This window comes from Mobula hypostoma, chromosome 5 (assembly GCF_963921235.1).
Source record: "Mobula hypostoma chromosome 5, sMobHyp1.1, whole genome shotgun sequence".
Classification (NCBI taxonomy): domain Eukaryota; kingdom Metazoa; phylum Chordata; class Chondrichthyes; order Myliobatiformes; family Myliobatidae; genus Mobula; species Mobula hypostoma.
The window spans coordinates 13,384,087-13,456,175 of NC_086101.1; the positions used below are offsets into that span (position 1 = coordinate 13,384,087).

Below are 72,089 nucleotides of genomic sequence, written 5' to 3' on the forward strand. Positions count from 1 at the left end.
TTTTTCACTTTTTTTTGCAGGTGTCTCATTTGGGATCATTGGGAATTGTTAAACTCTTTGTATTTATCACTTTTATTCAACTTGGGATCATTTAATTAGCAAGGTATTGTCAACGTCCGAATTTACTACGTATTTCGTGGGGGGGGGGGAGCATGCCGACCCCTCTTTGTTGGGTCGTTGTGATGCCTTGTCGGGTGAAACTGAGATTGAGTTCTTCTGCGCATCATTAATGATTTCTGTTCGTCAAGTTTCCGCACAGTTTGCCTGAGTTCTTGCTAATTTCTATAATAAAATTTTAGTTTAGTTTGAATTGCCGATGTCTCTGTGCTCCCTGCACTCTGAGTTTGCTAGTGACCCTCACAATTCCCGACCAAGACAACCCACTCCTTGAAGCTCTCGGGGGCTAGACTCCCCTGAAAAGAGGGTCGGACGCGTGTACCAGTTTACCAATCCAAATAATTTATATAAATACAGAATAAATAGACGGAACCCTTGACCAGAGTGATAGGGTTATTGCAATTGGATGAACATGCTATGACATGTCAAAGATCAAAGTTGAGAGGTAACAGTTCTCTGTTCGGTACAGAGGGATTTTTTTTCGGAGGAACAGTGGTCCCATATTTGGTACAGCTCCCCCCATTGCCATAGGACCAAGTTTCATCCAAAGTCCAGCATGTTGGATAATTATCGTACTGTAATAGGGAACACAGTCACGGTCAGGTGATCTGGAAAGTTTGAGGGGCGGATTGGGACAGCCACTTGACTCCTCTTGCTTTTTCTGTAACGGGGCGGACAAGTAGCGGGCTAGATGATAGTCGAGCCGTCGCAACTGGGCTCTGAACCGCCCTGGCTTCGGGTCTCGATCAGTCGTTTGATCAGCGATGCCTTCTCCCTTTCCAGCACGGCGATCCGCTCACTCTTCACGGACAGCTCCTGTTGGGATTTGTTTTAACCAAAATAAACTTTATTCATATTATAAAATGATTTACAAAAATAAATCATGCTTGCCTTCTCAATCTTGCATTCATAGAAAATACATTAAGTAGTGTTCAATTACAATAGACAATAGGTGCAGGAGTAGGCCATTCGGCCCTTCGAGCCAGCACCGCCATTCACTGTGATCATGGCTGATCATCCACGATCAATATCCAGTTCCTGCCTTATCCCCATTACCTTTGATTCCACTATCTTTAAGAGCTCTAGCCATCTCTTTTTTGAAAGCATCCAGCGACTTGGCCTCCACTAACATTGTTTAAACCATTAACACCGTTGCCATTCATGAGGCCCCCTAGGGTGGTTCACTACTACAATAACTTTTTGGCAGACTGAAAAGTTTCGGGCCAGCCAACGAGCATCTATCACCAAGTTGATCATCTCTCAGTAGCATTTGATGCTGGTGTTACTGTGCATCCCTAGGAACAGCGTAGATCAGACAGCTGCTCGGGACGAACCGTGACATGGCCCCCTGTATCTTTCTCCAAACCCTCTTCGCTGGCCCACAGTCCGCAAAGAGATGAGCAACCCTCCCTTTCCCACTGCAATCGGATCTGACTAGGAGGGCCCTTCTCACCGCCAGCCAGGCAAGGTCTTGATGCCTGTTGGTGAGATCTGGTAATGAGGCATTCTGCCAGGTGGTTTGGACAGTCTGCTCAGGGAACAGACAAACATCAAAATCAACCAGGAAGTTGGAGGATAATAGAGCAACGTTCGAACCCACTGCCCCCCTAACACCCGCGATGTCCTTCACTGTAAACAGTCAGGCCCAACACATGTTCAAGGGGCAACAGTTAATCTTCTCCCTGGGCATTTTTCAACCTTCAGGATAGAATGCAGAACACCAAACGATAAAGCACAGGAACAGGCCCTTCGGCACATGACATTGTGCTAAACTAGCTAAACCAGTGATTAAACAGGTAATCCCTGTCTGCCCCCGACTAGACTAATGGAAAATGGGAAATGAGAGAATGCCGTGGTCTCTGGTTATGCTGGTTGCTTTACTGAGGAAGTGAGAATTATTGACAGAGTCCATGGAGGGGAGTCTGATATCCATGACGTGATGAGTTGCCTCTACAATTCTCCAGTGTCTTGCAGTCACAGGCAGAGCAGTTGTCTCTTCTCTCTGCTGCAATCAGGAAGAGTCTTAGGACCCACACCACCAGGTTCAGGAACAGTTATTACCCCTCAGCCATCAGGCTCTTGAACCAGAGGGGATAATTTCACTGACGCCAACACTAAACTGATTCCATAAGCTAAGGACTCACTTTGGAGGACTCTACAACTTGTGATCTCGATATTTGTTGCTTGTTTGTTTATTTATTGTTGTTGTAATTATTATTGTATTTGCACAGTTTGCTGTCTTTTGCATATCAGTTGTTTGTCCGTCTATGTTGTGTGCGTCTTTTCATTGATTATATTCTGTTTATTTACTGTGAATGCCCAGAAGAAAATGAATCTCAGGTAACGTACATGAACTTTGAAAATAAATTTACATTGAACTTTAAAGCCTTTAGATGGGTCTCTGTTTCTTGGCCTCACTGGAGCCGATGTTGTGGTGGCTTTTTCTTGCTGAATAGTCAGTCCACTTTGGCCAGCCCTTCACTTGCTTCCGCCACTGCCGAATCCCCCTCCCAGCGCAAAGCCGAGGACTGTCTGTAAATGCTTCATACCTTGGTGAGCAGATGGTTCTGGTCTTGCAGCAGGTTGACTGGCTGCCGGTGGAAACCAATTGCCTTCGCAGCGGGAACAAACACATTAACAGGATTCTGGGTGTGTGGTGGCTGCAAAAAGAATGGGGGAGGAAAGGATAGGTGTTAGAAGCTGGTTCTCTTGAGGGCCATCCTAGGGGTGATGGGAGAGGGGGTGTTCTGCACCCTGAGGGCTTCTCCAGCATTCACATTCACGCCATCACTGGCAAAGCTGGCACTTACTGCCCTCCCCTGAATGCACGTGCTGCACTTCAGATGGAGGTTAGAAGTGGCTGCGTTGTTGGGTTTGAAGTCACATCCAGAATGGGTAAGGACCGTGGGTCAGACTTGGCTACACGATCCGGAAGAGCAGGGAAGAGCATCGAGTCTGTGGTGGCCAGTGCTATCATGTTTGCTGTTGTGTGCTGGGGCAGCAGGCTGAGGGCAGCAGACACCAACAGAATCAACAAGCTCATATCGTAAGGCCAGTGATGTTGTGGGGATGGAACTGGACTCTCTGACGGTGGTGTCTGAAAAGAGGATGCTGTCCAAGTTGCATGCCATCTTGGACAATGTCTCCCATCCACTACATAATGTACTGGTTGGGCACAGGAGTACATTCAGCCAGAGACGCATTCCACTGAGATGCAACACAGAGTGTCATCGGAAGTCATTCCTGCCTGTGGCCATCAAACTTTACAACTGCTCCCTTGGAGGGTCAGATACCCCGAGCCAATAGGCTGGTCCTGGACTTAATTCCTGGCATAATTTACATATTATTATTTAATTATTTATAGTTTTATATTGCTATATCTATACTCTATTCTTGATTGGTGCAACTGTAACGAAACCCAATTTCCCTCAGGATCAATAAAGTATGACTATGACTATGACTACGGAGTGAGAGTTTACAATTTTCTAAACACAATCTAGTGGAACAAAACTTTGACCAGTCCACAGTCGGACGGCATGAACACCGAATTCTCCAGCTTCTGGTAACCTGCACCCCTCCCCCCTTTCTGCTCTTTTCTCTCTCTTCCTGATCTACTTAGTTCTCCCTACACCCACTCCAGTGCCCCTTCCCCTTCACCCTAAGGGCAAGAACCTTAAGTGTGTGGATGAGCAGAAGGACCTTGGGTCCAAGTTCAAAGCTCCCTGGAAGTGGCTACGCAGGTTGGTAGGATGGTTAAGAAGGCATATGGCATCCTTGCCTTTGTTAGTTGAGGTGTTGTTCAAAAGTTAGGAAGTTATGCTTTATAAGCTCTATAAAACTCTAGTTCGGCCACTTCTGGAGTAATGCGTACAGTTCTGGATGCTCCATTACAGGACGGATGTTGAGACTTTAGAAAGGGTGCAAAAGAGATTTAGCAGGATACCCCCTGGATTAGAGAAGACGTGTTATACTGAGAGGTTGGACAAACTTCAGTTGTTTTATCTGGAGTTGCAGAGCCTGAGGGAAGCTCTTTTAGAGGTTCGTAAGATTATAGAGGCATATATTGAGTAGACAGGCAGTATCTTTTTTCCCCAGGGTCAAAATTCATACCAGAGGGTGTGCAGTAAGAGGGTGCAATTTCAAAGGAGATGCAAGGGGCAAGGTTTTTACAGAGGGCGTGGTGGGTGCCTGGAATACACTGCCTGGGGTGGTGGGGGAGGCAAAATATATTATGGTCCATTAAGAGGTGTTTAGATAGGCACATGAATGTGAGGAATGTTTCTTTGCAACCCCCCACCCACTGCATCTCCACACCTACTGCTCCTATCTGCCCTCCCCATCGTGACTTGATCCAATGCTCCACCTTTGTTTCCTATAAAATAAATGCCACATTCCAGGGTAACCTGGATTGACCGTTTCCCTCCCTCCCTCCCCGCTCACCCTTGCCCAACTCAACCCGAGGCTGCAGGATTTGACTCCCCATTTACCCCCGCCCCCCCCCAACAACCCACCCCATTCGCTGCAAACCTTTCCCGTGCAGGACATGAGGTCACTGAGGCAGCAGTTCACTTCCTGGATCTTGGCCAACAGGAGGCAGGCTCGGTTCGTCTGAGGGTCAGTGGGGCAGTCCTGGAAGGAAAGGAAAGGAAAGGTGGTGTAGTGGTTAGCGTAACACATCATATTGCCAGCAACCTGCAAAAGGGGTTGATTTCCTTGTTATCAATTGTGTGGATGACAGTCCTCAAACACAGTGTGGTTACGGCCATTGACGCAAACAAGCATTCCCACAGTGTCCTAAAACACACCATAGGCCAGCATAGTAACATAGCAGTTAGTGTAACACTATTACTATGCCAAGGATCTGAGTTTAATTCCCACCACTGTCTGTTTGGCCCATGGATGTGTGGATTTCCCCCAGGTGCTCTGGTTTCCTCCACATTCCAAAGACGTACAAGTTAGTAGGTTAATTGGTCACATGGGTGTATTAGAGCGGCAAGGGTTCGCTGGGTTGGAAAGGTCTGTTAGCGTACCGCATCTCTAAAATAAGGTCAATGATACGATTTTACCATCAGGAAGACATTGCTGACAGCCCTCAGCCCACCCAGCCTGAAGCTCACCGCATTCCCCAGCCCCCGCCGGGCTTGCTCCTGCCGCCACCTAACGCCGTGGATCTGCTGCAGGTACCAGCCGCGAACCCGCTCCACCATCTCCAGGCCGTGCGCGAGTGCGTCGCGCTCCTTCTCCAGTTCCTTCATCCGCTTCAGCTGGAAGGGAAAGGGGACAGCAGACAGTGCTCCTGCGTGGCGACCCCACTAACACTTTATGCACTAGAGGCTCTGCAGGAGCTGCGAGTATTCCAGCAACACAAAATGCTGGAGGAACTCAGTAGGTCAAACAGCATCTATGGAGAGGAGCAAACAGTCAATGTTTTGAACCAAAACCCTTGATTGGGTCTGGAAGAGAATGGAGTGTAGGACAGAATGAGAATTTTACCCGCTCACCACCTCCCTCTGGTGCCCCTCATTCTTCCCTTTTCCCCGTGGTCCTCTGCCCTCTCCTACTAGACTGCTTCTCCTCAGCCCTTTACCTCTACCACCTATCAACTTCCAGCTTCTTTCTTCATACCTGCACTCCTCCAGTCACACATCTTCCCCTCAACTGGTCTCACCCAGCTCCTGCCAGATGGTACTCTTTCCCCCTTCCCCATTTTCATATTCTGGCTTTTGTCCCTTTTTCTTTCCAGTCCTGATGAAGGGTCTTGGCCTGAAACATCAGTTATTTATGTCTCTTTGCAGATGCTGCCTGATCTGCTGAGTTCCTCCAGAATTTTGTATGTTTGTAACAGTTCATTTACTCAGTCAATCTAATCTGTCAACATCTCCCATGGTTTCACACATGTAGAGACTGAGATGAGAAGCAACTTCTTGAGATTTCTCAACCCAGGAGATACTTGAAGGAATATCAGTAAATATATATTTATGATGAGGCAAGTTATATGACCTCCAAGAGGACCACAAACTTGTCGTAGAATTTGGAGGCTTGTGTGTCTCAATGACCTGGAGGGCTATGTTGGCTGGAGTCAGTGTCTTGTGCTTTTGGCTCTTGGTGGGTTCACCCATGCTAAACAGGTCAAAGGGTAGACCAAGAGTGGTCCACCAGTCCTCCAGGATCTAACCACCCTGACTGGTTAAAAAAGAATTGTGACAGAAACAGCAATGAAGAATCCTTCTATACAGACAGAGATGGAGGACATTCATTGTTACGCTAAAACCAACAGTGTAACAAGCAGTAAGTAAGTAATGAGAGGCACGGTGACACAGCTACTGGAGTTGCTGGAGACCTGGGTTCGATTCCGACCACTGCTCCTGTCTGTGTGCAGTTTATACATTCTCCTTATGCCTTCATGGGTTTCCTCCCACATGCCAAAGATGTGCGGGTAGGTAGGTTAATTAGTCTGTAAATTGCCCTTTGTGGGCACGCGGCCAAGTGGTTAATGCATTGGACTAGCTATTGAAGGTTGTGAGTTCGAGCTCCAGCCGAGGGAACGTGTTGTGTCCTTGAGCAAGGCACTTAATCACACAGTGCTCTGCGACGACACTGGTGCCAAGCTGTATGGGTCCTAATGCCCTTCCCTTGGACAACATCGGTGACTTGCAGCATGGGCAACTGCTGATCTTCCTTACAACCCTTCCCAGGCCTGCGCCCTGGAGAGTGAAGACTTTCCAGGCGCAGATCCATGGTCTCGCAAGACTAATGGATGCCTTTAAATTGCCCTTAGTGTGTAGGAGAGGAAGGGGATGGGAAGGTGCGAAGAATTAAAATGGAATTAGTGTACTGGATGATCGGTGTAGACTTGGTGGGTCGAAGAGCCTTTTTCCTGTTCATACATCTCTGTCAGATGTTACATCTGTAGACCACTTCAAGACTTCTCAAAACATTAATAACCAATGTACTTTTATGTGTAGCCATATTTGTGATGTTTAAAAACGGACAGCGAAATCCCACAGGGAACATTTACTTGATAATTTAATTCTAGGTGTGATAAATTTTGGCCAAGGATCTGGGAAGACGCCCCTTCCTCTTCTGAACAATGGGTCCAAGAATCTTTGATGTTCACCTGAGAGAGTGAGTAATTAGTAAATTGGTTTATTATTGTCGCATGTACCAAGGTACAGCAAAAAAAAATTTGCATGCCATTCTTACAGATAATTTCACCATAAGATCCTGCAGTTGCTGGAAATTCAAACACAAAACACTGCAGGAACTCAGCAGGTCAGGCAGTATCTATGGAGAGAAATAAACAGCCGATGTTTTGAGCTGAGACCGTTCATCAGTGATCATTTCATCTCATCAACACATTAAGGTAGAGTAAAGGGATAACAATAATAATGCATAATAAAGTGTTACACTTACAGAGAAAGTGCAGAGCAGGCAGACAATAAGTAGAAAGTAGTGAAGGGGTAGATTTGTGACGTCTATCTACACTGGATTCCTGCCTAGTGGGAGGGGTGCACGAAGAGAGAATGTCTGGAGAGGGAAGAGTCTTTGATAATGTTGGCAGCTTTACTGAAGCAGTAGGAAGAGTGGACAGAGTTCATGGAGGGGAGGTTGGTTTCTGTGATGTGCTGAGTCATGACAACAGCTCTCTGCAGTTTCTTGTGGTCACAGGAGAGCAGTTGCTGTACCAAGCCAGTAAACTGGATTAGGATAAAGACACGAGGTTCTGGTAACACACACAAACTGTTGGAGTAACTCAGCAGGGCAGGAAGCACCTCTAAGGGGAATAAGCAGTTGATGTTTCGGGCAGAAACCCTTCATCAGGACTGGAAAGCAAAGTGGAAAAAGCCAGAATGACAGGATGACTTCCATGTCTAAGCACAGGGCAATCATCTACCATTGTGTCCTGCAGTGGATCCATCACCTAGGTCTGCTTTCTGTGGCATTCGAGTCCCAGAGAGACACTGCATGGAAACAGCAGTAGAATCTGGGGAGAGCTGATGGGATGCTGGAGTGAGAAGGATGTAACTGATATAAATGGGTGACTGATGGTCAGAACATTCTCTGTGGGCTGAAGGGCCTGTTCTCTACCCCATGACTCTGAGACGATACCACCTTTCACTTGTCTAAACCACATTAGGAATGTTCCAATCGTAATCTCTCTTTTTAATAGCAGACACTTCAACAAAGGCTTGCCATTAATTAGAGGGTTTAATTATCCTTATTGATCCATTTTCTTTGGGAAATGGGTACCACTAGCAAGGCTTGCACCCTTAATTGTCCTTGGTCTATCCTTCCCTTTTCTCATTACCCTCTTAGGGGAGTAGGTACAGGAGCCTGAAGATAGACACTAAAACTAACAGCAACTTCCCCTCTGCCATCTGATTCCTGAACAGTTTATCAGCTTATGAATACTACCTCACTTTCGACAATAGAACACTACAGCACAATATAGGTCCTTTGGCCCCAAAATGTTGTCTTGAACTTTTAACCTGCTCTAAGATCAGTTTTAGCACCTCCCTCTTACACAGCCCTCCATTTTTCTACCATCCACATATCTATTTAAGTTTCTTAAACTCCCCCAATGTACCTGCCACTACCGCCACCCAGCAGGGTGTTCCAGGCATGCAAACAAAAGCTAACTCTGACATAACTCCACCACATACTTTCCTCCAATCACCTTAAAATGGTATTAGCCACTTTTGCCCTGAGAAGCTGGCAGAAACTCTAGCTTCTCACTGTATATATTAATTCTGATCGTTTATAGTAATTTTTATGACTTGGTACTGCTGCTTCAAAACAACAAAGTTCATGCCATGTAAACTAGTGAGATGAATTCTGATTCTGTTATCAGTGATCAATGGGTTAGAGTTCCAGTGATTAAACCCAGCGGGGGGAGGAATGGCAATATGTTTCTAAGTGTGTGCCGTGCAGGGGAACCAGGGGGGTTCCTCCATCCCCTTGGCCTTCTTGGAGTTGGAAGGCGCCGTCAGAACAGCCCAGCCCATTTTGTCGAGGGAGCACTGTGTGTCAGCAGTGGTAGGGAGCGTGAACGTTTATTCAGACTGGGCCGCTTTGTCCTGGGTGGAGCAGAATTTCCTGATCGTCGCTGGAGCTGCGTTTACCAGGACAAGTCCAATCTAACCAGCAGAGGGCAGGAGCGCGGCGCTGCCACATCCAGACGCCGTGATGGTTTCAATAAAACCTACGACCTCGGAGCTAGCAAATTCAATTGATGGAAAAGGCAATGCTCCGTTTTGAACGCCCCCAACTCCTCTTATTTATCCCTTTTCCTCCCTATGACCCATACGGCATTACAGCACTGGCCCACCCTTCCCTTCCACCTCAACTCCTCTTATCCCCCTTCCTCCCTCAACTAATCCTTCACCCTCAGTCACCCCTCGCACCTTCAGCCCCCACCAACCTCGCCCTCCCCTTCACTCCTCTGTTCCAGTTTCCCCCGTCCCTTCAGTCAAATACAACCCCAGACAGGGAGAAGCACCGAGGGAGTGCTGCAAGATTGGGGGGGGGGGGCGAAGTGGTGTGGGTCTGTGCTTTAGGCAAGACGCCTCCACTTAAATGGAATTAGGAAGTCATATTCTCATACAACAGGAGGAACGGCCCTTCGGCCCACTGGGTCTGTGCTAACCATCAAACACCCTTTTGCACTACTCCTACATTAATCCCATTGTGGAAGAAGGAAGGGAGAGAGTTGGAGAGGGGAAGAATGGCCCACCGGGATTACCCAGAGGAGATGTACCCCAGGCTACTGTGGGAGGTGAGGGAGGAGATTGCTGAGCCTCTGGCGATGATCAATGGGGATGGGAGAGGTTCCGGAGGATTGGAGGGTTGCAGATGTTGTTCCATTATTCAAGAAAGGGAGCAGAGATAGCCCAGGAAATTACTTACCCATCCCTCCAGAAATTACCAGAGAGTCTTACTTCAGTGGTTGGTAAACTGATGGAGAAGATCCTGAGAGGCAGGATTTATGAACATTTGGAGAGGTATAATATGATTAGGAATAGTCAGCATGGCTTTGTCAAGGGCAGGTCGTGCCTTACGAACCTGACTGAATTTTTTGAGGATGTGACTAAACACGTTGATGAAGGTAGAGCAGTAGATGTAGTGTATATGGACTTCATCAAGGCATTTGACAAGATACCCCATGCAAGGCTTTTTGAGAAAGTAAGGAGGCATGGGATCCAAGGGCACATTGCTTTGTGGGTCAAGAACTGGCTTGTCCACAGAAGGCAAAGAGTGGTTGTAGATGGGTCATATTCTGCATGGAGGTCGGTCACCAGTGGTGTGCCTCAGGGATCTGTTCTGGGACCCCTACTCCATGATTTTTATCAATGACCTGGATGAAGAAGTGGAGGGATGGGTTAGTAAATTTGCTGATGACACAAAGGTTGGAGGTGTTGTGGATAGTGTGGAGGGCTGTCAGAGGTTACAGTGGAACATTGATAGGATGCAAAACTGGGCGGAGAAGTGGCAGATAGAGTTCAACCCAGATAAGTTCATTTTGGTAGGTCAAATATGATGGCAGAATATAGCATTAATGGTAAGACTCTTGGCAGTGTGGAGGATCAGAGGGATCTTGGGGTCTGAGTCCATAGGACACTCAAAGCTGCTACGCAGGTTGACTCTGTGGTTAAGAAGGCATATGGTGTATTGGCCTTCATTAATTGTGGGTTTGAGTTTAAGAGCCAGAGGTAATGTTGCAGCTATATAGGACCTTGGTCAGACCCCACTTGGAGTACTGTGCTCAGTTCTGGTCGCCTCACTACAGGAAGGATGTGGAAACCATAGAAAGGGTGTGGAGGAGACTTACAAGGATGTTGCCTGAATTGGGAAGTATGCCTTACGAGAATAGGTTGAGTGAACTCGGCCTTTTCTCCTTGGAGCGACGGAGAATGAGAGGTGACCTGGTAGAGGTGTACAAGATGATGAGAGGTATTGATCGTGTGGATAGTCAGAGGCTTTTTCCCAGGGCTGAAATGGCTAACACGAGAGGGCTCAGTTTTAAGGTGCTTGGGAGTAGGTACGAGGAGATGTCAGGGGTAAGTTCTTTTTAAGAGAGTGGTGAGTGTGTGGAATGGGCTCTCGGCGGTGGTGGTGGAGGGTCTTTTAACAGACTCCTGGACAGGTACATGGAGCTCAGAAAAACAGAGTGCTATGGGTAACCCTTGGTAATTTCTCAGGTAAGGACATGTTTGGCACAACATTGTGGGCTGAAGGGCCTGTATTGTGCTGTAGGTTTTTTGTGTTTCAAATAGAGGAGGGAAAAGGAGACCACCAGTGCTTCAAAGGAGCAGCCAACATGGTACTGTGGGGTTAGCACGATGGAGTTACATCTCGAGGGTCGGAATTCAGAGTTCAATCCTGATGTCATCTGCAAGGAGTCTGTATGTCCCCCCCCCCCCACCCCGGAATGCATGGGGTCTTCTCTTGGTGCTTTAGTTTCCTCCCACAGTCCACAGCCCTGCTAGTCAGTAGGTAAATTGGTCATTGTAAATTGTCCCATGATTAGGCTAGTGTTAAATCAGGAGTTACTGTAGGTTAATTGGTCATTGTAAATTGTCCGTGATTAGGCTAGTGTTGGAAATCAAGAGTTACTAGGCAGCAGAGCTCGAAAGGCCCATTCTGTGCAGTATTTCAAAAAATAGCAAATAATTAATAACCCTGGTCATTCTCTCTCCCATCGAGCAGTAGATACAAAAGTCTGAGTGCGTGTACCTCCAGGCTCAAGGACAGCTTCTATCAGACCCTTGGATGGGCCTCGTATACAATAAAGATGAACTCTTGATCTCTCAGTCTACCTTGCAATTTATTCATCTACCTCCATGCACTTTCTCTGTAAATGCAACCACTTTTCTTCTCACCTATCCATCACTTCCCCTCCTCTTTCCCCTTCTCCCATGATCCACTCACCTCTCCAATCATAGTCTCTCATCACCAGTCCTTTGCCTCTCCACCTATCTGCTCCCAGCTTTGTAATTTATTTTCCCCTCAGCACCCCCTGCCCCACCCTCCTTCCCCCTCATCTCACCTATCCCCTCTCAGCTTTGTAATTTATTTTCCTCTCAACCCCCTGCCCCACTCTCCTTCCCCCTCATCTCACCTATCACCTGCCAGATTGTTCTCCTCCCCCTTCCCCCCACCCCAACTTCTTTTTCTGACTCTATCCCCTTTCTTTCCAGTCCTGATGAAGGATCTTGGTTTGATATTTTGACTGTTTATTCATTTCCATGGATGTTGCCTGACCTGCTGAGTTCCTCCAGCATTTTGTGTGTGTTACTCTAGTTTTCCAGCATCTGCAGAATCTCTTTTTGCTTATGATTTTTACTTTCATTTTGTACTACCTCACTGTACTTATGTTTGGAATCATCTGTCTGGCTGGCATGGAAAGAAATGTTTTTCCAGGATAACTTGGTACATGCGACAATGACAAAACAATGACCATTTACATTCGTTTCCAGCTCCCAGTCTAGGATGAAGGATCGCCAAGTGTCTTTGTGCCCACAGGAAGCTAGTTCCATCTCTGGGACCTTCCCCAGCACCCTGGGACCACCCAGTCTCACTCACCACGTCGTAATCGATGCCACTGGTTACCGTGTGCCGCCGCGGCTCGTTCCGGCACCGGGAGCTCTGTCGCTGGGTGGCTTGAGCAACGGAGCCAGTGATGCTCTGTGAGCGACTGATTCCTGGTCCTTCACTGCGGTCTGGCCGAGAGATAAACCACGGGGGTTAGGACGTAGAATATAGAACAATACAGTACAGGAACAGGCCCTTCAGCCCACAAGTTTGTGTCAAGCTAGTTAATAATCATAAACCATTCCTGTCCTGATTAAAGGTCTTGGCCCAAAATATCAACTGTTTACTCTTTTCCATAGATGCTGCCTGGCCTGCTGAGTATAGAACATAGAACACAGAATAGTACAGCACATTACAGGCCCTTCGGCCCACATTGTTGTGCCGACCCTCAAACCCTACCTCCCAAATACCTGTCTAGTAGTCTCTTAAACTTCACTAGTGTATCTGCCTCCACCACTGATTCAGGCAGTGCATTCCATGCACCAACCACTCTCTGAGTAAAAAAACCTTCCTCTAATATCTCTCTTGAACTTCCCACCCCTTACCTTAAAGCCATGTCCTCTTGTATTGAGCGGTGGTGCCTTGGGGAAGAGGCGCTGGCTGTCCACTCTATCTATTCCTCTTAATATCTTGTATACCTCTGTCATGTCTCCTCTCATCCTCCTTCTCTCCAAAGAGTAAAGCCCTAGCTCCCTTAATCTCTGATCATAATCCATACTCTCTAAACCAGGCAGCATCCTGGTAAATCTCCTCTGTATCTCCAGCATTTCATGTATGCTACTAATTAATAATCATATTCCCAACCAAAATAAGCACAACTATTGTTGGCAGACTCTCAGATGGCAGAAAGGATGGATACAGGATTGAGGTTGATTGGCTGATTAAGTGGTGTTGCGAGAAGAACTGTGCACAAAACATCAGCACGACCAAGGAATTGATTGTGGACTTCAGGAAGGGGAAGTCGAGAGGACACACACTAGAACTCATTTCACAATGGGAAAGGGTGAGCAGCTTGAAGTTCCTGGGCATCAACATCTCAGAAGATCTACCTTGCACCTAAGATGTTGATTCAATCATGAAGAAGGCAGCACACTAACAGTCGTACTTCATTGGGAGTTGGAGGAGATTTGGTATGACTCCAGCAAATTTCTACAAATGTACAATAGAGAGCATTCTAACTGGTTTCATCAGCACCTGGAGTAAAAGCACCAATGCCCAGAATCGAAAGATGCTGCAGGGAATGTAGATTTAGTCATCTCCATCATGGGCACATCATCCCCTGTCATCGAGGACATCTTCAAGACGTGGTTCCTCAAAATTAAGGAAACTCACTACCCAGTACATGCCCCCTTGTCATTACTAACATCAGTGAGGAGATACAGGAGCCTGAAGACATATACTCAATGATTAATGAACAGGTTCTTCACCTCTACCAATGGATTTCTGAATGGTCTATGAAACCATCTCACTATTTCTCTTTTGCATTTATTTATATTTGTAATTTATAGTAATTTTTATGTCTTTGCACTGAACTGATGACACAAAACAACAAATTTCATAATGGACGTTGCAGTTAATAAGCCTGCCTGATTCTGACTATCCCATTAGAGACCATGTAGGTTAGATATAGAGTAAAGCTCACTATACATAGTCTCTTCAAATACTCCCACGGCAGGGACTGAGTAACATTTTCATTGAATTCTTCCTTCAATCCTTATCCACTGCATTTTATACATTAATGAGCTGGATGAAGGACTAATGACAGACATCACTCACGGGGAAATCTAAGATTATGTACATTGGTAGGGAGGATAAAGTTGTGGGATGCTTTCTAAATCAGGAGCAAATTCAGAAATTGGAGGAGCAAAGGTACTTGGAAGACCTGGTGCAGGATTTTCTGAAGGCTAACTTGCAGGTTAAGTTGGTGGTAAAGAGGGAAATGTACTGTAATCATTCATTTTGAGAAGATTAATAAACAAGGGCACTAGCCTCATCAGCATCCAGGACATCTTCAAGGAGAGGTGCCCTGACAGCTGTAGCAGGGTTTGAATGTCATAACCTCCTACAAAGCTAAATCTTGAGGCATAGGGGACAGCAGAGCTTCACTTCCAGATGAGCTCAATGCCTCCTATGCTCACTTTGACCACCAGAACAGGGAGGAACCATCGTGCACCCCCATGTCTCCCAATGATCTTTTGGTCTCAGTATCTGAAAATGACATGTGGGCTGCCTTCAAGAAAATGAATCCAAGATAAGCATCTGGTCCAGACAGAGTACTGGCCAAGTACTGAAGACCTGTGCCAACCAACTAGCTGGCGTACTCAAGGATATCTTTAACCTCTCACTTTGCCAGTGTGTGGTACACACTTGCTTCAAGCCAGCTTCAATCATACTGGTGCCTAAAAAGAGCGTGGTAACCTGTTTGAATAACTTTCACCTAGTGGCACTTACATGCACACTGATGAAGTGTTTTGAGAGGCTGTGGTTGAAGCATATCAGCTCCTGTCTGAATTGTGACTTGGATCCGCTACAATTCATTTACCAAAGCAACAGGTCTACAGCGAATGCTATTTCGTTGGCTCTTCACACAACACTTGAACATCTGGACAGCAACAGTGCATATATCAGGATATTTTTTTTTAAATCAATTACAGCTCAGCATTTGACACCATCATCCCCTCAAAATTAATAAAACTCCAAGACTTGAGCCTCAATATCTCCTTGTGCAATTGGATCCTGGATTTCCTCACTTGTAGACCCCAGTCAGCTCTGATTGGCAAAAACATCTCCCCCTCCATCAGCACAGGAGCACTGCAGGAATGTGTATTTAGCCCCCTGATCTACTCACTTTAACACCTATGACTGTGTGGCTCAGTACAGCTCCAACACCACTGTTGTGGGCTGTATCAAAGGTGGTGATGAGTCAGCATACAGCAGGGCGATTGAATACTTGGCTGAGTACTGTAATTCCAGGGTGTCACAATCTCAGAGGACCTGTCCTGGAACCATCGTATAAATATTATTGAGAAGAAAGCACAACAGCAGAGTCTGCGGAGATTCAGCTTGTCATCGAAACTTTTGTAAACTTCCATAGATGTGAGGTGCATTACAGCCTGGTATGGGAACACCAATGCCTTTGAGTGGAAAATGCTACAAACGGTAGTGGCTTCAGCCCAGTACCTCATGGGTAGAGCCCTCCCAACCATTAAGCACATCTTCATGACACATTGCCATAGAAAAGCAGCATCCATCATCAAAGATCCTCACCACCCAGGTAATGATCTTTTCCCGCTGCTGCCATCAGGTAGAAGGTACACGTGTCTCAGGACTCACACCACCAGGTTCAAGAACAGTTACTACCCTTCAACCATTAGGTTCTTGAACAAAAGAAGATAACCATACCCATTTAACAACCCTATTATCTTATTTCACGCTCATCATCTATTGCTATTTATTTATTATCTGCATTTGCACAGTTACTGTTCTATAGGTTTGCTAAGTATGCCCATAGGAAAAAGAATCTCATGGTTGTATGTGGTGACATATATGTACTCCAATAATAAATTTCACCTTGAACTTTGAAAAAGGTAGCATCCATCATTGAGGTCCCCCATCATGCCTCCTTCTCATGGTTACTAACAGGGAGGAGTACAGGAGCCTGAAGCCCCACACTCAGCATCTCAGAAATAGCTTCTTCCCCTCTGCTATCAGATTTCTGAATAGATATTGAATCCATGAAAACTATCTCACTACTTCTTTTTCTCATTTTGCACTACTTAATTAAAACATATACATATATACACACACACACACACACACATACACACACTTCTTACTTCTCACACTTTGTGATTTGTCAGGCCATGAGGGGATACAGGGAGAAGGCAGAAGATTGGAGCTGAGAAGAAAATTGGATCAGCCATGATGAAATGGTGGAGCAGACTCGATGGGCCAAATGACCTAATTCTGCTGCTATATTTTATGGTTTTATGGTCTAATTTACAGCATTTATTATTATGCATTGCAATGTACTGCTGCCACATAACAAAAAAATCTCTCAACATATGCTGTATCGTTGAACCTGGTTCTGATTCTGAAAAGCAAGGATGGCTCGCTAAGATTTTATAAAGTGTCGGTCCTATAATATCATAACAAATTTTGGGACCAATATCTTGGAGACAGTCCAGAGGAGGTTCACAAGAATTATCCTGGGACTGAAAGGGTTTACATGTGAGGAGCATTTGATGACTCTGGCCCTGTAAAGTTGGGGGGGGGGGTGGTGAGGAATCTCATCAAAACCTACCATGTATTGAAAGGCCTGGAAAGAGTGGGTGTGGAGAGGATGTTTCCATCAGGAGGAGTGTCTGGGATTTGGAGGCTCAACCTCAGAGTAGATGGTTGTACAGAGTAGGACAGGACATCCACGGGCACTGTTCCCTCCAAGATGCGAGGGTGCAGGGCAGTGCAGTGAATGAAAAGCTCCCACGCACATAGCCTTTGTAGCCACGCAGCTAGAACTGGATGTAGCTAAAAAAAAAGTTTAGGAAGTAAAAGATTTTCCTTGTTGTGCTGCATTTTGTTGTAAACTTCAACGAATAAAATAAATTCAAAATTATGTATTTTTTCAATTTTCATTCTAGATATCCAGAGTATGTATATAACAAAAACAAAACGTTTAAAGTGCGGCGCAGTTTCCAGGCCGTGGTTGAAAACAATTTGTTGTTCACAAGGAGACGTGCAGGTTACTTGGCACAGCAACTGTGACGATCCGTTTATTCTCAGGGAGTCAGTGTGTACTATTTATTAATTAGGTGTGGGCCGTATATTGAGTTCGAGGGTGTGTACAGAGGTGGTTGAGACTACTTTCATTAATTGCGGTGTTTAAGGCGTTATATCCCTCGAGCTGCCGCTCGGGGTCCTCCTATGCTGGGAAGCGGGGCGGGGGTGGTGTTGTGGTGGATCTGACGTCCTGCTCTCGGCTCCCTCTAATTAACTGTTTGACAATAGCCGGATAACAAACAGTGCCGGGCGAGTAGACCCAGGGCAGATGGTTGAACGCGGGCTGATACGAGAAGACTGCAGTCTCCACCGGCCACCCTGTCCCCAGCGGCCAGCAGCTGGGAGTCGACCGTCAAACAAATGGTGAAAAGGGCAAGGGCAACTTTTGTCACACGGCTCCACACCCAATCACTCAGCTATTAACCCTTCAGTCACCCCAATTGTCAGCAAACAATTGATCCAATTACCTCAGAGATAATGGACAATTTAATTGAATGCTCCTGAGCATCCAACGAATGGTTAACCCTTCAATCAAATATAGTCAACAAACACGGTGAACAAAGCATCTTTGTTTTGTCACACCGCTCCATACCCATCCAGTTTACAATTAACCCATCAATCACCCCAGCGGAATCAACAATTCAATTGCCTTGCAACACGCACAAAATGCTGGAGGAAGTCAGCAGGCCATGCGGCATCTATGGAAAGAAGTACAGTCGTTGTTTCGGGCCGAGACACTTCAGCAGGACTGAAGGTCCTTGCAGGGTCTCAGCCCTCTACATCGACTGTACTCCCTTCCATTAATGTTGCCTGGCCTACTGAGTTCCTCCAGCATTTTGTGTGTTGCTTGGATTTCCAGCAGCTGCAGATTCTCTCTTATTTGTAATTCAATTACCTCAACAAAGCTAGTGGACAATTAACCATTTAATTCCACTGACACAACCTCTTCTACTTAAACAACAGGAATTCTGCAGATGCTAGAAATTCAAGCAACACACATCAAAGTTGCTGGTGAACACAGCAGGCCAGGCAGCATCTCTAGGAAGAGGTACAGTCGACGTTTCAGGCCGAGACCCTTCGTCAGGACTAACTGAAGGAAGAGTTAGTAGGAGACCCTTGTCTTTCTCCCCAGACCTCCTGTCCCATGATTCTCTCGTATCCCTTTTGCCAATCAACTGTCCAGCTCTTGGCTCCATCCCTCCCACTCCTGTCTTCTCCTATCATTTTGGATCTCCCCCTCCCCCTCCCACTTTCAAATCTATTACTAACTCTTCCTTCAGTTGGTCCTGACGAAGGGTCTTGGCCTGAAATGTCAACTGTACCTCTTCCTAGAGATGCTGCCTCTTCTACTTACCTGCCTTTCACCTCCCTCTGGTGCACCCCTCCCCCCACTTCTCCTTCTGCTTTGGCCCATGGGAGACCATCCCCTATAGTGATGGTCCTATCATCTTATCAGGACCATTCTGATAGTCCTCTCCTATTCCTTCTTCATCATTCCTCTACCTTTTCCACCTATCACCTGCAGCTTGTTCATTTTCCTCTCCCCCACCTTCTTATTCTCCCCTTCCTTTCTAGTCCTGATGAAGTGCCTTGGTTTGAAATGTCGACTGCTCCTTACTTAGAATCATTATCACTAGCATGTGATGTGAGATTTGTTAACTTAGCAGCAGCAGTTCACTGCAATACATAATTTAGCAGAGAAAAAAAATAAGTAAAATAAATATAATAGACAAGTAAATCAATTATGTATATTGAATAGATTTTTTAAAATGTGCAAAAACAGAAATATTGTATATTTTAAAAAGTGAGGTAGTGTCTAAAGCTTCAATGTCCATTTAGTAATCAGATGGCAGAGGGGAAGAAACTGTAATCACTGAGTGTGTGTCTTCAGGCTTCTGTACCTCCTACCTGATGGTAACAGTGAGAAAAGGGCATGCCCTGGGTACTGGAGGTCCTTAATAATGGATGCTGCCCTTCTGAGACACTGCTCCCTACAGATGTCCTGGGTACTTTCTAGGCTAGTGCCCAAGATGGAGCTGACTAGCTTTACAACCTTCTGCAGCTTCTTTTGGTCCTGTGCAGTAGCCCCTCCATACCAGACAGTGATGCAGCCTGTCAGAATGTTCTCCACAGTACAACTATAGAAGTCTTTGAGTGTATTTGTTGACATGCCAAATCTCTTCAGACTCCTAATAAAGTACAGCCGCTGTCTTGCCTTCTTTATGACTACATCGATATGTTGGGACCAGTTTAGATCCTCAGAGATCTTGACACTAAGGAAGTTGAAGCTGCTCACTCTCTCCACTTCTGATCCCTCTTTGAGGATTGGTAGGTGTTCCTTTGTCCTACTCTTCCTGAAGTGCACAATCAGCCCTTTGGTCTCACTGACACTGAGTGCCAGGTTGTTGCTCCGCCACCATTCCACTAGTTGGCATATCTCACTCCTGTATGCCCTCTTGTCACCACCTGAGATTCTACCAACAATGGTTGGTGGAATGGTTACCCCTTCAAGTTTCCAACAGAACTGCTGAACAGTTCACCTTTCACAGGCAGCATTACCTCAGCATCACCTGTGAATAATTAGTCCTACTCTTACTCTAACCTAGTGACTGAAATATTTATCCTTACAGCTATTAAACAAATGACTTCAATTGCTCTGATGTGGACAATGAAATACTAAACATAAGAGATGCTAAATATTCTGAACAACATACATAAACTGCTAGATGAAATCAGCAGGTCAAGCATCACGGAGAGGAATTAACAGTTGATGTTTTGGGCTGAGACCCTTCATCAGGCCTGGAAAGGAAGGAGGCAGAAGCCAGAATAAGAAGGTGAAGAGAGGGAGGGGAGTACAAGCTGGCAGATGATAGGTAAGACCGGATGACTGGGAAGGTGGGTCAGTGGGTGTGTGGAAGAGGGGAATGAAGTAAGAAGCTGGGAGGGAATTCATAGAAGACCTAAAGGGCTAAAGAAGGAATTTAATGGGAGATGAGAGTGCGCCATGGAATAAACGAAAGGAGGAGGGAAACCAGAGGGCGGTGAAGAGGAGAGAAGGCATGAGACAGTTACCAGAATGTGGAATGGAAAAAAAAGACCAGGAGGGGGGAGAAATGATTGGAAGTTGGAGAAATACCATCAGTTTGAAGGCTACCCAGATGGAATATGAGGTGTTGCTCCTCCCACATGAAAGTGGCATTACCGTGGCACTGGAGGAGGCCACGGATAGACAAGTTGGAAAGGGGATGCGAACAGATAGCCACCGGAAAATTCCACCTTTTGTGATGCATGGAGCAAAGGTGCTTGATGAAGTGCTTCCCTAATCTCCCCAATGTAGAGGTAGCCGCACTGGGAGCACCAGATACAGTAGATGACCCTGAAAGACTTGCAGGTGAGGCATTGCCTCACCTGGAAGGACAGTTTAGGGCCCTGAATGGTGGCAAGGAGGTGAATGAGCATTTGCAGGGGTAAGTGCCAGGAATGGAATCAAGTGGGGAGAGAGACAAACGGACAAGAGCGTCAAGTAGTCAGCGATCCCTGCAAAGCGGCGAACAAGATGCCCTTGGAAATCTGACATTCTAACTAACACAACCCTTCAATTACCGTGATGCAGCCTTTGAAAAATTAACCCTTCTGTTACCATAACACAATCACTGGACAATTCCCCTTTCCATTGGAACACTGAGATGATGGAAGGGTTAATATTTCCTTGAGGTGGTGACGAGATAAACAGAGTTCCAGAGCCAGTGGCAGCATCAATGTGGGACAGGTTAGATGAGATGATGGCTGACCTGGATACATTTCTCTGATGATCGGACAATTTCATGATCAGCCTTGCTGAGGAAGTTACCAGGAGAACTGATGTAGGAAAGGCAGTGGATGTTGTCTACACAACCATTAGCAAGGCCTTTGACAAGGTTCCACATGGTAGGTTGGTCCAGTAGGCTCAGAAGTTTGGTATTCAAGATGAGGTAGCAAATTGGATTAGACATTGGCTTCACAGGAGAAACCAGAGAGTGGTAGTAGATGATGGGAGGCTTGCAACTAGTGGTGTGCCACAGGGGTCAGTGCTAAGTCTGTTGTTGTTCATCATCTATGTCATCCAGATTGATGATAATGTGTTAAATTGAATCAGCAAATTTGCTGATGACACTATGTTTGGAGGTGTTGGTAGTGAACAGCAGGGAAGGCTATCTCAGCTTGCAGCAGAATCTGTTCCAGCCGGAAAACTGGGCCTGAAGAATGGTAGATGGAATTTGATGCTGACAAGTGTGAGGTGTCTGGGAGGACAAAGCAGGGTAGGACTTATATGACGAGTGGTCGGGCACTGAGGGGTGCGGTAGCACAAAGGGATCTGGGGACACAGGTCCATAATTCATGAAAATAGCATCGCAGGTAGATAGGGTTGTGAAGAAAGCTTTTGGTAGAGTAGCTTTCATAAATCGAAGTACAGTGAATTCTGGTTAATTGGGACACATCAGGACCAGAACATTTTGGGCCAATTAAGCAGTGGCTCCTATTAGTTGAAGATCCATGGAAACAGTTAAAAAGGTATAAAGAAGACAAACTAATTTCAAGAGTACAAATTGTGTATTTAAGTGAAATACAGAACAAATTAGAACATGGCCAATAGTAGTACAGTACTACAAAACTGCATTGGTTCCTAATTCTTATCAACAGAGGAATTCATCCAGTGTACACTGCCATGTTCTTTTCATTGACTGTAAATGAACAAAATTAGGGCGGACACGTTGCGCACATAAAACTGCTTGCTTATGAAGATTGCATCCTCCAAAACTTCATTTTCATTGTAATTTTCAGGGTGATGTTTGATACCTTTAAATTCTGCGTAGCCCCTTCTAACTTGCTGACGTAGTGAAATCATTTTATTTTTACCCCCAGCTGTTTCTGGCACCTTCAAGCCTGAAAGCTTAAAACCACATTTGAGCAAAGAAAGAATTCTGAATTGTCCTACTGCTTATTTCTCGCCAACTATCAGTGACAAAATCATTGCTTTATGAACACAAACACACCCATCTGACACTATTTAAAAATGGTTCTCTCCAAGCACAGTGTTCACTGGCCGCAAAAATGGACGTGACTGATGCTGGTTAGAAACTGGCAGTGCGCACGGCCTCTCCGGTGAATGATATCTGTAATCTGTCAAGTAGGATGCCGTGCACAATCCTGATTTGATGGAGGCAGACGTGACAGCATGGACGAACATCTGGTGAAACTTCTGAAATGCCTGTTTCGCTGCCCTTGCTACTGTGTGATCCAGAATCTCCGGGGGGAAGGCCCCGAATCCTCGGCTTTGCCTGTTGCTCGGCGGCCAGGGCAGGGTCGAAGCGCTCGGCAGAGATGGTGCTCGGTGCTCGGTGTCAGAGGGCTGGTCGGAGGCTCGAAGTTTTCGGACGGATTCAGAGTCGGACTGTGGTCGGGTGCTTCCAGGAGGCTGCATCGGCAAGTTTGCGGCGCTGGAAGCTCATGGCAGGGAGAGTTTTCTCCCTTCTACCGTCTGCGTGAGATGTTGGGGCTATCGGGACTTTGAAACTTTTTTTTACTGTGCCCATGGTCTGCTCTTATCAAATTACGGTATTGCTTTGCACTGTTGTAACTATATGTCATAATTATGTGGTTTTTGTCAGTTTTAGTCTTGGTCTGTCTTGTGTTTCTGTGCTATCATACCTGAGGAACATTGTATCATTTTTTAATGCATGCATTTCTAAATGACAATAAAACGAGGACTGAGTGTCCTCATAATCTAATCTAACCTAACTATTTGGCAATTTATTCCTGTCCAAATTAAGCAGCATAGTGGCCAAAATAAATAAAGAGAATCCTGGCTATTTTCTTAATTAGCTTTTGTTTCTTAGGAGTTGTCTCAAATAAGTGCCTGCCCCGATTAACTGATGGCCCGGTTAACTGGTACCAACTGTATTGAGTACAGAATTTGGAATGTTATGTTAACATTGTACAAGATGTAGGTAAGGCCTAATTTGGAGTCTTGTGTGTCGTTCTGCTCCATTACGTAGAGGAAAGATATCATCGATAAGATTGAAAGAATGCAGAGTATGAAGGCCAGCTAGCCAAAAGCCTTTTCCGTCACCACGTTCACCGGCTTTCAGAAAGACGTGTCCTGACCCAGTGGGCAGAATGGCCTGTTTCCCTGCTATGTCACTCCATGACCAACAGTGTGCCCACTGCCTAAACTCAGGTGATACCAGGCAACACCTCAGTGGCGATGGGATAACAAGAAATGGGCGAGGCGGTGGCACAAGGCTTTTACAGCCCCTGCCACCGTCTCTAGGCGATTTGAACATTACTCCTATGACCGTATGGGTTTGCTCCAGTTTCATCCCACATTCCAAGGATGTACGGATTAGTGGGCTAGTTGTTCCCATAGGTGTTAATTGGGCCAGATGTGCTTATTGGACAGAAGAGCCTGTTGCCAAGTTGTGTCTTTAAGTAAATAAATATAGATAAGATAGATAGATAAATTAATAAACATAGATAAATAATAGATATAGAACTGTGCAAAAGTCTTAGGTACCTATATAGAGGTAGGAATTCTAAGATTTTTGCATAGTACTGTATTTGTCAATGCGGCGCGCAGAGTGAGTTTATAAGTCTGGCAGGAGCAATGGATTTTGGGAATGGCGAAGGTAGAGCACCGCCAGAGGGGTGTGGGGCAGGTGGCAGAGAACGAGTGTCAGAGTCAGGGGCAATGGCACGAATATAGACACATCTAGCCCTGAGACACCAGGCAAGGTCATTTGATTCCAAACCATTGGTTTATTGATCATTACAGAATGTCTCTCGTGTGCTTCCCACTCCCTCCCCTCTCCCTTCCTCTTATTTTCCCAACCATGGTCACCCCTCTCCCTGCCCCCTTCCGACTCTCAGCCCATGACAGAGATCCACATCAGAATCAGGTTTATCACTCACGTATGTCATGAGAGTTGGTTTTTTTTTAATTTGTGCAGCAGTACAGAGCAAAACATAAAATTACTACAGTACTGTGCAAAAGTCTTATACACCCTAGCTCACACTCTCTATTAAATATATATTTAAATATAATATATATGTGTATGTGTGTGTGTGTGTCTATGTATATGCCTGAGGACTTTTGCATAGTACCATATATACAAAGATAAATGAATAAATGGATAGATAAATAGATACTGTAGATAAATAAACAGATAGAGATGTAGAGCAACATCCATATCAGGGACTTGCCACCACACATGTTATGCTCTCTTCTCGCTGCTGCCAACAGGAAGAAGGTACAGGAACCTCAGGACTCTCAGCACCAGGTTCAGGAACAGTTATTTCCCCTCAACCATCAGATTCTTGAACCGTATGGAATAACTACATTTAAGTTCACTTGCCCCATCACTGAACTGGTCCTACAACCAATGGACTCACTTCCAAGGGCTCTTCATCTTACGTTCATGATATTTATTGTTTATTTGTTATTATTTTTTTCTCTTTCTTTTTGTATTTTCGCAGTTTGTTTTCTTTTGCACATTGGTGTTTGTGCATGGCCTTTTATTGTTTCTATTGTGTTTCTTGTATTTACTGTGCATGGCCACCGAAAGATGCATCTCAGGGTTGTATATGGGGACATATGTAGATGTACTTTGATAATAAATTTACTTTGAACGTTTAACTTTGAGAAAGAAAGAAACCAATCCACAAATTAAGAAAAACTCTGCCTCTCCGTATTTTGACACCTACATCCCTCATATTCAGAGATAATTGGTGGCTAAAGCACTCACTCATGCGTGTAATCTCTCCACGGTCAATAGGCTTTTCGTTTTTGCCGCTGGGAGTTCAGTGTGGGGGTGGGGGGGAGGGGAAATGAATAATTAACCAATTAATTGCCTATCCAAGAGTCTCTTAAATAGCCCCATTGCATCAGACTACCACCAAGCCATGGTGTGCTGCAGACATTTAACATTCTTCGGGTAAAAAGAAAACACAACCTCTGACATCTCCCCTAAACTCTCCTCCACTGACTTTAACAGTGCGGCCTCGAGTATTGGCCATTACCACTTGGGGGGGAGAAAAATTTCGCCCTCTGCTATTGGCCATACTGTCCCGGGGGAGAAAAGCAGGTGTGGACAGATATTCAACATGGTGCCCAAGGAGTGGGTGGAATTGTTAATTTGGGAAAGTATTAGAGCCATTGCCTGCCTTTATTGTTGAAAATTTTGATTGTTAATAAGTCTTAACTCTTGACCAAGGGTTGAGAGTAAATGCATGATTTACTGTAAACATCTTTCATTTGTAAATGTACAGAGAGTCAACGCAAAATTTTTATTGTTAATAACTGTATTGAATAAGGACTTACAGTCAACGAATGGTTTTCTTTTCTTGTATGTAATTATTTTTATTTTGTAATATTTCTGAATAAAGTATTTTTGGGAAAAAAAAGAAAAGCACAATCTATACCTCTTATTATCTTATTCACTTCTATTAATGTGCGATTTGTGTGGATAGTATATAAAACAAAGTTTTTCACTGGATCCTGGTACATGTGACAATAAGTAATTACCAAATTTAACTAGATTAGGGATCTTTGGCCTAAAATATTAACATTGTCTGTTGATGCTGCTTGACCTATGATTGTCTCGGTACTTTCATGGAGACATGTGACTTGGAAACAGGCCCTTCGGCCCATCGAGTCTGCACTGACCATCAGAATCAGAAGTAGTTTTATTACTGACATATGCAGTGAAATTTGTACATAAAATATATAAAAAGTTGCAATAATAATATACATTATTTTGGTGGGTATGAGTGTGTGTGTGTGTTTGTAGTGCGAAAAGGGAGCAACTCTGCACAAAACATCGACCACTCTTTTCCATAGATGCTGCCTGGCCTGCTGAGTTCCAGCATTTTGTGTGCATTGCAAAATAGTGAAGTAGTGTTCATGGACCGTTCAGAAACCGGATGGCAGAGGGGAGGCTGCTGCTCCTAAAACATTGATAGTAATGAGATTCCTTAACGACAGATGCTGCCTTCCTGAGGCATCACCCTTTGAAGACGTCCTCAATATTGGGAGGGGCTGTGCCCGTGATGGAGCTATCTGAGTCCACAACCTTCTGCAGCCTCTTGCAATCCTGTGCATTGGTGCCTCCCTACCAGACAGCTACGGAGCAGAATCAGTGACAAGTCAGAATGTTCTCTGTGGACGTTTGCTGGGATCTTTGGTGGCATACCAAACCTCCTCAAACTCCGGGCGGAATATGATGTGTCTTCTTCATTCATCAGTGTTGAGCCCTGGTCAGATCTTCTCTGAGATGCTGATGCCCAGGAACTCGAAGCTGCTCACCCTTTCCATTGCTGACCCCTTGGTGAGGACTACTGTGCATTCCCCCGACTTCCAAAGTGCAGTAGTGACCCACTACCTCATCCTGGGGGTGGGGGGAATAGAGGACAGTGTGTGACCCATTGCCAACTCTGGTCCCAGGGAAGGGTGGGGGTGAGAGATAAAAGGTAAGGAGGGATCCATTGCCCAGATTAGTCCATGGGTTGGGACATAAAGGACGATGTGGGCCTCACTGCCCTGCCAGGATCTGGGGTGGCGGGGGTGGTCAATGTGGGACACACAGCCCCTGTGTAGCTGGAACAGAACAGGCTCTCTGTCCAGAAAAGATATCAAAGAAAGTTTTGGAAGAAGAGGGAAAGGGGACAGTCGAGGGACAATATCACTGATCACCAAGGGCTTGGCTGGAAATGGTCTGCGCATGTGGGTTACCTTTCCTGACCTCAGGCAGTCACATGGGAACTGCCTGCCTAACAGGAAAGGCACTTGCAAATTATGCAAAGCAAGATCCCACCAGCAGTGATGACCATTAATATGGCCGTTTGAGTTCACATCTCACCGGGCGCTGGGGTCGGGGAGGCCGGTATTTTATTACAATCGTGGACTATCACTCACAGTGGATGTTACAGAAGATCACGATAACAGTCCACAATAAATTCCCTCTCGTCTCAGAGCCATAGCCAATTCACCCGGTCTCATTACTGATCTCGGTTACGATGGAACGCACTGCAAACAATGGCGTAGCAACACTTGGTTACCTTGGAAGACAGCACCATCGACACTCAGAGAGCACGGTAACCTCACGACCTCATCGTGAAAAGGGTGAGGCTCCTTTAAGGAGAAGAATCAGGTTTATTATCGCCGACACAGGCCGTGATATTTTTTATAGTTTGTGGCAGCCGTGCTTTGCGATGTAAAAAAAAAGTTGCAGTAAGAAATATATAAAAGAAAGTAGTGTAATTGGTGCAAAAATAGAGCAAAATGAGGTGGTTTTCATGGGTCAGAAGTCCGAGGGCGTAGGGGAAAGCTGAAAACAGTGTTGCTTAGTGAAGTACCCCTGAACAACCAGGCTCCTGAGCTGACGTGGGTAACTTCATTCATCTCAACAATGAGCTGAATTCACAACCTACGGTCTCATTTCCGAGGACACTACAACTCGTGCTCTCAGTACTATGTACTGCTTAAATTAAAGGCATCCGTTAGTCTTGCGAGAGCATGGATCCGCGCCTGGAAAGTCTTCACTCTCCAGGGCGCAGGCCTGGGCAAGGTTGTATGGAAGACCAGCAGTTGCCCATGCTGCAAGTCTCCCCTCTCCATGACGCCGATGTTGTCCAAGGGAAGGGCATGAGGACCCATACAGCTTGGCACCAGTGTCGTTGCAGAGCAATGTGTGGTTAAGTGCCTTGCTCAAAGACACAACACGCTGCCTCGGCTGGGGCTCAAACTCACGACCTTCACGGTAGCGTAGAGGTTAGCGCAGAACGCTTTACAGCACCAGCGAGTCGGGTCCAATTCCGGCCGCTGCCCGCAAGGAGTTTGTACCTTCTCCCTGTGGCTGCGTGGGTTTCCTCCGGGAGCTCCAGTTGGTCATCGTAAGTTGACCTGTGTTTAGGCTGGAATTAAATCGGGGGTTTCTGGGGGTTGTGGCTCAGAGGGCCAGAAGGGCCTAGTCCGAGCTGCATCTCAATAAATAAAATTTATTATTAATTTGCTTTTCCTGTTTGTATTTGCATAATTTGTTGTCTTTTGCACTTTGGCTGCTTGTCTGTCTCTTTCTGGGTGTAGTGTTCCATTGTACTTCTTTCTTCTGTTGTGAGTGTCCGGCATCAATTGAATCTCAGGGGAGTATCTGGTGATATACATGTAGTTTGATGGTAAATTTAGTTTGAACTTTGAACTGTGACTGTAGACTTCGGCTGAGTTAGTCTCAAACTGGTAGTGTTCCCTTCAGAGCCACGCATAAAGAGTCGCCACAAAACACACACATCATTATTACTGGCTCCCAGCCCAGACGTTAAAATAACACCACTATACAGGGTCGCCTTCAGCGGAACAGAAACCAGGCAATCAATACACGTCGAAATCCTGCAATCCTCTCCCTCTCCCCGTCAGCACTGAGGGAATGCTCTTACTTGGGGGACAGCGTTTGCTTGAGAAGGTGATAGTCTCCTTCCCAAGTCACTGACTGCTGGAGAACGTGGTGACATCCCTGATCTGCAAATGCTGACGTACTTACTCGGGAATGAACAGCAACGCCGCTACATACAAAGACTCTGCTTGTGTAGGCCAGAGGGCACAAAGAATGTAAAGAGCTTTGCACTATACAGTTATATATATATTTATATATATTACGAATAATGCTTGTTTTTAAAATATATACAGTTCCCCTCAGCTCATAGTGAGAACTGGAATGAGTTATTAATGGACATTGCTGCTTCTGGGATCTTAATTTGCATAATTTGCACCGGTCTTTCCTATTTGGCAGGCAGCTCCCATAGGACTGCAGAAGGTTGGGAAAAGATATTGTAAGTGTAGATCCTTTCCAGCCAAGTCCTTAGCTGTCTGGGACCAGGTGGGGCAGTGGGTCACACTCTGTCCTTTCCCCCTCTGGGACTGGGTGGGTCAGTGGGTCACACACTGACCTCTCCCCCTCTGGGACTGGGTGGGGTAGTGGGTCACATATTGTCCTCTCTCCCTCTGGGTCTGGGTGGGGTAGTGGGCTGCACACTGTCCTCTCCCCCTCTGGGATAGGGTGGGTCAGTGGGTAACACACTGTCCTCTCCCCCTCTGGGACTAGGTGGGTCAGTGGGTCACACTCTGTCCTCTCCCCCTCTGGGACTGGGTGGGTCAGTGGGCTGCACACTGTCCTCTCCCCCTCTGGTACTGGGTGTGTCAGTGGGTAACACACTGTCCTCTCCCCCTCTGGGACTGGGTGGGTCAGTGGGTCACGCACTGTCCTCTCCCCCTCTGGTACTGGGTGTGTCAGTGGGCTGCACTCTGTCCTCTCCCCCTCTGGGACTAGGTGGGTCAGTGGGTCACACTCTGTCCTTTCCCCCTCTGGGATAGGGTGGGTCAGTGGGTAACACACTGTCCTCTCCCCCTCTGGGACTGGGTGGGTCAGTGGGTAACACACTGTCCTCTCCCCCTCTGGGACTGGGTGGGTCAGTGGGTAACACACTGTCCTCTCCCCCTCTGGGACTAGGTGGGCCAGTGGGCCGCACTCTGTCCTCTCCCCCTCTGGGACTGGGTGGGTCAGTGGGTAACACACTGTCCTCTCCCCCTCTGGGACTAGGTGGGCCAGTGGGCCGCACTCTGTCCTCTCCCCCTCTGGGACTGGGTGGGTCAGTGGGTAACACACTGTCCTCTCCCCCTCTGGGACTGGGTGGGTCAGTGGGCCGCACTCTGTCCTCTCCCCCTCTGGGACTAGGTGGGTCAGTGGGTCACACTCTGTCCTTTCCCCCTCTGGGACTAGGTGGGTCAGTGGGTCACACTCTGTCCTTTCCCCCTCTGGGACTGGGTGGGTCAGTGGGTAACACACTGTCCTCTCCCCCTCTGGGACTGGGTGGGTCAGTGGGTAACACACTGTCCTCTCCCCCTCTGGGACTAGGTGGGCCAGTGGGCCGCACTCTGTCCTCTCCCCCTCTGGGACTGGGTGGGTCAGTGGGTAACACACTGTCCTCTCTCCCTCTGGGATAGGGTGGGCCAGTGGGCCGCACTCTGTCCTCTCCCCCTCTGGGACTGGGTGGGTCAGTGGGCCGCACTCTGTCCTCTCCCCCTCTGGGACTGGGTGGGTCAGTGGGTAACACACTGTCCTCTCCCCCTCTGGGACTAGGTGGGCCAGTGGGCCGCACACTGTCCTCTCCCCCTCTGGGACTGGGTGGGTCAGTGGGTAACACACTGTCCTCTCCCCCTCTGGGATAGGGTGGGCCAGTGGGCCGCACTCTGTCCTCTCCCCCTCTGGGACTGGGTGGGCCAGTGGGCCACACTCTGTCCTCTCTCCCTCTGGGACTGGGTGGGCCAGTGGGCCGCACTCTGTCCTCTCCCCCTCTGGGACTGGGTGGGCCAGTGGGCCACACTCTGTCCTCTCTCCCTCTGGGACTGGGTGGGCCAGTGGGCCGCACTCTGTCCTCTCCCCCTCTGGGACTGGGTGGGTCAGTGGGTAACACTCTGTCCTCTCCCCCTCTGGGATAGGGTGGGCCAGTGGGTAACACACTGTCCTCTCCCCCTCTGGGACTGGGTGGGCCAGTGGGCCGCACTCTGTCCTCTCCCCCTCTGGGACTAGGTGGGTCAGTGGGTCACACTCTGTCCTCTCCCCCTCTGGGACTGGGTGGGTCAGTGGGCTGCACACTGTCCTCTCCCCCTCTGGTACTGGGTGTGTCAGTGGGTAACACACTGTCCTCTCCCCCTCTGGGACTGGGTGGGTCAGTGGGTCACGCACTGTCCTCTCCCCCTCTGGTACTGGGTGTGTCAGTGGGCTGCACTCTGTCCTCTCCCCCTCTGGGACTAGGTGGGTCAGTGGGTCACACTCTGTCCTTTCCCCCTCTGGGATAGGGTGGGTCAGTGGGTAACACACTGTCCTCTCCCCCTCTGGGACTGGGTGGGTCAGTGGGTAACACACTGTCCTCTCCCCCTCTGGGACTGGGTGGGTCAGTGGGTAACACACTGTCCTCTCCCCCTCTGGGACTGGGTGGGTCAGTGGGTAACACACTGTCCTCTCCCCCTCTGGGACTAGGTGGGCCAGTGGGCCGCACTCTGTCCTCTCCCCCTCTGGGACTGGGTGGGTCAGTGGGTAACACACTGTCCTCTCCCCCTCTGGGACTAGGTGGGCCAGTGGGCCGCACTCTGTCCTCTCCCCCTCTGGGACTGGGTGGGTCAGTGGGTAACACACTGTCCTCTCTCCCTCTGGGATAGGGTGGGCCAGTGGGCCGCACTCTGTCCTCTCCCCCTCTGGGACTGGGTGGGTCAGTGGGTAACACACTGTCCTCTCCCCCTCTGGGATAGGGTGGGCCAGTGGGCCGCACTCTGTCCTCTCCCCCTCTGGGACTGGGTGGGTCAGTGGGCCGCACTCTGTCCTCTCCCCCTCTGGGACTGGGTGGGTCAGTGGGTAACACACTGTCCTCTCCCCCTCTGGGACTAGGTGGGCCAGTGGGCCGCACACTGTCCTCTCCCCCTCTGGGACTGGGTGGGTCAGTGGCTAACACACTGTCCTCTCCCCCTCTGGGATAGGGTGGGCCAGTGGGCCGCACTCTGTCCTCTCCCCCTCTGGGACTGGGTGGGCCAGTGGGCCACACTCTGTCCTCTCTCCCTCTGGGACTGGGTGGGCCAGTGGGCCGCACTCTGTCCTCTCCCCCTCTGGGACTGGGTGGGTCAGTGGGTAACACTCTGTCCTCTCCCCCTCTGGGATAGGGTGGGCCAGTGGGTAACGCACTGTCCTCTCCCCCTCTGGGAGTGGGTGGGTCAGTGGGCCGCACTCTGTCCTCTCCCCCTCTGGGACTGGGTGGGTCAGTGGGCCGCACTCTGTCCTCTCCCCCTCTGGGACTGGGTGGGTCAGTGGGTAACACACTGTCCTCTCCCCCTCTGGGACTGGGTGGGTCAGTGGGTAACACACTGTCCTCTCCCCCTCTGGGACTAGGTGGGCCAGTGGGCCGCACTCTGTCCTCTCCCCCTCTGGGACTGGGTGGGTCAGTGGGTAACACACTGTCCTCTCCCCCTCTGGGACTAGGTGGGCCAGTGGGCCGCACTCTGTCCTCTCCCCCTCTGGGACTGGGTGGGTCAGTGGGTAACACACTGTCCTCTCCCCCTCTGGGACTGGGTGGGTCAGTGGGCCGCACTCTGTCCTCTCCCCCTCTGGGACTAGGTGGGTCAGTGGGTCACACTCTGTCCTTTCCCCCTCTGGGACTAGGTGGGTCAGTGGGTCACACTCTGTCCTGTCCCCCTCTGGGACTGGGTGGGTCAGTGGGTAACACACTGTCCTCTCCCCCTCTGGGACTGGGTGGGTCAGTGGGTACCAAGTGGGCCGCACTCTGTCCTCTCCCCCTCTGGGACTGGGTGGGTCAGTGGGTAACACACTGTCCTCTCCCCCTCTGGGACTAGGTGGGCCAGTGGGCCGCACACTGTCCTCTCCCCCTCTGGGACTGGGTGGGTCAGTGGGTAACACACTGTCCTCTCCCCCTCTGGGATAGGGTGGGCCAGTGGGCCGCACTCTGTCCTCTCCCCCTCTGGGACTGGGTGGGCCAGTGGGCCACACTCTGTCCTCTCTCCCTCTGGGACTGGGTGGGCCAGTGGGCCGCACTCTGTCCTCTCCCCCTCTGGGACTGGGTGGGCCAGTGGGCCACACTCTGTCCTCTCTCCCTCTGGGACTGGGTGGGCCAGTGGGCCGCACTCTGTCCTCTCCCCCTCTGGGACTGGGTGGGTCAGTGGGTAACACTCTGTCCTCAGTGGGTAACACACTGTCCTCTCCCCCTCTGGGACTGGGTGGGTCAGTGGGTAACACACTGTCCTCTCCCCCTCTGGGACTGGGTGGGTCAGTGGGTAACACACTGTCCTCTCCCCCTCTGGGACTAGGTGGGCCAGTGGGCCGCACTCTGTCCTCTCCCCCTCTGGGACTGGGTGGGTCAGTGGGTAACACACTGTCCTCTCCCCCTCTGGGACTGGGTGGGCCAGTGGGCCGCACTCTGTCCTCTCCCCCTCTGGGACTGGGTGGGTCAGTGGGTCACACACTGTCCTCTCCCCCTCTGGGATAGGGTGGGCCAGTGGGCCGCACTCTGTCCTCTCCCCCTCTGGGACTGGGTGGGTCAGTGGGCCGCACTCTGTCCTCTCCCCCTCTGGGACTGGGTGGGTCAGTGGGTAACACACTGTCCTCTCCCCCTCTGGGACTAGGTGGGCCAGTGGGCCGCACACTGTCCTCTCCCCCTCTGGGACTGGGTGGGTCAGTGGCTAACACACTGTCCTCTCCCCCTCTGGGATAGGGTGGGCCAGTGGGCCGCACTCTGTCCTCTCCCCCTCTGGGACTGGGTGGGCCAGTGGGCCACACTCTGTCCTCTCTCCCTCTGGGACTGGGTGGGCCAGTGGGCCGCACTCTGTCCTCTCCCCCTCTGGGACTGGGTGGGTCAGTGGGTAACACACTGTCCTCTCCCCCTCTGGGATAGGGTGGGCCAGTGGGTAACGCACTGTCCTCTCCCCCTCTGGGAGTGGGTGGGTCAGTGGGCCGCACTCTGTCCTCTCCCCCTCTGGGACTGGGTGGGTCAGTGGGCCGCACTCTGTCCTCTCCCCCTCTGGGACTGGGTGGGTCAGTGGGTAACACACTATCCTCTCTCCCTCTGGGACTGGGTGGGTCAGTGGGTAACACTCTGTCCTCTCCCCCTCTGGGACTGGGTGGGTCAGTGGGTAACACACTGTCCTCTCCCCCTCTGGGATAGGGTGGGCCAGTGGGTAACACACTGTCCTCTCCCCCTCTGGGACTGGGTGGGCCAGTGGGCCGCACTCTGTCCTCTCCCCCTCTGGGACTGGGTGGGCCAGTGGGCCGCACTCTGTCCTCTCCCCCTCTGGGACTGGGTGGGTCAGTGGGTAACACTCTGTCCTCTCCCCCTCTGGGATAGGGTGGGCCAGTGGGTAACACACTGTCCTCTCCCCCTCTGGGACTGGGTGGGCCAGTGGGCCGCACTCTGTCCTCTCCCCCTCTGGGACTGGGTGGGTCAGTGGGCCGCACTCTGTCCTCTCCCCCTCTGGGACTGGGTGGGTCAGTGGGTAACACACTATCCTCTCTCCCTCTGGGACTGGGTGGGTCAGTGGGTAACACTCTGTCCTCTCCCCCTCTGGGATAGGGTGGGTCAGTGGGTAACACACTGTCCTCTCTCCCTCTGGGACTGGGTGGGTCAGTGGGTCACACTCTGTCCTTTCCCCCTCTGGGACTAGGTGGGTCAGTGGGTCACACTCTGTCCTTTCCCCCTCTGGGATAGGGTGGGCCAGTGGGTAACACACTATCCTCTCCCCCTCTGGGATAGGGTGGGCCAGTGGGCCGCACTCTGTCCTCTCTCCCTCTGGGACTGGGTGGGCCAGTGGGTAACACACTGTCCTCTCCCCCTCTGGGACTGGGTGGGCCAGTGGGTAACACACTGTCCTCTCCCCCTCTGGGACAGGGTGGGCCAGTGGGCCGCACTCTGTCCTCTCCCCATCTTCTCTTTCTCCACCCTGGGACGCTATGTTGAAACGCAGCCAAGAAGCGTGTGGTGAAAACGTTCTCAGGCTAGCTCTCAGCATCTTGCACAATAGAGGCTCTGTTGAGTTTCAATCCAGGTTTCTGTTGGCATGGATCCACTAGAGGAAACTGTCTTGGCTTTGATAAAATCCAAAAGTAAAGGAAGATTATAATCTTGGGAATATGAAACAATAATCACTTCCCATGCTTTCAGAGCATGCTCTTTCAGCAGCTCTCAAGCGCCAACTTTAGTAATAACGAGATTGCTAGATGCCACTCCTTCCCTGACACATAACACAGCAAAGAAAAACTAAGTGGGTTATATCTTTTCTCAGTGGTAACTAATTTTTACTACTCTTCCAGAACATTAAAATAAACAGACTGACGCACATAAAATACTGAAGGAGCTCAGTAAGTCATGGAGCAAATACAGAGGGGGAATAAACAATCAATATTTCGGGCCGTGACCCTTCATCGGGATTGGAGAGGAAGGGATTGGAGAAGCCAGAATAAGGTGGGGGCGGGGAGGGGGAAGGGTGGAACTGAAAGCAGTACAAACTGGCAGGTGATAGGTGCTAGTTAATCTGACACTGATTTGACCCTCTAGCTTCATGATATCCCTCCAAGAGTTATCTAAGAAATTTCATAAGCAAAAGAGTGTGTGCAGACACACACACACACACACACAAAATGCTGCAGGAATGCAGCCGATCAGGCAGCAAATACGGAGAGGAATAAAAAGTTGATGTTTTGGGCTGAGACCCTTCATCAGAACTGGAAAAGAAAGGGGGAGAAGTTAGAACAAGGAGTTGGGGGGAGTGGAAGGAGTACGAGCTGGCAGGTGATAGGGGGATCAGGTGAAGGGGAAGGCGGATGGGTGGGGAAGAAGTACAAGCTGGCTTTCCAGCATCTGCAGAATCTCTTCTGCAAAAGACACACATTGGGTTACCATAGAGTCGTACAATAATACAGTAGGAATCAGGCCCTTCAGCCCCACTCATCCATTCTGACCATGGTGCCCACCCAAGCTAGTTCCAATTGCCTGTTTTAGGCTCATATTCCACTAAACCATTCCCATTCTTGTACTTAACCAAGCACCTTTCAACTGTTGTCCTTGTACTTGCGTCAACCACTTCCTCTGGCACATCGTTCCATATGCACACCACCCTCTGTACGAAGAAGTTGTCGCTCAGGTCTTTTAAAATCCTTCCCCTCTCACATTTAGCCTATGCCCTCGAGATTTGGTTCCCCATCTCTGGGGAGAAAAATTGTGTATGTTCACCCTATCCATGCTCCTCATAATTTTAAAACACAGGAACATAGAACAGTACAGTACTTTCAGCCCACGGTGTTATGCTGACCCTTTATCTACTCTAAGATCACACCTGTCACTCCTGGTGGGGTGTTCCACACTCCCACCACTCTCTGAGTAAAGGACTTAGCTCTGATATCCACCCTGACATACCTTCCTCCAATCACCTTAAAAATTTACCTCCTTACATTAGCCATTTCCACTCTATTGGGACTCTTATCATCTTGTACATCTCTATCACATTCGTCCTTCTCTACTCCAAAGAGAAAAGCATTAGCTCACTCAACCTGTCTTCACAAGAGATGTCCTCTGGTCCGGCATCACACTGATGAATCTCCTCTGCACCCTTTCTAAGGATTCCACATCCTTCCTATAGTGAGGTGACCGGAACTGAACACAATACTCCAAGAGTGATGTAACCAGAGTTTTATGGAACTGCAACATCACCTCAAGGCTAATTAGTCCCCCGAATAATGAAGGACAACACACTATCCCTCTTCTTAAACACCCTATCTACAATTTCAGACACCTCTACAAGATCACCCTACTGTCTGCTAACTTCTAAGGAAGCAAATCCTTCCCTTCCCAACTGCTCCCTATAACTCAGGGCCCTCAAGTCCTGGAAATATTTGTCTAAATCTGCTGTGGTCTATTTCCAGCTTAATGACATCTTTCCTATAATGTGGTGACCAAAACCATGCACAATATCATTATCACTTTGCCATTATCTCATTACTGTTTCAGACCATAAGAGCAGAATTAAGCCATTCGGCCCATCAAGCCTGCTCTACCATCCGATCTTGGCTGAATTATTATTCCTCTTAACTCCATCCTCCTGCCTTCTCCACAGAACCTTTGATGCTTTACTAATTAAGTAACTATCCACCACCACTGTAAATATACCCAATGACTTGGCCTCCATAGCCACCAGTAGCAATGAATTCCACAGATTCACCACCCTCTGGCTAAAGAAATTCCTCCTCATCTCTGTTCCTAAGGGACATCCCTCTATTCTGAAGCAGTGCCCTCTGGTCTGAGACTCCCTTGATATAGGAAACACCCTCTGCTTGTTGACTCTGTTTAGGCTTTTCAGTATTCGATAGGCTACAGTGAGATTTCCCCCCTCACTCTTCTAAACTCCAGCAAGTACAGGCCCAGAGCCATCAAACACTTCTCGCACACAAATGCTGGAGGAGCTCAGCAGGTCAGGCAGCACTTATGGAGGAGAGTAAACAGTCGGCGTTTCAGGCCGAGACCCCATCATCAGCACCCTTTTTCCTCGTATGATAACTCTTTCATTCCTGGGATCACTCTTGTAAATTGCCTCTGAAATCTCTCCAATGCCAACACATCCTTTCCCAGATTCATGCCGTGTCGTGTGATGCAGGCGATCGTGACCGTTCTCGGCAAATGTTTCTACAGAAGTGGTTTGCCATTGCCTTCTTCTGGGCAGTGTCTTTACAAGATGGGTGACTGCCTGGCATCAGTGGTCGCATCACCGGGATTTGTGATATGCAGCAGCTGCTCATACGACCATCCACTACTTGCTCCCATGGCTTCACGTGACCCTGACTGGGGCGGGGGGGGGCAGGTTAAGCAGGGGCTACACCTTTCCCAAAGGTGACCCGCAGGCTGGCAGAGGAAACGAGTGCTTTGCATCTCCTTTGGTCGAGATGTATCTGCATTCCACCACCCAAAACTGCTCACAATACTTTCTGGCTGCTTCACAGCTCCCTCTATGTTCTCTGGCTCTGACTGTATTTTAAGAAGAGCTACCTTTGCCATATTGCATGCAGCACCAGGAAAAAAGCAGCTTGTATAGACCAATGGGCCAAACGCTCACCCTCCCCCTGCCAACCCATTTCTGATGCCGTGTGTTTTCTTTTAAATCAGTCGGCCGAATCTCGCCTGCTTCCCTGCATTAATGTTTCAATGTGACCTCTTAAATCACAAGATTACTGCTACAAATCCTGCTGCACCACCATCAGCACCCATTACAATCAGCTCTGACAGATCCCCAGTAATCCCCCACCACATATCAATATTCCAGGTCATGGAGAATCTCCAGCTATACCCAATTTACAATGGCTGGATTAGAATCCTGTGCCTTCAATCCAGCAATTAACTTATGTTACTCCTGTATGAGATACGTCGGATTAGTGATGACGCCAGGCTTAACTCGACAAATCCTTCTGGAGTCTCTCATCACTTGTAACTTGGATTTCCGCTGCTCTGTTAACACTCAGCCATGGAGAGGGTGAGCACATTGAACAATTTTTTTTTGTCAGTCTTTGTTATTTATAGTTTTACATCAATTCTGTTGTTTTTTAAAAATTATTTTTCCTGTAAATGCCTACAAGATAATGAACCTCAAGGTGACATATACATACTTCGATAAATTTATTTTCAACTTCGAAGTTTGAGCAGCTTCAAGCTCCTGGTGTCAGCATCTCGGGGGATCTATCCTGGACTCAACATATTATGAAGCTACACTTAATTAGGAGCTTGAGGAGATTTGATATGCCACCAAAGACTCTAGCAAGTTCCTACAGATGTACCGTGGAGATGGTACGGAGGGGCCAATGCACGGGATCGGAAAAAGCTGCAGAGGGTTGTAACCACAGCCGGTTCCATCATGCGCACAAGCCTCCCGAGCTTCGAGGACATCTTCAAAAAGCAATACCTCGAAAAGGTGGCATCCATCATTAAAGATCTTCACCACACATCTCATTACTACCCTCAAGGAGGAGGAACAGCAGCCTAAGGACACACGCTCAACAATTTAGGAACAGCTCGCTCCTCTCTGCCATTATATTTCTGAACGGTCCATGAACACTACCTCATAAATATGGTCTCTTTTTGCACTTTAGAAGCAGATAGGATGGGCTGAATGGCCTAATTCTGCTCCTATCCCTTATGGTCTTATGGAAACTTGACGCAATTTTTATGCATTGCACTATCCTCTCTGCAAACCAGAAAATTTCATGACAAAAATCAGTGATAATAAACCCGATTCTGCTTCTCCCAAAGCATTTCACGCTCCTCGGCTCTCTCTTATGTGGGCGGACAGATTCACCTCCAGAGCCACAATGAGCAGATCACCTTGCATTTTTTCCCCCTGTGATGTCACTTGAAGGACAATTCAGGGCACTGGGGAGAACTCCCCCCATCCCCACCTACTCCAGCCCAGCCCGATCTTGGCAAGGTAAACACAGAAGCACAGGGATGGTGCTGAGGAGATTTATCAGGATGCTGCCTGGGTCAGACGGCATGTCTTATGAGGCTAGGCTGAGCAATCTTTTGGAGAGAAGAAGGGTGACAGGTGACTTGATAAAAGAGTCCAAAAAGATAAGATGCACAGATAGATTGACAACTCATAAACAGAAGAGAATCTCCAGATACTGGAAGTCAAAAGCAACACACACCAAATGCTGGAGGAACTCAGCAGATCAGGCAGTATCTACAGAAATGAATGAACGGTTGACATTTGTGGCCAAGACCCTTCATCAGAACTCTAGAGTGGATGACCATTTCCAAGGTGGAAATGATTAATACGAGGGGGCATACTTTTAAGGTGATTGGAGGGAATTACAGGTGGGATGTCAGAAATACATTTTTTTTAAAATATATGCTGTGGTGGATACATGGAACGCCCTCACCAGGTGGTGTTAGAGGTAGATACATTAGAGACATCTGCTCGATGCGACTTTCAGCGTGAAGCTGCCTGTCCGAAGCTCCTATCACTTGAAAAGATACACAATAAAAGAAAATTGGAGGGCTATGTGGGAGGGAATGGTTAGGTTGACCTCAAAGTACAAGATTGTGGGCTGAAGGGTCTGTACTGTGCTATAATGTTTCTATGTTACTGGTTTAAGTTCTTTTTCTGCATCCTAACCAACTCAGTTAAAATAAGATATCTGGTAATTAATAGTGTCACTGCACCTCGGGGCAATTTACTGTCCAAACCCACAACAGAGAACGCACTGCAAAATGTGAAATGGCTGTAAAGAGCTTTGGGTGTATTGAATCATTTGTATTGGGCAAACACGCTAGTGTTTCTTTTTACAATGTACCAGTTGGAGACAAGTTAGCCGAAGGGGGCCAGATCAGATAGGGCTGGGCAAGGCCTTCCCTTTCCTGCCCAGTTCGAGATGATTAGCTTTGTGTAAGTCCCTGTAGTTTGCATCAACACAGATAACAATTCATTTTATTTGTCAAATCTACTTTGACTCATACAGTGAAATGTGTCATTTGTGTCCAATCAAAACAGCGAGTATTGCACTGGGATTCTATTTTGAATTCTATTTAGCACTAATTCTAATACTTTGGAATGTGGGCGACAACTGGAGCAGTCGGAGGAAATGGTGCAGTCAATGGGAGAACACATAAACTCCTTACAGACAATGGCAGGCATCGAATGCTGATCACTGGAGCTGCAAGACAGCTGCAGTAACTGCTACTCTACCGTGCTGTCAGTAACATCTAATAATGGTGGCCCTACAGCTGAAAATTCCTCATCGTCAACATTTCTGCAACTCCCCCCCTCCCGTGTCAGCCACAGGGGAGAAAAACAACTGGGCTCGGACCCAGTTTGCATTGGCCACTGTCCAGCCAGGTTTCAGTATTATTCTGAGCAAACATTCAAAGCTGATCGCCACATCATAAACACCAGAGGTTCCGCAGATGCTGGAAATCATCTCTCTCTCGTCCCCTCCTCCTTCCCTTTCTCCCAAGGTCCTCTCTCATTTCCTATCAGATTCCTCCTCGTTAGCCTTTTATCTCTCCCACCTTCTCATTTCATCCCCTCTCCCTCCCCCTCCTGCTTTCCTGTTTCCAACGGATACAGCACGGTAATAGGCCCTCTCAGCCTAATGAGCTCACACAGCCCGATTTCACCCATGTGACTAATTAATCTACTAACCCATATGTCTTTGGAGGAAACTGGAGCACCTGGAGGAAACCCACACTATCACAGGGGAAAACTCCTTACCGACAGCAGTGGGAACCGAATCCAGTTCACTGCCACTGTATTAGCCTTATGCCAATCAACTGGTCGTCTACCATTTGCCAGCTTTTAACTCTCTTCCTCCCCCACCTCCTTACGCTGTCTTCCGCCCTTTTCCTTTCCAGTCCTGACGACGAGCCCCAGCCTGAAATGCAAACTGTTTATTCCCCTCCATAGATGCTGCCCGAATTGTTGAGTTCCTCCAGAATTGTGTGTGTGTGTGTTGACCAAAGCAATTTGCCATTCTCCATGATTCCGCAGATGAAGGGGTTAACATACAAGGAGCGTTTGGCAGCTTTGGGCCTGTACTCACTGGAATTTAGAAGAATGCAGCGGGATCTCATTGAAACTTATCAAATGTGGGAAGGATTAGATAGGGTGGATGTGGAGAAGATGTTCCCTGCGGTGGGGGTATCTAGACCTAGAAGGAACAGCCTCAAAAATTTGAAGGGCAACCCTTTAGAACAAAGGTAAGGTGGAATTTTTTTAAGCCAGAGAATAGAAAATCTGTGGAATACTTTGCCACAGACTGTGCATATCAGTGCATATATTTAAGGCAGAATTTGATCATTTCCTGATCAGTCAGGGCATGAAAGGATATGACGAGAAGGCAGGTGTATGGGGTTGAGTGGGATCCGGGATCAGCCATGACGGAGTGGCAGAGTAGACTTCATGGGCTGAATGGCCTAATTCTGCTCCCCAGGTCCTATGGTCGTATATTTTAAGTTGCTCGATACCATGATTCCACATTAGTTTACACCAAGGTTACTTTGACTGAAACAAATGCAACTCCAGTATCTATAGGAAGAGGTACAGTCGACGTTTTGGGTCGAGACCCTTCGTCAGGACTAATGGAAAAAAAGAGATAGTAAGAGATTTGAAAGCGGGGGAAACATCGACTATACTTCTTCCTATAGATGCTGCCTGGCCTGCTGCATTCCACCAGTATTTTGTGTGTGTTTCTTGAATTTCCAGCATCTGCAGATTTTCTCATGTTTGCAGCTCCAGTACCTGTGTGTTTTTTTCTTTATTTTCATTCCAATTGAAATGGATTCTGAAAATATCCAGCCCAATTTCAACAACGGTTACATAGAATTAAAACTAGTGGATGAAGGGTCCTGATAAAGCGTCTCAGCCCAAAATGTTGACTGTTTATGTCCTCCATAAGCTACTGCCAGGTCAGGTGAGTCCCTGCTGTGTTCTTTGTGTGTAAAACTAGGGAACGTGGGTTCAAGGTGAGTGGAGAAATATTTGAAATCTTTAAGGGTGGATGTAGAATGGCCCATCATCGGGGACCCCCACCACCCAGGCCATGCTCTCTTTTCACTACTGCCATCAGGAAGAAGGTACAGGAACCTCAGGACCTACACCACCAGGTTCAGGAACAGTTACTACCCCTCAACCAGCAGGTTCTTGAACCAGAGGGACAACTTCACTTGCCCCTATCACTGGACTGTTCCCACAAACTGTGGACTCACTTTCAATGACTCATCTAATTTATCGATATTTATTGCTTGTTTATTTAATATTTCTTTCTTTTTTGTATTTGCAGTTTGTTGGCTTTTGTACTCTGATTGAACGCCCAAGTTGGTGTGGCCTTTCATTGATTCTAATATGGCTATTATTTTATAGATTTATTGAGTATGCCCACAAGGCAATGAATCTCAGGGCTGTATATGGTGACATATATGCACTTTGATAATAAATTCACTTTGAGCTGCCAGAGAGGTAGTTAAGCAAGAAATGCAAGAACACTGAAAAGTCACTTGGATAAGTACATGGAAAGGTTTAGGGAGATCAGATTTCTAAACTCTCCATGAACCCATGAACAGTACCTCACTGTTTTTTCTCTTTTTGCACTATTTATAATATATATTCTTATTGTAATTTACTATAATTTATGTAATGGACTGTATCGCTGCCGTGAAATAAAAAACTTCATGACACATTCCTCATTCCGATTCGGATGTGGGTCAAACACAGGCAACTGGGACTAACTTTACAATACATTTATAACTTTACGTGAAAATTTATGTTAATTTAATTGATGTTTGTCATGTCTGCAATGTCTTTTTTTTTTGGCCGCGTCTTTGGACTGAACAATACATTTCACATCGTATAAATCAGTGGTAATAAATCCGATTCAGATTCTAATGTGCTGTACGGCTAGTTTTCACCCAGTGCATACATGCCTATGACAGCGGTAAACATGAAACCTGATACTGCCTGACCCGCTGAGTTGCCCCAGCACCGTGTGTGTTGCTCCAGATTCCAACATCTGTAGTCGCGAGTGCTCTCCAGGTTTACTGCTCCTGGCTCCCTGTTGTAAAAGCTTCACGTATCCAGCGCCGCTGGTAAACAACACCAACACGTGTTCTGACTTGCTCTGGCGAACTGCATCTCATATACAGACCCCCCCCCCCCACCACCATCCCAATCCCCAGCTCCCACCCCTCTCTTTATCCCTCTCGCTCCGCAGAATACAACACAGCTGCTGTTTGTAAGAACTGGACTGTTTCCAAAATGTTCTCGGCAGCCGCTGTGTGCGTGTACACACTCGAACAAAGCACGTCAACTTTTTTTCCCCTGGGTCTCTGTTTGAAAACCGGTGACAATTAGCGTCTCGGCGACGGGGGGTGGGTTGTGGTGTCTCCGGAGCTTAAATCAGTCAGCGGCAATCAGGAAAGAGGCTTCCGACCGAGAGATAGAGACAGGAGGGGGGTAAGAAAAGGAATAGACACGAAGAGTGAACGGAGAGATACACAGAGCGATAGACTAAGTTTCGAAAAGAAATAATGGGCTCAAGGATGAACTGGTGGATCTTATGAAAATGATGACGCGCCTATTTCTGTAAAGTTACTTCAGTTATTTTGACAACAACAAATGACCTGTTATGTGTAAAATGAAAATACTGTATAAATAAAAATGACCTAATAAAATCCCTAAGGAACAGGCCACGGCTGACGCTAGAATATAATTGATAATCGCATTCATTCTGTCCTACGATCCTAGTTCTGTCGCCTACATAAAATAAAATAAAATAAAATATTATTTATATAAAATATATTATTAATAAATTGGTGGCCACACAATGTGCTAAACTCTTGCCGCTGCGAATTTTTATTCAGTTACATCTTAGAGTGAGATATACAGTGTTATTGATTAGTCAGCGTCAAACTTTGCGGGGAAAAGGCAGAAAATGGGTTTGAGAGGGAAAATAAATCAGCCGTGATAGAATGGATGGGCCGACTGGCCCGATTCTGCCACTGTATTTTATGATTTTATGGTTAATAATCTGGCATTTACGCACCTTGTCCCTCCTGCCTAAACATTGGTTATAATTTTGCGGTGTAATTCTATCCACGGTCTGCTTCGTCTTGCGGCGAACCGCAAGCTGTTTAATAAAATTACAGGACAAACATTCATTGATTCATTGCGGGTTATTGCCGCTCCAGTTTGGTTAGATTGCAATTTAACAAAAACGATATTAATCTTATTTTAATTAAATCTATTAACACTATTAATAACCAGAGAGTCACGGCCCGGTTGAAGTTCTTGCTTTCTATTACAATATCTCTTATTAAAGACGGGTACTAATAAAAGGCTAACGCTCTCTCTGTAGGCTGATTAATTTCTGACGTATCCATTTAATCGCTGTTTGCCCCACGCCTGCTGGCTCGCGACTGTTTATTAAGAAAATGTATTAATAATCACACACACACGGCCCACCGTCTCGGGGCTGTTGATAAATGATAAGTCCTATTACCAAGCTGACGCTTACCCACGCTGTGCACAGCTGCGGTCTCAGGACTGTTCTTTTATTTTGAAAAAGTGAAAGTATTGATCAGGTTCGAAAAACCTGGCACTCACTCACCCAGTGCGCGGTTCCCGCTGTCTGTTGTCGGGGCATTACTCCCCTGTGTCCCGGGTTCTCGGTGCGCGAAGCCGGTCGGAGGGGAGGGTTTTGCTCGGTGTTGCTGCTCTCCGGAAGGTGATGTCCCCTCCGGCTCGGTCTCCTGCTCCAGCGCCGTCCTGATTCCGGCCAGCAAGCGGGGAAAAGTGAGGCGACCCCCGGGATCGGCTACCCGACGCAGGCAGGGAATGAGCCCGGGCGGGAGAGCTGGCTCCCGGCTACTCTCGTCCGGCCAGCCCCTCTCAATGTCGCGCAGTTCGACCGTACCCCCGCTCTGTTGCTCCAAGATGTCGAATAGAGTCCGCAGACTGAAGAGGAAAGTCCGGGGCGGAGACCGAGGCTGCTGCTGCCTCTTGTCCCGGGGAAGGTGCTCCACCAGTAGGCTCAGCTCCGGAGATGCCATCCGCTCTGGTTCACGGTACACAAGGGTCCCGGTCTCGGCCAGCGCATAATCCCGAGATGGGCCCCGGTGAGAGACGGTCGAACTGTGTGTTCTGCCGAGCTTCGGGGCTCATTAAAGCAGAAACTCATCAACGCGAACCGCAGCCCGATTCACTCCGCCCCGCCCACGGCCGCGCTGAAGGAGCGCCGCACTGTCGCCGCTGCAAGCAGTCAAATTCATTCAAAACGGTTCAACCCTCGACCTCCACTGTGAGTTGGAGGGAGAAACTTAATACGTTATCCGGCTATTCTAAAACCCCAATGATTCGGCGTCCGACTCACATGAAGCTTGGAACTGAACTGGTTTATCATTGTAACGTGTACCGAGGTACAGTGAAAAGCTCGTCTTGCATTATTACACACTGCACTGAGGTAGAACAAGATAAAACATTAACATAATGCAGAATTAAGTTTAACTGCTACAGGGAAAGTACTGGTTCACCACGCTGTGGCCAAAGAAATTCTCCCTCTCTTCTACGCAGCAGGCCAGGCAGCATCTCTAGGAAGAGGTACAGTCGACGTTTTGGGCCGAAGGACTCGTCCTAGAGATGCTGCCTGGCCTGCTGCGTTCACCAGCAACTTATATGTGTTTTGCTTGAAATTCCAGCATCTGCAGATTTCCTCGTGTTTGCGTTTCCTCTCTTCTAAATGAATGCTCTTCTATTCTGATAAAATGTCCTCTGGTCCTTGACTCCCCAGTTGTAGGAAACGTAACTCTCCTCGAGATAGGCCTTTCAATATTTGATAGGTTTCACTGAGATTACCCACCCCAATTCTTCTGAACTCCAGCAGAACAGGCCCGGAGACTTCAAACGTTCCCTATAGGTTAACCCTTTCAGTCCCAGAATCATTGTTGTGAACCTTCGCTGGACTCTCTCCAGTGTCAGCACATCTTTTCATAGATATGGAGCCCAAAACTGCTCACAATACAAACGTGACCTGACCAATGCCCAATAAATCCTCGACATTACATCCTTGCTTTTATATTCTTTCACAGTAAATCTACTATAATTGCTTACATGCTCTAGTCCTCTCAAAATGAATGCCAGCATTACATTTGCCTTCCTCACAACTGACTCAGCCTGCAAGTTAACCTTCAGGAAATCCTGCACTATGACTCCCAAGTCCCCTTGCACCTCAGATTTCTGAATCCGCTCTGTATGTAGAAAATAGTCTACACCTTTATTCCTTCTACCAAAGTGCATGACCATACACTTCCCTAGATTGCCCATTCCCCTAATCTGTCCACGTCATTCTGCAGGCTCCCAGCTTCCTCAACACTGCCTGACCACTCACCTGTCTTTAACCAAAACTTTACACAATAAACAAGTTGGAGGTATCTATAAGGAATAATATCCAATAACCCCAGAAATTGGCCAAATTGATCCAATCACAATTATGTGGGTTATCAGAATGTTAATGTATTCATCTGTCAGTCAATACTTCTCTTGGGAGCAGTGGATTGGTGACATGAGAAGAGCTGCCAGCACCACAGATGAGGGTCTGAATCTGCCCCCCAATGCTGTCTGGGTGCAGAGATGAGGGTCTGAACCTGCCCCCCCCCAATGCTGTCTGGGTGCAGAGACGAGAGTCTGAATCTGCCCTTCAGTGCTGTCTGGGTGCAGAGACAAAGTTCTGAACCTGCCCACCAGTGCTGTCTGGGTGCAGAGATGAAGTTTCGAACCTGCCCCCCAGTGCTGTCTGGGTGCAGAGACGAGGGTCCGAACCTGCCCTCCAGTGCTGTCTGGATGGAGAGACAAAGGTCCGAACCTGACCCCCAGTGCTGTCTGGGTGCAGAGACGAGGGTCTGAACCTGCCCCCCAGTGCTGTCTGGGTGCAGAGATGAAGTTTCGAACCTGCCCCCCAGTGCTGTCTGGGTGCAGAGACGAGGGTCTGAACCTCCCCCCCCCCCAGTGCTGTCTAGGTGGGCTTCAGATCCTTTTCCTCTGACTGCACCTGCTTCCTCTGGAAACTTCAACATCATGCATTTGTTCAAAAACTGTCTCTTTATGGCAGCGTGCTTGTGCAGACATAAAGTTAACAAGATTACACAAGAACATAAGAAATAGGAGCAGGAGTAAGCCATCCAGCCTGTCGAGCCTGCTCCGCCATTCCATAAGATCATGGCTGAACTGGCCATGGACTCATCTCCACCCACCTGCCTTTTCCCCATAACCCTTAATTCCCCTACTATGCAAAAATCTATCCAACCTTGTCTTAAATGTATTTACTGAGGTAGCCTCTACTGCTTCATTGGGCAGAGAATTCCACAGATTCACCACTTTCTGGGAAAAACGGTTCCTCCTCATCTCCATCCTAAATCTACTCCCCTAAATCTTGAGTCCATGTCCCCTAGTTCTAGTCTCACCTACCAGAGGAACTGACAGAGGCAGCACAGTAGCAAAGTGCTTAATACAATGCCTCAGTGCCAGCAATCTGCAATTGGGTTTGAATTCCTATCACTGTTTGTACGTTCTTCCCACGATAGCTTGGGTTTTCTCGGAGTTATTCAGTTTGATACACATTCTAAAGACACAAGGGTTAGCAAGTTGTGGACATGCTATTTTGAAACATAGAAACACTTGTTGGCTGCCATCAGTGTAATGCTCAGACTACACTAGCTTTTGATGTAAATAGCACATTTCACTGTTTGGTTCTATGTTTCGATGTACATGGGATGATCAAAGATAATCTTTGACCTTTGGATTCAGAGGAGTGGAACTTGAGATATGGCATCAGTAGCAGAAAACATTTCCCCATTATGGAGGTATCAAAACTAGGGGGCATGGATTAGGGTGAAAGGTAAGAGGTCTTGGAATTAAGTTCAAGAGTCGACAGGTAATGTTAGACTACACTTGGAATATTGTAAACAACAGGAATTCTGCAGATGCTGGAAATTCAAGCAACACACATCAAAGTTACTGGTGAATGCAGCAGGCCAGGCAGCATCTCTAGGAAGAGGTACAGTCGACGTTTTAGGCCGAGGCCCTTCGGCAGGACTAACTGAAGGAAGAGTTAGTAAGGGGCGACCCTCTCCGCCATGAGGAGGTATTTGGTGACCCTATCCCAGACCCTTGCACACTTTCGGGACACTTTCTTCGCCGTCTGTAATGGTCCTACCTGTTATTTCATCCTCTGTCGGATCCATGCCTGCAATTGCTGTTTTTTTGACTTCGTCATGTTAAGCAAAGATCGCAAGATCCTACATCTGCGGACTCCAGAGCCTGCTGGCCCTGAAACTAGCAGGCATGAACTTCAGATTGCTCCTGCCATTGATCTCACCGGCTCCAACACCTCAGGGCATATTCAAAACCCGGACTCCAGCAACGACCATGGACACCTTCACAGCGATTGCACAACCACCAACTGCGACTCCAGCCTTGAACTCCAGGCCGGGTTTTTATGTGCTGCTATTGTGACTCCCGTCTCCCCTTCCCCCACCACCACTCTGCAACTCCGTCTCCCTCAGATCCCACCATCAGCTCCTGGGCCCTCAGAGCTCCATCTTCCTCTCACCCCAACCCTCCCCTCTCCACTGACACCCCCAGCCTCCCCCCTGCCCCCTCTGATCCCAGCTCTCACCCGTGCCGGGTCTTTACCATCCCCTCCGACCTTCAACTGTCTGAGGCAGAACGCTCTGTTCTCAGTAAGGGCCTCACCTTTGTCCCCCTTCGCCCACACCTCAGCGAGTTCCGTGTTCGCCATGATGCGGAACTCTTCTTCTGCCGTCTCCATCTCCGAGCCTACTTCTTCAGCAAGGACTCTTCCACCCCCACCGATGACCCCTTCTCCCGTCTTCAACCCTCCTCCTCTTCATGGACACCTCGCTCTGGTCTTCTGCCTGCTCTGGATCTCTTTATTGCAAACCTCTTACTAACTCTTCCTTCAGTTAGTCCTGACGAAGGGTCTCAGTCTGAAACATCGACTGTACCTCTTCCTAGAGATGCTGCCTGGCCTGCTGCGTTCACCAGCAACTTTGATGTGTGTTGCTTGGATATTGTGTTCAGTCCTAGCTGCCTCATTATAGGAAGAATGTGGAAACTTCATTTAATACAAATGTGAGATGCTGCATTTTGGAAGGACAAATCAAAGTAGGACATACACAGTAAATGGTAGGGCACTGAGGAGTGCAGAGGAACAAAGGGATCTGGGAGTTCAGACACATTATTTCCTGAAAGTGGCGTCACAGGTAGACAGGGTTGTAAAGAAGGCTTTTGGCATCCTGGCATGCATAAATCAAAGAGTTGAGTATAGGAGTTGGGGGTGGTGTTGGTGTTGGTTGTTTCAAGGGCGAATAAACAGAGGTTGGAGATAGATGTCTTTCCACCGTGTGCGTCAAATCAAATCAGAATGAAGTCACACAGGCAATGATACAAAGACCAGCTTATAGTACAATGCAAGAATCTTAGGCACCCTAGCTATATGTGCCCAAGACTTTTGCACAGCACTGTATGTTCTAAGTGTATATTTGGGTGTGTGGAGTCTAAGGAACAATGCTTTCACACAGAGGATGGTTGGAATTTTGAAAACACTGCCTGAGGGGACAGTGGTTGCAGAGATTCTCATGTCACTTCAGAAATATCTGGGTGGGAACTTGAATCACACCGTCACGTAGAAACCCACAGAATTGTTGGAGGTGGATTGGGCACGTGATGAGAAGACAGGCCAACTCCATCATCAAGACAGCACTTCCTTGGATCCGTGAAGGGTGGAGGAAACACGGGAGACCAAACACACCCTGGTGCCGTAGACGCAGAAATGAGGACCCTGAACCACAATAGAGAAAATGGCCAAGGACATGCAGGACCTTCATTGCTTCCCTAAACACCAGCAGCATAACAGGCAGAGCCTTAGGAACTGACAGACTAAGGGCTGGTGGAGCATTTGGGGCTCCTACACTGGGGATGGGTTTCTGTGCTGTGTGGCTTTATGAGAAGCTAATGTGCATCTCCAGCAGAAATAATCTGGGACAACACCCCTAGTGCCTTACTGAGAGAATATTGTACTGATGGAAACACCAGTACCCTAATGATTTCTATTTAGATGGATATAAAGGATTCCACTGATACTGCGAGTGTGTTGAATTACTACCTGGGTCATCTCCGGTCCCAGAGGAGAAGAGGACAGTGTGTGGCCCGGTGCCAGAAAGGGAGAAAACAGTGTGTGACTCCTCCCCCACCCAGTCCCAAAAGAAAACGGGACAGAGTCAGATACACATTCTCCCCTGGGTTATGTGCGCTAATGCCAGCTGTGTGATGTCTGAGCTGACTGGTGTGTTCAATATTTACTCAGCAAGCCTGTCAAATGTGTCAGCCACTTGCAAAATCAATGGTTCACATTTAGTCATGGAGAAAAAAGACAGTGAGGTTAAGCATGACCTAGGGCCTCATCTTCAAACAACAAACAGATTCCTGTTCTGCTTCATGTTTAACCTCTTGATTATCATCTGAAATAGAGCATCAAAGTGAGATACCAACAACTGCAAAGATGCAACTTAATTTTAAGCCACACCTTAAGAAACATGTCCTAGGTGTCTAAGGTGTGACCACAAAACATACGACCTCAAAGAGGTCCACAGCCTTGTCATGGTTTGGAGGTTTGCATGCCTCAGTGATCCAGAGAGCTGGAGTCAGGACTTTATGCTTTGGCTCTTGGTTGGGTCACCCATGCCAGAGTGGTCCACTGGTCCTCCAGGTTTGGGGCTCAGCTCAGGGCTAACAACTCCAACTGGTCAAACTACCTCGTTACAGAAACAGCAATGAAGAATCCTTCTACATCTGAGTGGCTCAGGATAGGCAGAGAGGGAGGACAGTCATTGCACCAGCAGGTGTAACGGGCAGTGAGTGCAAAACAAATATGTTTCATTGTCAACACACATCAAAGTTGCTGGTGAATGCAGCAGGCCAAGCAGCATCTATAGGGAGAGGTGCAGTCGAAGTTTCAGGCCGAGACTCTTCGTCAGGACTAACTGAAGGAAGAGTGAGTAAGGGATTTGAAAGCTGGAGGGGGAGGGGGAGATGCAGAATGATAGGAGAAGACAGGAGGGGGAGGGATAGAGCCGAGAGCTGGACAGGTGATAGGCAAAAGGGGATACAAGAGGATCATGGGACAGGAGGTCCGGGAAGAAAGACGGGGGGGGGTGACCCAGAGGATGGGCAAGAGGTATATTCAGAGGGACAGAGGGAGAAAAAGGAGAGTGAGAGAAAGAATGTGTGCATAAAAATGAGTAACAGATGGGGTACGAGGGGGAGGTGGGGCCTTAGCGGAAGTTAGAGAAGTCGAGGTTCATGCCATCAGGTTGGAGGCTACCCAGACGGAATATAAGGTGTTGTTCCTCCAACCTGAGTGTAGCTTCATCTTTACAGTAGAGGAGGCCGTGGATAGACATGTCAGAATGGGATTGGGACGTGGAATTAAAATGTGTGGCCACTGGGAGATCCTGCTTTCTCTGGCGGACAGAGCGTAGATGTTCAGCAAAGCGGTCTCCCAGTCTGCGTCAGGTCTCACCAATATATAAAAGGCCAGATCGGGAGCACCAGACGCAGTATATCACCCCAGTCGACTCACAGGTGAAGTGATGCCTCACCTGGAAGGACTGTTTGGGGCCCTGAATGGTGGTAAGGGAGGAAGTGTAACGGCATGTGTAGCACTTGTTCCGCTTACACGGATAAGTGCCAGAAGGGAGATCAGTGGGGAGGGATGGGGGGGACGAATGGACAAGGGAGTTGTGTAGGGAGCGATCCCTGCGGAATGCAGGGGGGGGAGGGAAAGATGTGCTTAGTGGTGGGATCCCGTTGGAGGTGGCGGAAGTTACGGAGAATAATATGTTGGACCCGGAGACTGGTGGGGTGGTAGGTGAGGACTAGGGGAACCCTATTCCTAGTGGGGTGGTGGGAGGATGGAGTGAGAGCAGATGTACGTGAAATGGGGGAGATGCGTTTAAGAGCAGAGTTGATAGTGGAGGAAGGGAAGCCCCTTTCTTTAAAAAACTAAGACATCTCCCTCGTCCTCGAATGAAAAGCCTCAACCTGAGAGCAGATGCGGCGGAGACGGAGGAATTGCGAGAAGGGGATGGCGTTTTTGCAAGAGACAGGGTGAGAAGAGGAATAGTCCAGATAGCTGTGAGAGTCAGTGGGCTTATAGTAGACATCAGTGGATAAGCTGTCTCCAGAGACAGAGACAGAAAGATCTAGAAAGGGGAGAGTGGTGTCGGAAATGGACCAGGTAAACTTGAGGGCAGGGTGAAAGTTGGAGGCAAAGTTAATAACGTCAACGAGTTCTGCATGCGTGCAGGAAGCAGCGCCAATGCAGTCGTCGATGCAGCGAAGGAAAAGTGGGGGACAGATACCAGAATAGGCACGGAACATAGATTGTTCCACAAGGCCAACAAAAAGGCAGGCATAGCTAGGAACCATACGGGTGCCCATAGCTACACCTTTAGTTTGGAGGAAATGGGAGGAGCAAAAGGAGAAATTATTAAGAGTAAGGACTAATTCCGCTAGACGGAGCAGAGTGGTGGTAGAGGGGAACTGATTAGGTCTGGAATCCAAAAAGAAGCGTAAAGCTTTGAGACCTTCCTGATGGGGGGTGGAAGTATATAAGGACTGGACATCCATGGTGAAAATAAAGCGGTGGGGGCCAGGGAACTTAAAATCATCGAAAAGTTTAAGAGCGTGAGAAGTGTCACGAACATAGGTCGGAAGGGATTGAACAAGGGGTGATAAAACAGTGTCGAGGTATGCAGAAACGAGTTCGGTGGGGCAGGAGTAAGCTGAGACAATAGGTCGGCCAGGACAGGCAGGTTTGTGGATCTTGGGTAGGAGGTAGAAACGGGAAGTGCGGGGTGTGGGAACTATAAGGTTGGTAGCAGTGGATGGGAGATCCCCTGAGCGGATAAAGTCGGTGATGGTGTGGGAGACAATGGCCTGGTGCTCCTTAGTGGGGTCACGATCGAGGGGTAAATAAGAGGAGGTATCCGCGAGTTGTCGCTGCGCCTCGGCAAGGTAGAGGTCAGTACGCCAGACTACAACAGCACCCCCCTTATCAGCGGGTTTAATAATAAGGTTAGGATTAGTGCGGAGGGAGTGGAGAGCAGAGCGTTCCGAAGGAGTGAGGTTGGAATGGGGACAAGGTGTTGTGAATTCGAGACGGTTGATGTCCCGTCGGCAGTTTATTATTCTGCACTCTGCTCCGTCTAGCGGAATTAGTCCTTACTCTTAATAATTTCTCCTTTTGCTCCTCCCATTTCCTCCAAACTAAAGGTGTAGCTATGGGCACCCGTATGGGTCCTAGTTATGCCTGCCTTTTTGTTGGGTTTGTGGAACAATCTATGTTCCGTGCCTATTCTGGTATCTGTCCCCCACTTTTCCTTCGCTACATCGACGACTGCATTGGCGCTGCTTCCTGCACGCATGCAGAACTCGTTGACTTTATTAACTTTGCCTCCAACTTTCACCCTGCCCTCAAGTTTACCTGGTCCATTTCCGACACCTCCCTCCCCTTTCTAGATCTTTCTGTCTCTGTCTCTGGAGACAGCTTATCCACTGATGTCTACTATAAGCCTACTGACTCTCACAGCTATCTGGACTATTCCTCTTCTCACCCTGTCTCTTGCAAAAACGCCATCCCCTTCTCGCAATTCCTCCGTCTCCGCTGCATCTGCTCTCAGGATGAGGCTTTTCATTCGAGGACGAGGGAGATGTCTTCATTTTTTAAAGAAAGGGGCTTCCCTTCCTCCACTATCAACTCTGCTCTTAAACGCATCTCCCCCATTTCACGTACATCTGCTCTCACTCCATCCTCCCACCACCCCACTAGGAATAGGGTTCCCCTGGTCCTCACCTGCCACCCCACCAGCCTCCGGGTCCAACATATTATTCTCCATAACTTCCGCCACCTCCAACGGGATCCCACCACTAAGCACATCTTTCCCTCCTCCCCTCTCTCTGCATTCCGCAGGGATCGCTCCCTACACAACTCCCTTGTCCATTCGTCCCCCCCATCCCTCCCCACTGATCTCCCTCCTGGCACTTATCCGTGTAAGCGGAACAAGTGCTACACATGCCCTTACACTTCCTCCCTTACCACCATTCAGGGCCCCAAACAGTCCTTCCAGGTGAGGCATCACTTCACCTGTGAGTCGACTGGGGTGATATACTGCGTCCGGTGCTCCCAATGTGGCCTTTTATATATTGGTGAGACCCAACGCAGACTGGGAGACCGCTTTGCTGAACATCTACGCTCTGTCCGCCAGAGAAAGCAGGATCTCCCAGTGGCCACACATTTTAATTCCATGTCCCATTCCCATTCTGACATGTCTATCCACGGCCTCCTCTACTGTAAAGATGAAGCCACACTCAGGTTGGAAGAACAACACCTTATATTCCATCTGGGTAGCCTCCAACCTGATGGCATGAACATCGACTTCTCTAACTTCCGCTAAGGCCCCACCTCCCCCTCGTACCCCATCTGTTACTTATTTTTATGCACACATTCTTTCTCTCACTCTCCTTTTTCTCCCTCCGTCCCTCTGAATATACCTCTTGCCCATCCTCTGGGTCACCCCCCCCCGTCTTTCTTCCCGGACCTCCTGTCCCATGATCCTCTCGTATCCCCTTTTGCCTATCACCTGTCCAGCTCTCGGCTCTATCCCTCCCCCTCCTGTCTTCTCCTATCATTTTGCATCTCCCCCTCCCCCTCCAGCTTTCAAATCCCTTACTCACTCTTCCTTCAGTTAGTCCTGACGAAGGGTCTCGGCCTGAAACGTCGACTGCACCTCTTCCTATAGATGCTGCTTGGCCTGCTGCGTTCACCAGCGACTTTGATGTATGTTGCTTGAATTTCCAGCATCTGCAGAATTCCTGTTGTTTATGTTTCATTGTCATGCCGGTTCAGCTCAGAGTTAGGCCACTCGGCCCTTTGAGCCTCCTTTATCATTCAGAGAGGTCATGAGTAATCCAACAGTAACCTTCTTTCTGCATGTCCGCCTATCCGTGATCACCTTTCACCTCCCTCTAAACAAAAATCAAAGACACTGCTTCTACCAGCCTTTCAGGAGGAGAGATCAAAGACACACAACTCCCTGAGAGATAAAATATTTTGCCTCATCTCTGTCTAAATGTTTTGAACAGCGCCTCTGATTTCCAGATTTCCCAATGAGAGAAAACATCATCTCCACACCGATTCTTCCAACGTTCCTCAGAATTCTTCACGTTTCTGTAAGGATGTGGAAGCTTGGGAGTGGCTTACCAGGATTGGAAAGCACAAGCTATAAGGAGAGGTTGGACAAGTGGGGCTGTTTTCTCTGAACCGCTGGAGGCTGAGGGGAGACCTGATAGACGTTCGTAAGATTTTGAGAGGCATAGATAGAATAGACACCCAAATCCAATCCATGCATGAAATGTCAAGTAATTGAGAACATGAATGTCATGATGCACACTGGCAATATTGGAACCCAAGTGCGGAGGAAGACAGACTCTGGAAGTGGTGGTGACCAGGGTTTTCTCATAAAATCAGTGGCTCAGCCAAGCGACACCGTGGGATGTAACATTCTCAAAACTAGGACCCCACGATTAGCGCCAATCAGGCATCAGCCTAAATAATACAAGTAACACAGAATCCCCAAGCCTATCAAAATAACCTAAGCAAGCTCAAATGGAAAGTCGCAAACACGAGGAATTCTGCAGATGCTGGAATTTCAAGCAACACACATCAAAGTTGCTGGTGAACGCAGCAGGCCAGGCAGCATCTCTGGGAAGAGGTACAGTCGACGTTTCGGGCTGAGACCCTTCGTCAGGACTAACTGAAAGAAGAGCTAGTAAGAGATTTGGAAGTGGGAGGGGGAGGGGGATATCCAAAATGATAGGAGAAGACAGGAGGGGGAGGGATGGAGCCAAGAGCTGGACAGTTGATTGGCAAAAGGGATATGAGAGGATCTTGGGACAGGAGGCCTCGGGAGAAAGAAAAGTGTGGGGGGGGAGGAACCCAGAGGATGGGTGATATACTGCATCCAGTGCTCCTGCTGTGGCCTCCTGTACATTGGTGACACTCGACGCAGACTGGGAGACCGTTTCACTGAACACCTACGCTCTGACCGCCAGAGAAAGCAGGATCTTCCAGTGGCCGCACATTTTAATTCCATGTCCCATTCCCATTCTGATATATCTATCCACGGCCTCCACTACTGTAAAGATGAAGCCACACTCAGGTTGGAGGAACAACACCTTATATTCCGTCTGGGTAGCCTCCAACCTGATGGCATGAACATTGACTTCTCAAACTTCCGCTAATGCCCCACCTCCTCCTTGTACCCCATCCGTTGTTTATTTATATACACACATTATTTTTCTCTCTCTCCTTTTTCTCTCACTGTCCCTCTCACTATACCCCTTGCCCATCCTCTGGGGCTTTCTCCCCCTCCCCCTTTTCTTTCTCCCTAGGCCTCCTGTCCCATGATCCTCTCGTATCCCTTTTGCCAATCACCTGTCCAGCTCTTGGCTCCATCCCTCCCCTTCCTGTCTTCTCCTATCATTTTGGATCTCCCCCTCCCCCTCCCACTTTCAAATATCTTACTAGCTCTTCCTTCAGTTAGTCCTGATGAAGGGTTTCAGCCCGAAACGTCGACTGTACCTCTTCCTGGAGATGCTGCCTGATCTGCTGCGTTCACCAGCAACTTCTATGTCAAATGGAAAGTACCAGAGACCACATTACAGGGAGCGGGTTGCTCGAGAAATACAAAAGGAATTCTAAATGATTAATGGCTCCCATTAATTAACCATTATCTAATTCAGGTGCTCTAAAAACTTTGGAGCCAAACACAGGCCCAAAGAGCTCATTACAAAGAATTTAAAGTGGGGGGGGGAGTTTAAAGGAGATGTACGGGGCAAGTGTTTTGTTACACAGAGTGGAGGGTGCCTGGAACGTGGAGCAGACCTGATAGTAGCTGTCAGATGGACTTGCAGCTTCAGTGAAGAAGTGTTTTGAGAGACTGGTTGAAGCACATCAGCTCCTGTCTGAATGGTGACTTGGATCCGCTCCAATTTGCCTACCGTAGCAACAGGTCTACAGCAGATGCCATCTCACTGGTTCTTCACACAACCCTGGAACATCCGGACAGCAAAGATGCAAACATCCGGATGCTCTTTATCAATTACAGCTTAGAATTCAATACCACTTTCTCTTCAAAACTAATCAGTAAACTCCAAGATCTGGGCCTCAATACCCCCTTGTGCAATTGCATTCTAGATTTCTTCACTTGCAGACCCCAATCATTCCAGATTGGCAAAAACATCTCCTCCACCATCTCCATCAGCCCAGGAGCACCACAGGGATGTGTACTTAGACTTGCTTTACACCTATGACTATGTGGCTACGTACAGCTCCAACGTCATATACTGTTGCTAACGACACCACTGTTGTGGGCTGTATGAAAGGTGGTGATGAATGCAGGAGGGACACTGAAAGCTTGGCTGGGTGGTGTAACATCTCACTCATTGTCAACAAGATCAAGGAACTGATTGTGGACTTCAGGAGAGGGAAACCAGGGGTCCAAAAGCCGGTAATCATCAGATTTCAGAGGTGGAGAGAGTCAGTAACTTTAAATTCCAGGGTGTCACTATCTCAGAGGACCTGTCCTGGACCCAACATAAAAATATTATTGGGAAGAAAGCACGACAGCACCTCTACTTTCTCAGGAATCTGCAGGGGATCAGCATGTCATCAGAAACCTTGGCAAATTTCCATAGGTGTTTGTTGGAGAGTGTGCTGACTGGCTGCATTATGGTCTGGTATGGGAATACCAACGTCTTTTGAGTGGTTTCGGCCCAGTACGTCACGGGTAACGCCCTACCTACCATTGAGCACATCTACATGAAAGTTGCTGTAGGAGAGCAGTATCCCTTATCAAAGATCCTCACCACCCAGCCCATGCTCTTCCCTCACGGCTGCCATCAGGTAGAAGCTACAAGAGCCTCAGGACTCGCACCACCAGGTTCAAGAACAATTACTACCCCTCCGTCATCAGGCTCGTGAACAAAAATGGATAACTGCACCCACTTAAGGACTCTTTTATCTTGTGATTTCAAACTCATTATTTATTGTTATTTATTCATATCTGCACTTGCGCAGTTTGTCATCTATTGGTCCTGTTTACAGTTACTGTTCTATAGATTTGCTAAGTATGCCTGCAGGAAAAGAATCTCAGGGTTGTACGTGGTGACAAGTATGTACTCTGATAATAAATTTTACTTTGACTTTGGCTGTGGCTAAAGAAATTCTTCCTCATCTCTTTTCTACAGGGACATCCTTCAATTCTGAGGCTGTGCCCTCCGGTCCTTGACTCGCCGAATGTAGGAAACATCCTCTCCACATCCAGTCTATGTAGGCTTTTCAGAATTTGATAGGTTTCAATGAGATTCGCCCTCCCCCCCCCACCCCCGGTCACCGATTCTTCTAAACTCCAGTAAATCAGGCCCAGAGCTAGCAAAGGCTCCACATACGTTAACTCTTTCGTTCCTGGGATCATTCTTGTGAATCTCTTCTTGATTCTTTTCAATGCCAGCATATCCTTTCTTAGGCATGGGCCCATAACTGCTCACAATACTCCAAGTGTGGTCTGGCAAATACCTTCTAAAGCTGCAGCATTACATCCTTGCTTTTCATGCGAGAGCAGACAATTTATTTTAGTATTGTGTTTGATGCAGAAACACTGGGCCAAATGATGTGTTCCTGTCCTGTACATTTCTGTGTTCAATCAAATTCCTTTTCATTTTTCCGACAGATCCAGCCTGCCTAACCCTTACTCATGAGAGAAACTTTCTATGTCAGCCACCTCTTCCATAACTCTTTCCTGAACTGCTCCAAGCGCATTAACTTTAAATAAGACACCAATATTCAACACAGCTCTAATTTCATCAGTGTTCCTATATAATTAAGCTACAATCTCCCAACCTTTACATTTAGTTCCCACAGCAGCAGAACCTGACACTGAGATACAGAGAGTGTTATTATAGTTCCCGAAGGCACCATCAAGACTTTAAGGAGTGGCAGAGGGTGTAGAGCGAGAGAGGCGTTTGGTTTACAGAAGCAACTCCCGAGATTGCAACCTCAGTCTGTGCTGACACAGTCATCAAACAGACACCAAGGAACAAGGCTGAATAGACTGAGAACAGAAAAGCCTCTGGGCAAGAGGGGGTAACAGAGACTGAGAGGGATAAAGCCTCTTTGGATATTTAACAAACAGATTTATGATTCATGAAATTATGAGGACACGCAGTCCCCCTTTATTGTCATTTAGTAATGCATGCATTAAGAAATGATAAAAATGTTTTTCCAGAATGATATCACGAAAAACACATGACAAACCGACTTAAAAACTAACAAAAACCACATAACTATAACATATAATTATGCACTTTACAACTGTGCAAAGCAATACAGTAATTTGATAAGAACAGACCACGGCACAGTAAAAGTCTCAGAGTCTCTCAAAGTCCCATCATCTCACGCAGATGGTAAACCTCCAGTGCCGCCAACTTGCCGATGCAGCATCCCGGAAGCATCCGAGCACAGTCCGACTCCAAGTCCGTCCGAAAATTCCGAGCCTCCAATCACCTCCCGACACTGATGCACCGAGAACCATCTCTGCCGAGCATTTTGACCCCGGCCCTGGCAACAGGCAATACGCAAAGCCAAGGATTTGGGGCCTTCATCTTTGGAGATTCTCGATGGCACAGTATCAGCGGCAGTGAAGCAGGCATTTCAGAAGTTACTCCAGATGTTCCTCTGCACTTCTCACGGCTGTCCCCATCAAATCCGGATTGATGCACAGCCCCTAGTTACACATACGATATCATTCGGAATGGCCGCACGCGCTGCGTCGCGCCGCCATCTTCTCCTCTCTCCTCCTAATGATAAGTGAATTTAAGAAGCAAAATTGAAGTATCTAAATAATTGATTGAATCATATAACCGCGCAGCACAGAAACCCATCTGATCCAGGCCAAGTATTTGTTCTGCCTCATCCCATCAACCTGCACCTGCACCATTGCCCTCCATCCATGTACTTATCCAAATTTTTCTTAAATGTAGCAACCAAACCCATATCCACCACTTCAAATTTAATTGTCATTCAACCATGCACGACACACATTCTGCTCATCCCACCCTTTCTCACATATCACAGGGAAATACATAGATGAGAATTCAAACATAGCTTTGCTGAATGAAAGTGGTTAAAAGGCTCCGCTTTTACCCAAGTTCTCAACTTCAGGTGGTTGTCACTAATTACGCAGTCTGTGTGTATGCTTGCGGCTAACAGGTGGGAACTTGACCGGCCCACGATTAAATACTGACTGTCCATATTATACTGTAAATTGTCTGTGTGTGTGTGTGAGACTCCACATGTGCATGCTTGCATCTGTGTGCCCGTGTCTGTCTGCACATGTGTACAGAGTACTTAAAATCAGAAAAGGCTGGAAACACTCAGCAAGTCAGGCAGCATCTGCAGGGATAGAAAAACAATTAGTATTTCAGGTCAAAGCCCCTCCGTCAGAATTGGGAAAGAGAGAAACAAAGCACAATAATGTACTAATAAACCCAATTGTTTTCTCTCTTTTTCACAGTTTTGATGAAAATAATTTTCATTTAAATTATTTGCTGCTTGTGGAATCGATATCTCACCAACCGAAATGAAATAAAATGAGGAAGGATGAACTGCCAAGGAAGGGGACAAGAAACAAGACCTGAATTTTCTGCTGTATGCCTTGTCAGCTGAAATCAAAGACCCAATGAGCGCACTGACTGTTGGAGTTGGGAATTATGACGCAGTTCCATTAAAAAATGTGAGGAGGGAGCACTCTGCAAAGTTTTGGTCTCCTTGTTACATGAAAGATGTTATTAAATTAGAAATAATACAGAGAAAAATTACCAGGATGTTGCCTGGACTTGATGCTTAAATTACAGGGAGAGTTTGCACAGAGGGGACTTTATTCTCTGGAACATAGGAGATTGAGGGGAGACCCGATTGAGGTAGAAGAATTATGAGGGGCACAGACAGGGTGGTCTTTTTCACATGGAGAATATTGAAAACAAGAGGCTATAGGTTTAAGATTAAAGGTGAGACCTTTAAATAGGACGTCGGGGCAGTTTCCTCACACAAAGAGTATTTGGAATGAGCTGCCAGAAAGCGTGGTTGAGGCGGGGACATTAGTAACATTTAAAAGCTCCCTAGGTAAGTACGTGGATAGCAAAGGTTAACAGGCTCACTGGGCAGTACAGTCGGGATGGATGAGTTAGGCCGAAGGGCCTGTTACCTGCTATATGAGTCTTCAATCGCTGGGGACTAGGCAGCACAACATTGCCACCTGGTGGCCAGAATGTGTTACAACCCAGGCTAAAATTACGGCTCAAATTGGTCTTGACGACATACTATGAGCCATATGACAATGTCCTACTTCTGTACAGTACTGTACAAACGTCTTAAGCACACACACACTGTACATGTGCAGTACTGTGCGAAAGCCTTAGGCACATGTGTGTGTATATATATACATGTAGCTAGGGAGTTTCTGGGTGTACCTGCACTGTATACCTGCAGTTTTGATGCCCTGAATAATCAGGAATCTATCAACTTCCGCTTTAAATACAGTCAATGAGTTGGCCTCCACAGCTTTCTGTGGTAATGAATTCCGCAGAAATTCCTCTTCATCTCTGTTCTAAAAAGACGCCCTTCTGTTCTGCAGCTGTGCCCTCTGATCCTAGACTCACCGACAATAGGAAACATCATCTCCACATCCACTCTATCTGGTCTTTCAATATTTGCTAGGTTTCAATAAGAACCCCTCCTACCCCCTCCCATTCTTCCAAACTCTGGTGAGTACAGGCCCAGAGCCATCAAGCACTCCTCATACATTAACCCTTTCAATCCCAGGACCATTCTTGGAAACCTCCTCTCCAATGTCAGCACAACCTTTCTTAGATAAGGGACCCGAAACTGCTCTCAGTACTCCAAGTGGGGTCCAGCCTATGCCTTATGATTTCATCCTGGTCTGGCGGCTTATCTAGACTAAATCCTTGATACTCTTTTAACTCATCCAAATTATTTCTTCGAAAATGTATGTATAATTTATGTTCTGTGTGGTGTCTGTCCTACGTGACTGTGAAGCAGCTGTAAACAAGTTTTTCATTGAGAGTACCCCTGTGGCTGTCCTGCTTAACAATAAGTACTCCTGTTTGAGTAATGTTAGGGGAGACGGCCTACTGGGGGAAACAATAGTGGTCATGCCTCTGGCACAGAGTCTGGCCCTGTGGCTCAGAAGGGTAGGGAAAGGAAGAGGATGGCAGCAGTGATAGGGGACTCTATAGATAGGGGGTCAGACAGGTGATTCTGTGGATGAAAGAAAGAAACACGAATGGTAGTTTGCCTCCCAGGTGCCAGGCTCCGGGATGTTTCTGATCGCATCCATGATATCCTGCAGTGGGAAGGAGAACATCCAGAGGTCGTGGTACATATTAGAAACATAGAAACATAGAAAATAGGTGCAGGAGTAGGCCATTCGGCCCTTCGAGCCTGCACCGCCATTTATTATGATCATGGCTGATCATCCAACTCAGAACCCAGCCTTCCCTCCATACCCCGTGACCCCTGTAGCCACAAGGGCCATATCTAACTTCCTTTTAAACATAGCTAATGAACTGGCCTCAACAGTTTGCTGTGGCAGAGAATTCCACAGATTCACCACTCTCTGTGTGAAGAAGTTTTTCCTAACCTCGGTCCTAAAAGGCTTCCCCTCTATCCTCAAACTGTGACCCCTCGTTCTAGACCTCCCCAACATCGGGAACAATCTTCCCGCATCTAGCCTGTCCAATCCCTTTAGGATCTTATACGTTTCAATCAGATCCCCCCTCAATCTTCTAAATTCCAACGAGTACAAGCCCAGTTCATCCAGTCTTTCTTCATATGAAAGACCTGCCATCCCAGGAATCAATCTGGTGAACCTTCTTTGTACTCCCTCTATGGCAAGGATGTCTTTCCTCAGATTAGGGGACCAAAACTGCACACAATACTCCAGGTGTGGTCTCACCAAGGCCTTGTACAACTGCAGTAGTACCTCCCTGCTCCTGTACTCGAATCCTCTCGCTATAAATGCCAGCATACCGTTCGCCTTTTTCACCGCCTGCTGTACCTGCATGCCCACTTTCAATGACTGGTGTATAATGACACCCAGGTCTCGTTTCACCTCCCCTTTTCCTAATCGGCCACCATTCAGATAATAATCTGTTTTCCTATTTTTGCCACCAAAGTGGATAACTTCACATTTATCCACATTAAATTGCATCTGCCATGAGTTTGCCCACTCACCCAACCTATCCAAGTCACCCTGCATCCTCTTAGCATCCTCCTCACTGCTAACACTGCCACCCAGCTTCGTGTCATCCGCAAACTTGGAGATGCTGCATTTAATTCCCTCATCCAAGTCATTAATATATATTGTAAACAACTGGGGTCCCAGCACTGAGCCTTGCGGTACCCCACTAGTCACCGCCTGCCATTCTGAAAAGGTCCCGTTTATTCCCACTCTTTGCTTCCTGTCTGCTAACCAATTCTCCACCCACACCAATACCTTACCCCCAATACCATGTGCTTTAAGTTTGCACACTAATCTCCTGTGTGGGACCAATGCTATCGGTAGAAAAAGAGAGAAGGTCCTGAAAGCAGACTACAGGGAGTCAGGAAGGAAGTTGAGAAGCAGGACCACAAAGGTAGTAATCTCAGGATTATTACAACACTCACAACACACTGGAGGAACTCAGCAGGTTGGGCAGCACCCATGGAAACGATCAGTCAATGTTTCGAGCCGGAACCCTTCGTCAGGACTGTAGAGGGAAGGGACAGAGGCCCTATAAAGAAGGTGGGGGGAGGGTGAGAAGGAGAACGCTGGTAGGTTCCAGGTTAAAAACCAGTAAGGGGAAAGATAAAGGGGTGGGGGAGGGGAGGCAGGGAGGGGATAGGCAGGAAAGGTGAAGGAAGAGGGGAAAACACAATGGGTAGTAGAAGGAGGCGGAACCATGAGGGAGGTGATAGGTAGAGGTGGGGGAGGGGGCAGAGTGACATAGGGATAGGGGAAGGGAGGGGGAGGGAATTCCCGGAAGTTGGAGAATTCTGTGTTCATACCAAGGGGCGGGAGACTACCTAGACGGTATATGAGGTGTTGCTCCTCCAACCTGAGTTTAGCCTCATCATGGCAGTAGAGGAGGCCATGTATGGACATATCTGAATGGGAGTGGGAAGCAGAGTTGAAGTGGGTGGCTACTGGGAGATCCTGTCTGTTGTGGCGGACGGAGCGGAGGTGCTCGACGAAGCAGTCCCCCAATCTGCATTGGGTTTCACCGATGTAGAGGAGGCCGCACCGGGAGCACCAGATACAATAGATGACCCCAACAGACTCACAAGTGAAGTGTTGCCTCACTTGGAAGGACTGTTTGGGGCCCTGAATGGTGGCAAGAGAGGAGATGTAGGGACAGGTGTAGCACTTACACTTACAGGGGTAAGTGCCAGGTGGGAGATCCGTGGGGAGGGACGTGTGGACCAGGGAGTCGTGGAGGGACCGTTTCCTGCGGAAGGTGGAGAGGGGTGGAGAGGGAAAGATGTGCTTAGTGGTGGGGTCCTGTTGAAGATGGCGGAAGTTGCGGGGGATAATGTGCTGGATCCGGAAGCTGGTGGGGTGGTAGGTGAGGACAAGGGGAACTCTGTCCCTGGTGTGGTGGCGGGAGGATGGGGTGAGAGCCGAAGTGCGGGAAATGGATGAGATGCAGGTGAGGGCATCATTGATGACGGCAGAAGGGGAACCATGATCGTGCTTGTGCCACGTGACAGTGAGTATAGAAACATAGAAAATAGGTGCAGGAGTAGGCCATTCAGCCCTTCGAGCCTGCACCGTCATTCAGTATGATCATGGCTGATCATCCAACTCAGAACCCTGTACCTGCCCTCTCTCCATACCCCCTGATCCCTTTAGCCACAAGAGCCATATCTAACTCCTTCTTAAATATAGCCAATGAACTGGCCTCAACTGTTTCCTGTGGCAGAGAATTCCACAGATTCACCACTCTCTGTGTGAAGAAGTTTTTCCTCATCTCGGGCCTAAATGGCTTCCCCTTTATCCTCAAACTGTGACCCCTCATTCTGGACTTCCCCAACATCGGGAACAATCTTCCTACATCTAGACTGTCCAATCCCTTTAGAATTTTATACGTTTCAATAAGGTCCCCGCTCAATCTTCTAAATTCCAACAAGTATAAGCCTAGTCGATCCAGTCTTTCATCATATGAAAGTCCTGCCATCCCAGGAATCAATCTGGTGAACCTTCTTTGTACTCCCTCTATGGCAAGACTGTCTTTCCTCAGATTAGGGGACCAAAACCGCACACAATACTCCAGGTGTGGTCTCACCAAGGCGTCGTACAAATGCAGTAGTACCTCCCTGCTCCTGTACTCGAATCCTCTTGCTATGAATGCCAGCATACCATTCGCCTTTTTCACCGCCTGCTGTACCTGCATGCCCACTTTCAATGACTGATGTATAATGACACCCAGGTCTCGTTGTACCTCCCCTTTTCCTAATCAGCCACCACTCAGATAATAATCTGTTTCCCTGTTCTTGCCACCAAAGTGGATAACTTCACATTTATCCACATTAAATTTCATCTGCCATGAATTTGCCCACTCACCTAACCTATCCATGTCACCCTGCATCCTCTTAGCATCCTCCTCACAGCTAACACTGCCGCCCAGCTTCGTGTCATCCGCAAATTTGGAGATGCTGCATTTAATTCCCTCATCTAAGTCATTAATATATATTGTAAACAACTGGGGTCCCAGCACTGAGCCTTGCGGTACCCCACTAGTCACTGCCTGCCATTCTGAAAAGGTCCTGTTTATTCCCACTCTTTGCTTCCTGTCTGCCAACCAATTCTCTATCCACATCAATACCATACCCCCAATACCATGTGCTTTAAGTTTGCACACTAATCTCCTGTGTGGGACCTTGTCAAAAGTCTTTTGAAAATCCAAATATACCACATCCACTGGTTCTCCCCTATCCACTCTACTAGTTACATCCTCAAAAAATTCTATGAGATACATCAGATATGATTTTCCTTTCACAAATCCATGCTGACTTTGTCCGATGATTTCACCACTTTCCAAATGTGCTGTTATCACATCTTTGATAACCGACTCTAGCATTTTCCCCACCACCGATGTCAGGCTAACCGGTCTATAATTCCCCGGTTTCTCTCCCTCCTTTTTTAAAAAGTGGGGTTACATTAGCCACCCTCCAATCCTCAGGAACTAATCCAGAATCTAAAGAGTTCTGAAAAATTATCACTAATGCATCCACTATTTCTTGGGCTATTTCCTTAAGCACTCTGGGATGCAGACCAGATGGCCCTGGGGATTTATTTGCCTTTAATCCCTTTAATTTACCTAACCCCACTTCCCTACTAACATGTATTTCCCTCAGTTCCTCCATCTCACTAGACACTCGGTCCCCTACTATTTCCAGAAGATTATTTATGTCCTCCTTAGTGAAGACAGAACCAAAGTAGTTATTCAATTGGTCTGCCATGTCCTTGTTCCCCATGATCGATTCACCTGTTTCTGACTGTAAGGAACCTACATTTGTTTTAACCAATCTTTTTCTTTTCACATATCTATAAAAGCTTTTACAGTCAGTTTTTATGTTCCCTGCCAGCTTTCTCTCATAATCTTTTTCCCCTTTCCTAATTAAGCCCTTTGTCCTCCTCTGCTGGACTCTGAATTTCTCCCAGTCCTCAGGTGAGCCACTTTCTCTGGCTAATTTGTATGTTTCTTCTTTGGAATTGATACTATCCCTAATTTCCCTTGTCAGCCACAGGTGCACTACCCTCCCTGGTTTATTCTTTGGCCAATCTGGGATGAACAATTGTTGTTGTTCATCCATGCGATCTTTAAATGCTTGCCATTGCATATCCACCGTCAATCCTTAAGTGTCATTTGCCATAGGAATGGAATGAGGTGGAGGATAAATGCGTGGCTGAGGGATTGGAGCAGGGGGCAGGGATTCAGCTTTCTGGATCATTGGGACCTCTTTTGGGGCAGGTGTGATCTGTACAAGAAGGACGGGTTGTACTTGAATCCCAGGGGGACCAATATCTTGGCAGGGAGGTTTGCTAAGGCTATTGGGGAAAGTTTAAACTAGAATTGTTGGGGGGTGGGAAGCGAACTGAAGAGAAGGAAGAAGAGGTGGTTGGCTCACAAATAGAGAAAGCTTGTAGACAGTGCGAGAGGGAGGATAGGCAGGTGATAGAGAAGGGACACGCTCAAACCAATGGTTTGAGATGTATCCATTTTACTGCGAGGAGTGTTATGAACAAAGTGGATGAGCTTAGAGCGTGGATCAGTACTTGGAGATATGACATTGTGGCCATCACAGAGACTTGGATGGCTCAAGGGCTGGAATGGTTACTTCAAGTGCCAGGCTTTAGATGTTTCGGAAGGGACAGGGAGGGAGGCAAAAGAGGTGGGGGCATGCCACAGTTGATCAGAGAGAGTGTTACAGCTGCAAAAAAGGAGGAAGTCATAGAGGGGCTGTCTTCGGAGTCTCTGTGGGTGGAAGGTAGGAAGAGAAAGGTGTCAATAACTGTACTGCATGTTTTTTATAGACCACCCTATAGTAACAGGGACATCGAGGAGCAGATAGGGAGACAGATTCTGGGAAGGTGTAATTTAACAGGGTTGTTGTGGTGAGAGATTTTAATTTCCCAAATATCTATTAGCATCTCCCTAGAGCAAGGGATATAGATGGGGTGGAGTTTGTTAGGTGTGTTCAGGAAGGTTTCTTGACACAATAAGCAGATAAGCCTACAAGAGGAGAGGCTGTACTTGATCTGGTATTGGGAAATGAACCTGGTCAGATGTCAGATCTCTCAGTGGGAGAGCATTTTGGAGATAGTGATCACAATTCTATCTCCTTTACCATAGCATTAGAGAGGGGTAGGAACAGACAGTGTTTAATTGGAAACAACAGGAATTCTGCAGATGCTGGAAATTCAAGCAACACACATCAAAGTTGCTGGTGAACGCAGCAGGCCAGGCAGCATCTATAGGAAGAGGCGCAGTCGACGTTTCAGGCCGAGACCCTTCGTCAGGACTAACTGAAGGAAGAGTGAGTAAGGGATTTGAAAGCTGGAGGGGGAGGGGGAGATGCAAAATGATAGGAGAAGACAGGAGGGGGAGGGATGGAGCCGAGAGCTGGACAGGTGATAGGCAGAAGGGGATACGAGAGGATCATGGGACAGGAGGTCCGGGAAGAAAGACGGGGGGGGGGTGACCTAGAGGATGGGCAAGAGGTATATTCAGAGGGACAGAGGGAGAAAAAGGAGAGTGAGAGAAAGAATGTGTGCATAAAAAAGAGTAACAGATGGGGTACGAGGGGGAGGTGGGGCCTAGCGGAAGTTAGAGAAGTCAATGTTCATGCCATCAGGTTGGAGGCTACCCATACAGAATATAAGGTGTTGTTCCTCCAACCTGAGTGTGGCTTCATCTTTACAGTAGAGGAGGCCGTGGATAGACATGTCAGAATGGGAATGGGATGTGGAATTAAAATGTGTGGCCACTGGGAGATCCTGCTTTCTCTGGCGGACAGAGCGTAGATGTTCAGCAAAGCGGTCTCCCAGTCTGCGTCGGGTCTCACCAATATATAAAAGGCCACATCGGGAGCACCGGACGCAGTTTATCACCCCAGTCGACTCACAGGTGAAGTGATGCCTCACCTGGAAGGACTGTTTGGGGCCCTGAATGGTGGTAAGGGAGGAAGTGTAAGGGCATGTGTAACACTTGTTCCGCTTACACGGATAAGTGCCAGGAGGGAGATCAGTGGGGAGGGATGGGGGGGACGAATGGACAAGGGAGTTGTGTAGGGAGCAATCCCTGCGGAATGCAGAGAGAGGGGGGGAGGGAAAGATATGCTTAGTGGTGGGATCCCGTTGGAGGTGGCGGAAGTTACGGAGAATAATATGTTGGACCCGGAGGCTGGTGGAGTGGTAGGTGAGGACCAGGGGAACCCTATTCCTAGTGGGGTGGTGGGAGGATGGAGTGAGAGCAGATGTACGTGAAATGGGGGAGATGCGTTTAAGAGCAGAGTTGATAGTGGAGGAAGGGAAGCCCCTTTCTTTAAAAAATGAAGACATCTCCCTCGTCCTAGAATGAAAAGCCTCATCCTGAGAGCAGATGCGGCGGAGACGGAGGAATTGCGAGAAGGGGATGGCGTTTTTGCAAGAGACAGGGTGAGAAGAGGAATAGTCCAGATAGCTGTGAGAGTCAGTGGGCTTATAGTAGACATCAGTGGATAAGCTGTCTCCAGAGACAGAGACAGAAAGATCTAGAAAGGGGAGGGAGGTGTCGGAAATGGACCAGGTAAACTTGAGGGCAGGGTGAAAGTTGGAGGCAAAGTTAATAAAGTCAACGAGTTCTGCATGCGTGCAGGAAGCAGCGCCAATGCAATCGTCGATGTAGCGAAGGAAAAGTGGGGGACAGATACCAGAATAGGCACGGAACATAGATTGTTCCACAAACCCAACAAAAAGGCAGGCATAGCTAGGACCCATATGGGTGCCCATAGCTACACCTTTAGTTTGGAGGAAATGGGAGGAGCAAAAGGAGAAATTATTAAGAGTAAGGACTAATTCCGCTAGACGGAGCAGAGTGGTGGTAGAGGGGAACTGATTAGGTCTGGAATCCAAAAAGAAGCGTAGAGCTTTGAGACCTTCCTGATGGGGGATGGAAGTATATAGGGACTGGACATCCATGGTGAAAATAAAGCGGTGGGGGCCAGGGAACTTAAAATCATCGAAAAGTTTAAGAGCGTGAGAAGTGTCACGAACATAGGTCGGAAGGGATTGATCAAGGGGTGATAAAACAGTGTCGAGGTATGCAGAAACGAATTCGGTGGGGCAGGAGTAAGCTGAGACAATAGGTCGGCCAGGACAGGCAGGTTTGTGGATCTTGGGTAGGAGGTAGAAACGGGAAGTGCGGGGTGTGGGAACTATAAGGTTGGTAGCAGTGTATGGGAGATCCCCTGAGCGGATAAAGTCGTTGATAGTGTGGGAGACAATGGCCTGGTGCTCCTTAGTGGGGTCACGATCGAGGGGTAAATAAGAGGAGGTATCCGCGAGTTGTCGCTCTGCCTCGGCAAGGTAGAGGTCAGTACGCCAGACTACAACAGCACCCCCTTTATCAGCGGGTTTAATAATAAGGTTAGGATTAGTGCGGAGGGAGTGGAGAGCAGAGCGTTCCGAAGGAGTGAGGTTGGAATGGGGACAAGGTGCGGTGAAGTCGAGACGGTTGATGTCCCGTCGGCAGTTGGCAATAAAGAGATCCAGAGCAGGCAGAAGACCAGAGCGGGGTGTCCATGAAGAAGAGGAGGGTTGAAGACGGGAGAAGGGATCATCGGTGGGGGTGGAAGAGTCCTTGCCGAAGAAGTAGGTTAATTGGAGTAAGGGGAAATATGAGGCTAGCAGGCAGGAACTTGGAAGCATAAATTGGGAACAGATGTTCTCAGGAAAATGTACGGCAGAAATGTGGCAGATATTCAGGGGATATTTGCGTGGGGTTCTGACTAGGTACGTTCCAATGAGACAGGGAAAGAATGGTCGGGTGCAAGATCTGTGGTGTACAAAAGCAGTTGTAAATCTAGTCAAGAAGAAAAGAAGAGCTTACAAAAGGTTCAAAAAACCAGGTAATGATAGAGATCTGGAAGATTATAAAGCTAGCAGAAAGGAGTTTAAGAATGAAATTAGCAGAGTCAGAAGAGGCCATGAGAAGGCTGTGGCAGACAGGATTTTAAAAAAACCCCAAGGCATTCTACAAGTATGTGAAGAACAAGAGGATAAGACATGAGAGAATAGGACGAATCAAGTGTGACAGTGGAAATGTGTGTATGGAACCGGAGGAGATTGCAGAGGTACTTAATGAATACTTCCCATCAGTATTCACTATGGAAAAGGATCTTGGTGATTGTAGGGATGACCTACAGCAGACTGAAAAGCTTGAGCATATAGATATTGAGAAAGAGGATGTACTGGAGCTTTTGGAAAGCATCAAGTTGGATAATTCGCCAGGACCGGATGAGATGTACCCTAGACTTCTGTGGGAGGTGAGGGAGGAGATTGCTGAGCCTCTGGCAATTACCTTTGTATCATCAATGGGGACGGCAGAGGTTCCGAAGGATTGGAGGGTTGCGAATGTTGTTCCCTTATTCAAGAAAGGGAGTAGAGATAACTCAGGAAATTATAGACTGTGAGCCTTACTTCAGTGATTGGTAAGTTGATGGAGAAGATCCTGAGAGGCAGGATTTATGAACATT

General features: G+C 47.9%; 1 protein-coding gene across 1 annotated transcript; it reads right to left on the minus strand.

Annotated features, from left to right (window-relative positions):
- Positions 1–446: 446 nt before the first annotated feature.
- Positions 447–45,802, minus strand: LOC134346113 (suppressor APC domain-containing protein 2-like). Its single transcript, XM_063047411.1, has 6 exons — positions 45,210–45,802; positions 12,700–12,836; positions 5,235–5,381; positions 4,645–4,746; positions 2,667–2,777; positions 447–933 (listed from the first exon to the last, which is right to left on the minus strand). The coding sequence occupies exons 1-6, from the start codon at positions 45,649–45,651 to the stop codon at positions 805–807; spliced, it is 1,068 nt and encodes a 355-aa protein (XP_062903481.1). The 5' UTR covers positions 45,652–45,802; the 3' UTR covers positions 447–804.
- Between the last annotated feature and the right edge of the window lie 26,287 nt (positions 45,803–72,089).

Bases quoted from the DNA above. Each gene is read 5' to 3' on its own strand.
- LOC134346113 (XM_063047411.1), bottom strand. From the start codon at position 45,651: ATGGCATCTCCGGAGCTGAGCCTACTGGTGGAGCACCTTCCCCGGGAC. The intron at 5,382-12,699 runs GTGAGTGAGACT...TTTCCCTTCCAG, and splicing joins GTGGCATCGATTACGACGTG to CTGAAGCGGATGAAGGAACT. The intron at 934-2,666 runs GTATGAAGCATT...AAATCCCAACAG, and splicing joins AGAACCATCTGCTCACCAAG to GAGCTGTCCGTGAAGAGTGA.